Source organism: Sceloporus occidentalis, unplaced genomic scaffold (assembly GCF_023333645.1).
Source record: "Sceloporus occidentalis isolate IW3139 unplaced genomic scaffold, rSceOcc1.0.p SCAF_259, whole genome shotgun sequence".
NCBI lineage: Eukaryota > Metazoa > Chordata > Lepidosauria > Squamata > Phrynosomatidae > Sceloporus > Sceloporus occidentalis.
Window position 1 is genome coordinate 616,686 of NW_028317239.1, and position 50,622 is coordinate 667,307.

The window sequence follows — 50,622 nt, forward strand, 5'->3', positions numbered from 1 at the left end:
CCCCTGCGTCATATGCCGGGACTCCATGTGTGAAAGGTGCTTGGTGCTGGTACTGCATACAATGGAAGCTGCTCCAGTTACTTACTATACATTCCTTCTCGTTACTATCACAGTAGATAAGAACATGAAGAACTCAATGAAAGGGAGTTAGAATTTCCATTGAAGTGGACGGGATCCCAGATGACCCCACCTACCCTACCTGGAAAGATGACTCTATGCTACTCGCCAAGCTATTTTAAAGGTCATCTTAACTTTCAGATGTGAAAAAAAGGTAATTCTCAAGTAATTATTTCCTTTAATAAACTGAAGGTTATTTATAAAGATCAATCCTGGTCCAAAGTGGTCAAAGTGATGTAATCCCCATAGCAACCGCTATGCAATATTCCTCCTGATTGCTCGGCTTTTTACCTCTGTGCACGAGAATTGCGTTGTTTCTGAGAATTTGAGCCACAAAATTGTTCCTCTGTTAACTCATCCTGATCACATCAGATAGGAGAATTATTATTAGTATTATTATTAGCATTATTATAAGTATTATTATTATTATTATGCTTTGATGTTAGTGCAGCACATAGCTATAAAAGGTCTATCTGAAAAGGGGACCTCAAAGGTCTTGAAAGCATAAATATTACCCTATGTTGGCCACTAAAACGTATCCCTGACTATATAGGCACCCAATATGCAGGATTTCCGGCAGGAATAAGATCTTATTGTAATGTTATCTGACACATAAGGGTCTAAAAATAACATATAAAAGTATAAAATAATCAAACATCAAAAACAGTGCCAAGTATCTCCATAGAAAGAGATAAATAGTGAAAGGCAGATTGTGCTGATCTTATGCAGCGAATGCAGTATTCCTGATGTAAGTGTGTATGAATGACCGCGTGTACGGTTGTGTGTATGGTCGTGCGTATTTGTGTGCATGGTCAGTGATATGGGTCCAGCGTGTTTCTAATCCACATCCCACTCTGTCAAAAAAAGGCTTTAGAGGTGTGATGAGAGTTGTAGTGCACCGCAGCTGATTATTCATGGGTTGCTTTTCCGTCCTTATGCTCAGAACGCTTTGTCTGCAGATTGCCGGATGGATATGTGCCGAGATGTTCACTGTATCCAGGACATGGCTATGCAGCCCTTGGTAATTAAAGGTAGAAAGTTGTTTAAAGTGCCATGGACGTCACTGCTGGCTGGGGAGAGATGGTGGGGGTCGGAGTGATTCTTGAGGTGTGGTTGCGGAGCTGAGTCGTGTCCTCGGTACGGGGAGGGTACAGGACGAGCTGCAGGAAGAGTCTGCAGTCTCTCTGGCAAATATTCAACACTGCAGCAAGTTCAGAGACGGGGGGTAGAGGAGCCATGGGAATGGGGAGTGGTGCAGAGCGAGTGAATGAGAGGATACATAGAATAGAGGATATATATACATATATAAACATTATATATATATATATATATATATATATATATATATACATTCACACACACAACGTGCATTACTAAATTCTCTATAGGCAGTGACAGCACAATGCAGTAAATTGCGTCCCCAAGATTCATATTTCAGGGGGCAGGAAGGGAACATAGACAAAGCTGGGGGGGGATCATGCAATGATAGATGCATGAAACTTGTAAAAGTTAGCTGAATGTCCGTGGAAATCCAGGTACCCACTCAGACGAGAGAGTATAATAGTAAATCCGCATACGTCATGGAGGCAGAGATGCTGCTCCAGCTGAAATGGGCAGAGTTAGTCCCAGAAATGGGTGGCTTGAAGGCCACGGCCACCTGGCCCATTAACTAAATAGCCACTTCACGAAAATTAGCGGCACAAGGAGGTAAAGTGAGATTTGCAATGGAGGGCTACGCTGCAACCGCTCAGATCTCACCAACTGGTCCATGCTCCCCACAAATATAGCAGCACAGTTCCTGAAAAATCAGTGCTATCCCACAAAACCCAGGACAGTTGGGAGGTATGATATTATGACATCCCGCAGAAATACTCCCTCCACTATTCAGTAAGAAGGTCCAAGCTGAGTTTATTTATTACAGAAGGTCCGAGCTGAATAAACCCCACTAACTTCCAGGAACAGATCCAAGCTCCTTCTTGCAGAGTATCTCTTTTCCTGTAGCTGCGGCTTCCTGTTGATATAGGAATTCTGAGACTTCCAAAAAATTTCATTTATTTTATTTCAAGATTAAACTATACATTTCCTGACACATTCACATTAAACCGTACAAGTACAGAGACACGTGTAGGACATACGTGACGGGTTTTTGGGTAGGCCCACCAATATCTCTGTGGTCCAGTTAACTCTTTGCGCTCTGCAGGCCAATCCTGAGCCTCCCCTACCTGGGAGTTGGGGTACATAACTGTGGCAGTGCCTCCACCCAACGGAGCATCCAGAGTATGGATATGAGCTCCCGCTGGGAACATAGCCGAGTGATTAATAAAACTGACACAGGGCTAACTTAAAATTAACTTTGTATTGCACAGCAAAACACTATGCATAAACGTAACAGAAAACATGAAATACAGTAGAATGAAATATTCTGAATATACAATATGAGGCTCATCCACCTACAACAATCACTGCGGCCCACCCTAATCTTCACCCTAGCGGCCGTTGGGTACCTTTAGTTGGTGCACATAACACAGTTGGGGCCCATAAGTATCTCACTCCACAGTAGGGCATCACTTATATGGAAAACTTTCAGTATGTCGGTAAAGTCTTTTATTTGTGTTGCTGGGTTCAGGGTGCCCTGTTTTGGAGACAGAGAAAGAGGTTCAAGGCTTACTAGTCCACGGTCTGCAATCAGGGCAGTTCAGCTTTTAACCTCTTCACTGCCAACTCTGCTGCAAACAGCTCTGTATCTTGGGACTGTCTGCTGGAGGATTTTGCCAGGATGCTGCAGCACTCATCAGAGCTTAGATTTCAAGCAGGCCTCTCACCCCAGGCCTCTCTCACTCTCCCCCTCTCTCAGCAGGGGTCCTCCGCCTCTAGCATCCAACTCTGAACTCCTCTCCCCAAACTCTAATAGCCCCTTTTCCACCTCATCCATGTGCTTTGCAGTTCGCCATCTGCTGGCCACTCCATAAGAACTGCAGGTGAGTCAGTGACACAGCCGCAATCGCTGAAATCCCCTGAGGGGATACAAATACAAATCATCTCAAAGTAATATAGTAATATGTGTTATATGTGTGTGAAAACCGCACTTTCAATCTATAAATCAGTTACTATGTAAATAATGCAGAAAAATATATGGAAAAATAATCTGCGAGCATAAATCCAACATCCAATAGCAGTCAGTGGAATTCAAAAGAAAACTTTAAATAAAAAAATAAGAAAAATAAATTTTACACTGCAAGAAGGTTTATATGTCTGTATACAGTATGTTTATATTTTATGTTTTTGTTCGACCTGTCATGGTTTGAATATATATATATATTTATATATATATACACACACAGTATATATCAGCCACATTAAAGGAGCATCATGAAACAAAATGCAGAAGGTTAAGCAGCTGTCAGACTGTCAATGCACTGAATGCACTTCTGTGGGGGTCCCAATCTGCTGCGCGTGGCGGTTTGCCCGGCTCCAGCTCGTTAGGGATAGTGGGCTTACTGCACTGCAGAGCGAGATCCTCCTGCTGCTCATCCAAAATTAATCTTTCAGAGATGCTGATGGGACAGAAATTACAAACCAAGGACGCATCGTATTGTGTAAATGTGGATGAAATTGCGACTTGATTGTTCAAAGTAAAATAAGCACATTCTTAGTTTAATAGTCTGGACCCAATTACTTTATACATCTACCATTTCTGTTGAAAGGCTGTTCCACCTATCTACCAACCTTCCAAATGTGACATGTGGTTGGCAAAATGGACCCAGGATGCCAACCACCTATCTGATAGGTGGTGTCTTCTAGCGATTGTAAGAAATCCTTTCCAGTAGGCAAACACAGACTGACCAGCAGTTTAAGTGATCCATAGAGCAAGCGGTACAGAAAATAAGCGATGGCTCTATTGAGATCAGCCGGCTAGTATGCTGGAAAATACACTGATTCCTGCTAATATGAAGGGTTCAGTGATTGTGATGATGCGGTAAATTTACTCCAAAAAAAAAAAAAGGAAAAATAAAACCTATAGACATCAATCATTTATAATGCAATTTACCATAAACTGTAATTTAAGTATAATATTTTGTTGCCCTCAAAACTTAAATATGTATTTTTGAATTTCATTAGCATAATTTTGGAATTATTTAGCTTTTATATTTTTACTTTTGATATTTGCTTTGGCCCATATAGAGAAATAATATGGGTAAAAGTATGTTATTGGGGGTTTTATTTTTACCATTATCAAGGGATACATGGTTTGTCTTAACCTTTGTATCTATGAATAGCTTTACTTCCCAGAAAATAAAATGTACAGGTTTTCCTCGGTAAAGTGTAAACTGCTTAGAAGGTCACCACGCAAAAAAAAAAAATATAGGCCAGCCACCTACGAGAAAAATTGGTCCGGACCCTCAGCATTCCAAGTTCATTATTTTACATTTTTCAATGTTGAACTGCAACTTCTATAATATTTATTTGCCCAAATCCTTAGCCTTTCGGCTTATTGCACCAAGAATTCCTGCCATGCTGCAAACGTTTGTAAAGTCATGGAACAGACACACCTTACCTTTGAGACCTTTTTGTCATAATCACTAATAAATTCAAATAGTTAAAACTAAATTTAAAAAATGTACTGAGGTACCCCACTAGTGACAAGTCCTTCCTCTGAATATAAACCATTAACTACAACCTTCTGCCTCCTATCGCTCAACCATTGCCTTAGCCAGCTGTTTTAAAATCCATACCCAAACACTGTAATGTATTTATCAGTCTTGTATGGGGACAGTGCCAAACGCCGTACTAAAATCTAGATAGGCGATACAGCTCCTCCTTGGTCTATTATATTAGTTACCCAGTCAAAAAATCTCCTTGCAGTGAACCTGCGCTGTTTCTGGTGGTGTAAACCATTGCAAAAATTCAATATGGTTTTCTTTGATTTTCCCACTATTGTCATAAAGTGGTTGTAGAATTTTTATTTGAGTCGTCTAGGGAGTACTTAATTGCAAGGTGACCTTATAATGAAGGGGTTAATTAGGCCTGAGCAATGCCATTGATTTCCATTGCTGAGGCTGCAGAAGATGATCAGCTCCTGGGCTTCTTCCGCTTAAAGAGAACAAGGAATCAATGAAAAAGCCATAAGGATTTTGCCATCTTTTTTGTCTACTCCATAACCTAGACGTGTCTCATCTTAATGCATTAACCCCTTAGCTCCCGAAGACCGTGAACCTCTCCTCATCTGGCTTCACCAACCCTCACCTAGCTGCATTGGTGTACGTTAATGGGTGTGTAATAGAAGCTACCACCCCAAAATCTTTTGGGTTAGGCCAACTAAAAATCTATAGCCACTCCTAGGTTGGAGTACAGCGGGATCTGATGTCGCTATATAAATCAATAATTAATAATGTAAATCTCTAAGATGACTGATATTTGGAACGAGCAACCTCTGACATGCCTACTGTGGTGTACTATAACCCCTATCATGCTCAGCTATCCAACAGCTTGTTACACATGATTGGAGTTCTAGCCCCCACTCATTTGACTGTGTCTGGAGTTTTTTTTTGTCTAACCTTGATTCTTGCATTGCAAAAGATCACTGATGTTTTTTTTAATCTCTAATTAACGTCAGTGCATTGAAAACAAAACTCGTCGTTAAAGTAGGAGGTCATTTTTCATCCAGTGAAATTATTTAATTAGAAATCCCAAATCTCCATGCTGTAAACTACAATGCATTGGCATTAAATCAATGCAGTGATGATGGCGACATCTAGTGGCCATTACATATATTTAATGAGCCTTACATGAAGTAAAACAGTGTGTCTCATTTATACAGCAAATTGCCACAAACTTAGTTACGGTACCTTAATTTAGAAAACTGCCCTATATCAAGTAGTATCCTAATTTACAGCACAATGTCACATATGACATTTGAGTGATCTTTCAATAATGGAGACCAGGACCAGACTGGGGATTTCAGCTAGCCCTGGCACTTTAAGGCCAGTGGCCGATAAATAGCCTACGCACAGCCATCAGAATCACAATAAGGGATCGGATCTGCTGCACAAATGGAAGTAAAGGTGACCGCCACCGTTTGCGTGTTTTGCCAGATGGCCAGTCCAGGCCTAATGCAGACCACCAGTTATCAATATCAAATGAATGTAGAGTAATCTAAATCACTGAATAAAGCCTGTATCAGGTCCAGTTTAGAGACACAGAGATTCATGCTCATTCTTACACATAATATAAGATTCATTCCCTGAACCTTGAGTTTTTAGGTGAGCTGAAATATTTAACCTCCAGTCCATCACAATTCATTTGTCCAGAGCTGGGGCTAGAATAAAAAGGTTGATAAGACTGACTAAAGCGTGTGTGTATGATTATATATATATATATATATACACCGTATATATATATACACCATATATATATACATACAGTATATTATATATATATATATATAGGTAGGTCACTCTCAGGTGACCTAGGTAGGTCTCACACGAGATTGTGCTTCTGTGTTCTTACACTAGCTCACCACTAGGTGTCAGCACATGAGCGTAAAAGCTCACCTTACATTACGGTTTCAATATTTCTCCTAAAGCGTACTCCACAATTTGTTACATTAAAAAATAGTTTTCATAAATATAGTTGACTAATATAATTTTTGTCAGCCAGCCGAATATTATGCATTTTTATGTGTTCTAGATATTGTCTTAGCCCAATCTACTAGACAAAGTAGTAGACAATAGAATTGCTCAGCTTTAATCACCCAGGTGGACACTCTGATGACTACAGAAGAAAGAATGTAGCAGGATTCTACTAGCATTGCCACAAAGCATCAGCTCAGTGTGGTGTCTGAGCAGGGAAAGTCACCCAAACTACCACATGACCGACAACAATGGCCGCCTCCACGTCTGCAGATAAAGGAAGTTTATTGGAAAAAAATGAGATAAAACCATGTTTTTGTCAATGCCGACCTGCATTAATGTATACAGCACTAGATTTTATGATTAAGGAAAATATTTTAAATTTACATAGGACCAAGAGGGGCCAGTAAGATCCATGATCTCCCCAACCAGCACTGCTTCTTGAGCAGTAGGCAGTCCAGGATGCATGTAAGGGCCATTTCACTTTGGGCCCCCAGGAATGACTGACCCTGGGGCAGCTGTCCATTTTGCTCTGAATTAAAACTATGTTTATAGAGAAGCCATGGAGCTGAAACTCTCCTATGGACTCTTGGATTCTCTCAGAGGGCACAGAAAGCGTTTCACATACTACACATAGACTCAGCAATGCCATCAAAATAAAAATTTGACCGTTTCCTGACATTTTTTCCGGTTATCCACTTTTGGAGGACAGGAAAGTAGGTGAGGAATTGGGCCGTGTTTTGGGGACTAGCCATCTCCTACCCCTTGGTTTATTGAAGAGGTGAGTAGTACTGCCGGTAAGGCTTTGAGGACTGGCTATTACCTGTCCACTTGCCATTGCTCGGGCATTAGACATGTCCCAATCATACGCTTTTAAACCTAAACTTGAGCTGTAATGAAACCTGAGATCATTCGTTCACCTTTGAACATCTTGGGTGCCATCAGATTTTAGTAACTTAACACTAGTGGTTCAGTTTGTGTAATTGAGCAGAGCCCACATGTGACCTGACAACAGAGTGATTGTCCTCATTCATGCTCTTACCACTAGGTCATGCTTCAGAGCTACAAGGACCGTTATGCCTTCCCTTTTCTTGTTTTGTTTTTTTTTAATTCATGCGCTTAACTAGGTATGCCCAGTAATAAGAAGATTACCACTTGTTAGCTGAACTGATTCTACTTTTAGTATTTTCTCTTTATGGAACCTTTTTGTATAGTAGGAGTATGAATAATATCTTAAAAACAGTAAAAAAAAAATAAAAAAAAAAATATACTACCACAAATTAGGATCCACTGGTCTTGCAGGTGCACATGGCTGATGGATTCTTTGGCATGCTCGTTAAGGTGGTTAGGATGGAAGGTTTTATACTTCTCAGAATAGGTGTGTTTTTACAGAACATTTGAATGGGGTTTTTTTTTTTATTTTCTTTAACTATTTTTAAAATATTTTAACTTTTTAAATGTTTTGAAGAGGGAGAAACACTGTCACAGAATGATCAGAGAGAAGGCTGCCGCTGGGGGGGCTCATCAGACGTCTTTTTACTTTTAATGTTGGTTCCGGTAGTGTCAGCACTCACACCGCCAGCAGAGAATGCCTGAACATCCGTTCGGGCATACTTTGGTGTCACGGTGGTTGACCCGAGCACAGATTACACCGGGGATCAGTCACCAGGCGCTGCGCATGCATTAAAGGAGTCCGATGAGAATTCTATGGATAGAATGCTGTGACACAATAATGGGGACAAAGCATCTATAAGATGTGTTTAAAAATCTATATATTTTATGTCTAATTAATGTTGTGATCGTTTTAATTATTTTTTTGACAGGTCTGTTTTAATCGCGACATTTCAAATGGCCAAAAAGAATCCCTTCGGATGAGGTTTCCTCCATTCATAATAACCACACCAGCGAGAAAGACTTGCTCTCATTACTAGCCCATCGGATGGAAAGTTAGCATTTCCTTCCCCTCTCAGATGATAGCACACAGCTGTGTTTACAATAACATTCTTTACAGGGAGAATCCTTCCAAATATCATATTAAGGATATAATTCATTCGCTCGCTCGCTGATTCATGGTGTTTCCCTTCATGCTGGATTCGTTCCAGTTACGCCTCGGTTTTTAATGTCCTGCAATGGAATAGATCAGTAGCGCAAACAAGCAACAGGGAGGCCCAGACTGGCCATCTGGCACAACATCGCTCCGTACGCACCCGTCATGCTGATAATGGGACGTGTGGCCACCGACTGGATACGTCCGGTCACTCGCTACGTGAACATAAAAATAGAACGTGCGGCATGTGATTGCCAGGCGCCGGCCTTAAAGTGCCAGAGCCCCCAAAATAATATATGTATATAATAATTTATATAATGTAATGTCTTCTTACACTGGGGGAAGTCAAATAGTAATAGTGAATTATTATATTATTATAATGGATAATAGAATAATATATTATTATAATGGAGTTATTATTGCTGCATACAGCGCTAGGGGGTTATTACTGCATACAGCGCTGGGGGTTATTACTGCATACAGCGCTGGGGGTTATTACTGCATACAGCGCTGGGGGTTATTACTGCATACAGCGCTGGGGGTTATTACTGCATACAGCGCTAGGGGGTTATTACTGCATACAGCGCTGGGGGTTATTACTGCATACAGCGCTGGGGGTTATTACTGCATACAGCGCTAGGGGGTTATTACTGCATACAGCGCTAGGGGGTTATTACTGTATACAGCTCTGGGGGATATTACTCTATACAGCGCTGGGGGTTATTACTGTATACAGCGCTGGGGGTTATTACTGTATACAGCGCTGGGGGTTATTACTCTATACAGCGCTGGGGGTTATTACTGTATATAGCGCTGGGGGATATTACTCTATACAGCGCTGGGGGTTATTACTGTATATAGCGCTGGGGGTTATTACTCTATACAGCGCTGGGGGTTATTACTGTATACAGCTCTGGGGGTTATTACTCTATACAGCCCTGGGGTTTTTTACTGTATACAGCGCTGGGGGTTATTACTCTATACAGCGCTGGGGGTTATTACTGTATACAGCGCTGGGGGTTATTACTCTATACAGCGCTGGGGGTTATTACTGTATACAGCGCTGGGGGATATTACTCTATACAGCGCTGGGGGTTATTACTGTATATAGCGCTGGGGGTTATTACTCTATACAGCGATGGGGGTTATTACTATATACAGCTCTGGGGGATATTACTCTATACAGCTCTGGGGGTTATTACTCTATACAGCTCCGGGGGTTATTACTCTATACAGCTCTGGGGGTTATTACTGTATACAGCTCTAGGGGATATTACTCTATACAGCTCTGGGGGTTATTACTGTATACAGCGCTGGGGGTTATTACTGTATACAACGCTGGGGGGTTATTACTCTATACAGCTCTGGGGGTTATTACTCTATACAGCGCTGGGGGTTATTACTCTATACAGCGCTGGGGGTTATTACTGTATACAGCGCTGGGGGTTATTACTCTATACAGCTCTGGGGGTTATTACTTTATACAGCGCTGGGGGTTATTACTGTATACAGCGCTGGGGGTTATTACTCTATACAGCGCTGGGGGTTATTACTCTATACAGCGCTGGGGGATATTACTCTATACAGCGCTGGGGGTTATTACTGTATACAGCGCTGGGGGTTATTACTCTATACAGCGCTGGGGGTTATTACTCTATACAGCTCTGGGGGATATTACTCTATACAGGGCTGGGGGTTATTACTGTATACAGCGCTGGGGGTTATTACTGTATACAGCGCTGGGGGTTATTACTCTATACAGCTCTGGGGGTTATTACTCTATACAGCTCTGGGGGTTATTACTGTATACAGCGCTTGGGGTTATTACTGTATACAGCACTGGGAGTTATTACTGTATACAGCACTGGGGGTTATTACTCTATACAGCACTGGGGGTTATTACTCTATACAGCGCTGGGGGTTATTACTCTATACAGCTCCGGGGGTTATTACTGTATACAGCGCTGGGGGTTATTACTCTATACAGCGCTGGGGGTTATTACTCTATACAGCGCTGGGGGTTATTACTCTATACAGCGCTGGGGGTTATTACTCTATACAGCGCTGGGGGGTTATTACTCTATACAGCGCTGGGGGTTATTACTGTATACAGCGCTGGGGGGTTATTACTCTATACAGCTCTGGGGGTTATTACTCTATACAGCGCTGGGGGTTATTACTGTATACAGCTCTGGGGGATATTACTCTATACAGCTCTGGGGGTTATTACTCTATACAGCGCTGGGGGTTATTACTGTATACAGCGCTGGGGGGTTATTACTCTATACAGCTCTGGGGGTTATTACTCTATACAGCGCTGGGGGTTATTACTGTATACAGCGCTGGGGGTTATTACTCTATACAGCTCTGGGGGTTATTACTCTATACAGCTCCGGGGGTTATTACTGTATACAGCGCTGGGGGTTATTACTCTATACAGCGCTGGGGGTTATTACTCTATACAGCTCCGGGGGTTATTACTCTATACAGCACCGGGGGTTATTACTGTATACAGCGCTGGGGGTTATTACTCTATACAGCTCCGGGGGTTATTACTCTATACAGCTCCGGGGGTTATTACTGTATACAGCGCTGGGGGTTATTACTCTATACAGCGCTGGGGGTTATTACTCTATACAGCTCCGGGGGTTATTACTCTATACAGCTCCGGGGGTTATTACTCTATACAGCTCCGGGGGTTATTACTCTATACAGCTCCGGGGGTTATTACTGTATACAGCGCTGGGGGTTATTACTCTATACAGCGCTGGGGGTTATTACTGTATACAGCGCTGGGGGTTATTACTCTATACAGCGCTGGGGGTTATTACTCTATACAGCGCTGGGGGTTATTACTCTATACAGCGCTGGGGGTTATTACTATATACAGCGCTGGGGGTTATTACTCTATACAGCTCTGGGGGTTATTACTCTATACAGCGCTTGGGGTTATTACTGTATACAGCGCTGGGAGTTATTACTGTATACAGCGCTGGGGGTTATTACTCTATACAGCGCTGGGGGTTATTACTCTATACAGCGCTGGGGGTTATTACTCTATACAGCTCCGGGGGTTTTTACTGTATACAGCGCTGGGGGTTATTACTCTATACAGCGCTGGGGGTTATTACTCTATACAGCTCTGGGGGTTATTACTCTATACAGCGCTGGGGGTTATTACTGTATACAGCGCTGGGGGTTATTACTGTATACAGCGCTGGGGGGTTATTACTGTATACAGCGCTGGGGGTTATTACTCTATACAGCTCCGGGGGTTATTACTCTATATAGCGCTGGGGGTTATTACTCTATACAGCTCCGGGGGTTATTACTCTATACAGCTCCGGGGGTTATTACTCTATACAGCTCCGGGGGTTATTACTGTATACAGCGCTGGGGGTTATTACTCTATACAGCTCTGGGGGTTATTACTCTATACAGCGCCGGGGGTTATTACTGTATACAGCGCCGGGGGTTATTACTGTATACAGCGCCGGGGGTTATTACTGTATACAGCGCCGGGGGTTATTACTCTATACAGCGCCGGGGGTTATTACTCTATACAGCGCTGGGGGTTATTACTCTATACAGCGCTGGGGGTTATTACTCTATACAGCGCTGGGGTTTATTACTGTATACAGCGCTGGGGGTTATTACTCTATACAGCGCTGGGGGTTATTACTATATACAGCTCTGGGGGTTATTACTATATACAGCTCTGGGGGTTATTACTGTATACAGCGCTTGGGGTTATTACTGTATACAGCACTGGGAGTTATTACTGTATACAGCACTGGGGGTTATTACTCTATACAGCACTGGGGGTTATTACTCTATACAGCTCCGGGGGTTTTTACTGTATACAGCGCTGGGGGTTATTACTGTATACAGCGCTGGGGGTTATTACTCTATACAGCTCTGGGGGATATTACTCTATACAGCGCTGGGGGTTATTACTCTATACAGCGCTGGGGGTTATTACTCTATACAGCGCTGGGGGTTATTACTCTATACAGCTCTGGGGGTTATTACTCTATACAGCGCTGGGGGTTATCACTGTATACAGCGCTGGGGGTTATTACTGTATACAGCTCTGGGGGTTATTACTCTATACAGCGCTGGGGGTTATTACTGTATACAGCGCTGGGGGGTTATTACTCTATACAGCTCTGGGGGTTATTACTCTATACAGCGCTGGGGGTTATTACTGTATACAGCTCTGGGGGATATTACTCTATACAGCTCAGGGGGTTATTACTCTATACAGCGCTGGGGGTTATTACTGTATACAGCGCTGGGGGGTTATTACTCTATACAGCTCTGGGGGTTATTACTCTATACAGCGCTGGGGGTTATTACTGTATACAGCGCTGGGGGTTATTACTCTATACAGCTCTGGGGGTTATTACTCTATACAGCGCTGGGGGTTATTACTGTATACAGCGCTGGGGGTTATTACTGTATACAGCGCTGGGGGATATTACTCTATACAGCGCTGGGGGTTATTACTGTATATAGCGCTGGGGGTTATTACTCTATACAGCGCTGGGGGTTATTACTATATACAGCTCTGGGGGATATTACTCTATACAGCGCTGGGGGTTATTACTCTATACAGCGCTGGGGGTTATTACTCTATACAGCTCTGGGGGTTATTACTGTATACAGCTCTGGAGGTTATTACTCTATACAGCTCTGGGGGTTATTACTGTATACAGCGCTTGGGGTTATTACTGTATACAGCACTGGGAGTTATTACTGTATACAGCACTGGGGGTTATTACTCTATACAGCACTGGGGGTTATTACTCTATACAGCGCTGGGGGTTATTACTCTATACAGCTCTGGGGGTTATTACTCTATACAGCTCCGGGGGTTTTTACTGTATACAGCGCTGGGGGTTATTACTGTATACAGCGCTGGGGGTTATTACTCTATACAGCTCTGGGGGATATTACTCTATACAGCGCTGGGGGTTATTACTGTATACAGCGCTGGGGGTTATTACTCTATACAGCTCTGGGGGTTATTACTCTATACAGCGCTGGGGGTTATTACTGTATACAGCGCTGGGGGTTATTACTGTATACAGCGCTGGGGGGTTATTACTCTATACAGCTCTGGGGGTTATTACTGTATACAGCGCTGGGGGTTATTACTCTATACAGCGCTGGGGGTTATTACTCTATACAGCTCCGGGGGTTATTACTCTATACAGCGCTGGGGGTTATTACTCTATACAGCTCCGGGGGTTATTACTCTATACAGCGCTGGGGGTTATTACTCTATACAGCGCTGGGGGTTATTACTCTATACAGCGCTGGGGGTTATTACTCTATACAGCGCTGGGGGTTATTACTCTATACAGCGCTGGGGGTTATTACTCTATACAGCGCTGGGGGTTATTACTGTATACAGCACTGGGGGTTATTACTCTAGTAATTATTGTATTATTTGGGTTCTTGTCATTTCATTTGATTGAACAAGAAAAATTCTGCAAATATGGCCAATGAAACAAAAAATGTCACAGTGACGAATGCTGCCTGCGCACAGTGGGAGTTGTAGTTATGTAACAGCGGAGAGCTGGCTGTTGACTAATCAGGAGCGGCACGCCCCACCGGGAATGCAAGATTTGGCGACCGGCCCGCGATCCGCATCACGCAACCCGCTGTTACGTAACCCCGACCACTGAACACCGCAGGGAGAGTCAGCAGGAGAGTGGAAGATTCAGTGCTCTCTCTTCACTATACATTAAGAAGGGCCAATAGTGACAAGTTCATCCAGCAAGATGGGCTGAGCTGGCCCTGTATGATGTATAATTCAATGGGATAGGAGACGTCTAACTGGTTTAACTATACATTGTACAGGGCTAACCAAGCTCTCCCTGCAGCAGCAGCTCCTCACTGGGGTTGGATAATGTGTTTCGGCTTCTCTGTACACTTCTCCTTTAGTGAATAAATCCCTTTAGAGTGTCAGCTCTACTGCGGAGTCCTTCCGCCCCCTGGCGGCCACCAGGCTGTATTGTCTGCCCTCCCCGCGCCGCTCTGCTGTCTCCTCCCAACAACATTCCAGAACAGCCCGGGGGTCAGAGGCTGGAAGAAGCCGGTTCTTATGGCCAGTCCGGGATCCAGTCCTGACCAACCGGGCCGCCCTCTCCTGCGCCTGATATCCAGCCTGGTATTGCTGGTCCTGTCATCCTCTACTCCCGCTGCTTAACCACATTACCCCCCCTCAATATACCCCTAAAACTACCCATCCCGCTCACTCCGTTACCGCAGACCGTGCCCAGCATCCCGGCCGCCCGACCATAAATCTCTGCTAGACTGCTACACCAGCTAACCGCTCCCACCACTGCCCTGTTTCGCCAGAGGGACAAGCCTACCCTCTAATCTCTGCCAGATAACCACGCCTACCCTCTAAATCTCTACCAGATAACCACGCCTCTCCATAGTAGCCACGCCTGCGAGGCTAATAACTCCCATCTCACTGCTAAACACTCCCGCCGTCTAGCTCAGCTTTACCAAATCTATACGCCCCCTTTCTAACCACGCCTACCCGCACACGACCACACCTACTCCAGCTCCACGGCACTAGCTTCGATCGCACTGCTAACCCCGCCTGCCATCAGATAGCCCCTCCTACCCACCCTGCTGCACCGACCTGACCCCTCCTACCCCTACCACCCCTCCCTGTGACTCAGTGAACATGGTGGAGAGCGGAGGGCCGGGGGAGGGCTGTAGCCCAGCACGTTAAGTTGCGGGGTGCCGGGTTACCCTGTAATATGGCCCGCTGGATACCCTCCAAGAGGGAGAAGTTCGGAGTGGGTGAGTTTTCTGCATTTCCCCCCCTCTTTGAAACAAGACTTGGCATTAACCCGTTCTGTACCAGGTGCTTCTTTTTAGTGCCCCATACTAGTTGCCTTCATTTCTGTGTCTGGTTTAAATGCAGTATCCCCCCCCCCCCACCACCGCCACCACCACCACTGTGGATAGATTGCAAGCTCTTCGGAACAGTAAGCGTTTCGCTGCTCACTCCTATGTTTGACATGATTTGTTTGTTATTTGGTTTGACGTCAGCTGCACTCTTTCAAACTTGTAACCTGACGTCACTCTTTCAGAGTGCGCCCTGCTCGGTGCCGGACACTCTGATTTTGCATCATGCGAGAATTATTCGATATTTCGGGAATAGCACAATTTTGTACTTTTTTTTTTTCTTCTCTTTTTAATGTTTGTGCTTTCAAAGAAAAACCTAATACTGCTTCACTTCCCCAAGATCGCAATACACAAAGATAACAGCAACACGTAAATCCATGTTTGTTTAGTGTATTTCCTGTGAGGGGTAGTAGATAAGAGAAACAGAGTCCCAGCAGGGGTGGTAGAGGGAGTTTTGACATGCATGGCTCCTGACTGAGTCTGTGCAGATTAGATGGGTGAATGGAGCTGATCGGACTCTAGTTTTATTACAGTAATTTTAATCACTTCCCTTTCTTTGTCTACAAACAGGACTGGCAGCTGGCAGACTCCATCACGGAGTAACTGACAGGCCGTCCGCGCGCTTCACAGCCGCCACAGCTTTTTGCTTTAATGTGTTCTATTATTCCGTAAAGATCTGCTGGCAGCAAAACGGTTAATCCATGTTGGTATCTGCTAGGAGTTGGTGGGGGGTTAAAGGGTTAAACATGGATCCCTGGCACAGCGTCCGACTACATGGAAACCGCACCCACACGCGGCGACAGGTAGAGGCACCTCGGGAGTTATATTACCGCCACCGCAGGGTTTATTGCACTCTAGTGTGTCCTTTATGTTCACAAATCCCTGTGCAAACAGGTGCAGGCCGTGGGGCGGAATAAGGGAGAAACTCTGTGATTACTGGGGAGTCCCGTTTACTTTACACTGTGTGGATCGTAATTACATTACATACAAACCCAGCGCTGTCTGAGCCTGTCCTGATAATATTACATTACCTGCCATCTGTATGTATCATCACCGTAACCTTAATGTTCACGGCCCCCTTCGTTGCACATTCACTCAAAGGGCTCTATTCACTAAAGAGAGAGTCAGCAGGAGCTCTCTTACTTTACTATATTTCCCCAGAATGAACTGGCCCTGTATAATTCAGTTCGTAAGGACTATACATTATACAGGGCCAGTGAAGCTCCTTAGGGGTTGGCCCTTCATGCCCTTAGGGCCGTGTGGGCATCATGGGATATTGGCTGGTCACGGTGGGGTATTTATTATTTACCCGCTGTTGGTGCGAGGCGAGGGGGTGGGCCGTGTTGTTATAAATCTTAATTCCTATAAAGTTGTTCTGTTTTTTTTTTTTCTTTTAATGCTATTTTATTCCTCTGCCCCTCATATAGTCCCTTTGACTGGGACACATAGAAAATGCATATCACAGGGTTGGACTAAAAGCCCTGCTGCTCCGCATGATGCCTTCCCCAGGCTAAAGCTGCAGTTCTACTTACTCTGCTGCATTCTCTTTTATCAGTACAGCAGCGGAACCCCCCCCCCCGGTTCTGCCGGAACCCGGCAACCCCCCCCCCCTCCCCGCTTCTGCCGGAACCCGCCCCCGTCTTTATGATGTAGTATTACGTCTTATTCATAATTTTAGCCTGAAGCGCAGATGGTCATGTGACTAATAGGTTGTTGCCGTAGAAACTGAGTCAGCTTCTTAAAGGCTCCTCTACTGTAGTTCTGTGATTAACCATTCAGGTAAAAGAATAAAATGAGAGCTCAAAACACGTAATTGATAAAATGTCCTTTTCCTCCCCGTTTTCATCAAGCCATCTACAACTTCCAAGCGACGCAGGAGGAGGAGCTGACGCTGCAGGTGGGAGACGCGGTGCAGATACTGGAGTCTTATGAAGGTGGGTGCCGTTCACGACGCGGAACGTTAGAATCTATACCTAGAGGGTCAGAGCGTTACAGGTAGTGTATGGGAAGTTTCACTTTACAGAGAGGGTAGTAGATACCTGGAACAGCCTCCCAGCAAAAGCGACGGAGCACACCGAGGCCTGACTAAGGTTCGAGTGGTTAAAGCAGGGAAACCAGACGGGTGAAGTGGGTCTTATCGGCCATCGAGTTCTGCGCCCCCGCTGAATTGTGAAGTCGTTTACTATGTTGGGTGCAGAAAGTGGCGTCCGGGTGTCCCGGTGACCTTCAGCCTGTGTACACAGATCTCCTCCTACCCCTTTCCACGGGAGAGAAGGCGCCTATTGTGCTCAGACACTGGGCTTGGAAGAATTTAACCCATTGTGAGGCGTTGGATCTGACGGGCTCGGTATGTCCGGGGCTTTCTTACGGGGCATTTCCTATTATAGATTTTATATTTATTATATATATATAAATATAACAATCTTATAAATAAGGGGTTGCCCCTCCCCTCCCCCGCCCTTGGACTTCATTAAGTGTTTCCATTCACATTAATATGGCAGGCATTTCCCAATTAGTAATATAATCCGATCGCCTCGTGGGCTCCTAAATCTGCTGAGCGGAGGGGAATCGGGCCGCCTGCGTGTTTTTGTTCGTTAATCTGGTGGTGATGGGATTTAAACATGCCTATTCTTGCTGCTGATTGGCTGCTTGCTTTTTTGCCGTAAATTTGTGATGTGATTGCATGAAAACGCCCTTATATATATTATACGTTTTATAACGGATGTATATGAGCCCGGATCTGGAAGTGGCTCGTTATTCTCGGCTGTAAATGTGTTTGTGAGCGTCGGGGCCGTCTATGCACAGAGATAATAACAGGGACTGCGTTTTCTGCGGCTGCTTTTAGCGTTTTTAGTGGGGGGGGGGGGGGGTTGGAATCTCGTGTGTTTTGTAAATTGTAGCTTTCTGTACGCTGCGGATAACGTAAAATTACATTCTGCCACTTAAAAAGGCGCCGGACTTTAAATATAACATCTGATTCTTTTTCTATTCTTCGCTAATCCGTCGGGAGAACATCTTGTACTTTGTCTTAAAGGGACAGTCAGTGAAACGTTTTTCTGCCGCGGATGATCCGTCGTCTCCTTTGGCCCTCTCGTGGTGTAGGGGGCCATATGTGTTTATAAATGAATCTGTCTTGGGGGGGGGGGTCACTGGGCTTGAACTGAAATGACTTAATGGATCCCCGGCATGAACAAAAATTGGCGCACCGTCCCTTTTAAATAACTCGCAATTGTATTGCCAGCCAGCCCTGCCTTCGTGCGGCCGCCGGCGGAATGGGAATCCGGTTGGCAGCAGCTACTTCCTGCTCTTGCAATGGAAAAAAAAAAACTAGTTGGCAGGTAGCACTCCAACTCCCAAAACACTCAGCCAGCACTGAAACAAGAAGAATGTGCCTATTGCTGTCCCAGCTTGATAGGAGTTCTAATTCAACAGCAGCTTGACAAGCAAGACGTCATACGATCTTGCTCTGGATTTGACAATTCGGTGCTCTTTTTATCGTTTACGTTACGTGGTGTTGCGTGTATCTTTATAGCACCAGCAGATACCATAGCGCTGTTACAAAGGGGGCAGCCAAAATATTTAACAAAGGTGATCTAAAACATTACAACACGTTTGGGACGTAAAAGAAGAAGAGGACCCTATTTTTGTGAGCGTAGCGCCCTCACATTCCGTAGCGCAGTAGAATATATAGGAGAATAATATATATATATATAATAATCTGGACCATATGCTTTTCAGTGGCAGGCCATTGACAAAGCAGCTTTTAGCCTTTGTATTAATGGGCCACTTGATGGACTCCCTGCTTTCTTACAGCCAGTCTTTGAGAAGTTTTTTTTTTGTCCTATAAAAGCTTGAATTTGAGCTTTAAAGAGGGACACGGGCATTTTTATGTATTTTGGAGGTCAGGAGATTAAACCCTCCTTTTCTGGTCCCAGAAACTCACAATTTCTTTTTTTAACAGGTTGGTACAGAGGATTCACGTGGAGGAATAAGTCCCAGAAGGTGAGCGGGTTCGGTGACTCTGCCGTTATATGGTTTGAGCCTCGTGACGTATATTTAGCAACATTTGTGGCCGTCCCCACTGATGTATTTATTGGTGATATAATAGACGCTGGTAGATGTTTTTACCTATTCATGGTATTCTGCCGTTGATCACAATAACCACACATAAAGCTCTTTGAATTGCCAGTGAGCGATAAATGTGATAATGCAGCCAGACCCAAAAAGGCATATTCACTAAACTGGGAGTTTGGGAGGATGTAAGTTGAGTTTCAGCTCACAGATCTCACTGCACACCATGATGGGCCGAATTTGGTCAGCCCGTCAAGAAGGAGTCAGCTGGCCCTGAATAATGTATAGTTAAATCCATGAGTTCTCTTTATTATATGCATTTATAACACAATCAGTGTAGGAGAAGATCACTGGGGTTGCCCCTTTCTAATACATTTTGGGGTCCTACTCACTAAAGAGAGAGTTTTTTGCAGGAGGGAAATAAATCCTTCTCATCCGCCGGCAGTAGAAATAAATGCATGCTGCGTCTGTACATAAATTCCAGTATTCAGCTTACTGGTTTCCAGTTTAAAGAATAAAGCCATCGGAAGTTCTAGTAGAAATGAAGAAGCGGCCCTTTAACCGCAGCAACATTAAATAATAACTTGTAGGCTGGATCCGCCCTGGGGATGGAGAAGGATAAAGGAGAATAGGTAGTGTGAACGTGCGCAAGCGAAAAGGGGAAATGCCTCGCTCTGCCGTCATTCGGGGCATTCACGGAGAATATAACGCCATCGAACAAATCTAGAGGCGTTAACGTGCTTTACTAACTTTGCTGTTTTTTTCCCTCCACAGGGGATCTTTCCGTCGACGTATATTCACGTAAAGGAGACCACCGAAGATAAAGGGTGAGGGCCGCTAACAATCCTTCGCTTGGTGCGTTTGTGACTGATGGTAGCACCGGTGCCAGTATACCAATCAAACATGGTAACGAAGGGCTGGAGTGTTGGCGAACCAATAGAAGTACAGAAACGGGGGGGGGGGGGGTAAAGGATATCAAGGGACAAATGGGAAAGGTGGGGTTTGGCTGAAGTTATCCAATTATCAGGGGCCACAGAAGATTTGACCAGCTTTTGATTGGTCAGTCGGTGAAGAGCTGAAAGGCTACAAATGGCTGGTGTTGGACAGCTTGGTCTTTACGTTTATTGTGAATGGCTGCCTGGTAGTAATCATGGGCTAGCTTCTTCTTCGAAGGGGCAAAACTCACTCATAGTTCCTATTAACCAGCAGGCAGATATCGGACCTCTTTGATGTCGCTTTATTCTGTTACAGGCTCCGTGAACATGTGGTCCCCAGCGAGTTGCCCCTGGTGCAAGAGCTCACTGCCACTCTCCGAGAGTGGGGAGCCCTGTGGCAGTCCCTCTACGTGGTGAGTAGAGATATTCAGGAATATGATCTTCTAAGGATACCTCGGGCCACGGTGACCGTCCGTTTAACAGTTTTTGTCCGCCTTTGACAGCACAATGAGAGGGCCAAATTCACCCAAGTACAAAACATGATGTCCCAGCTGATGGAATGGCGCTCACAGATCATGTCTGGGACTCTACCCAAGGATGATTTAGCGGAACTGAGAAAGAAGGTGACTGCGAAGATAGACTACGGGAACAGGTGAGGGAACGGGGCTAAAAGAATTGGTGACTGCTGCTAGAGAGAGGTAGAATAGGAGAACCGAATACGTGATGAATGGGACTGTGTATTGTTCCTTGACACCTATCTTCATTCCTGTAAGCTCTCCATCTGCAGTAGGTACAACTTCTAGTAACACAGCCACTGCCGCCTGATGTTTTTTTTTTTATTTAAATACATGTTTTTAACCTAATTACCTGCACTTGATAGGATTCTCGGTTTCGACCTGGTGGTCAGAGCTGAAAATGGCAACATTCTGGACCCTGATGAGACCAGCGTCATTGCTCTGTACCATTCTCATGAGTCCGCGACCAGACAGATAGATGAGAGGATCCAGGAGGAGAGGGTAAGGAGAAGTCCTTAGACGTTTCCATTGCCATCGCTAAAGTAGATACGGCGTACCAGATGATCTCTTTCCGGCTTTCCCTCTGCTCACTTGCCTCTTCTCGTGCCGTTGCTTTCTCCGTCAGTGCCAGCTCCAGCCTCTGGATTCATGGAGTCCTGCCATGCTTCACGCTACTCACACGTACAGTCTGTATGTAAACCTCAAGAACTTTGTATGTAACATGGGAGAAGATGCAGAGTTAATGATGTCCCTGTACGACCCGGACAATTCTCGCTTTATCAGGTCAGCCTGACGTATGTGTGCAGAGTGTCTTTCTAGAACTTTCTATTATATGAGTGTTTACTATAGGAATATAGAATTCTGACGCTACAAAAGGTTTTTTTAGAGGAAACATTTGGATTTAGATGGCGATAAGGGTGTATTCCTTGTCTTGCAGTGAGAATTATTTGGTTCGTTGGGGAAGCTCCGGAATGCCGAAAGACATAGACAAGCTGAACAACTTGCAGGCTGTGTTTACAGTAAGTGGGTTATATCGGCTGCTCCGTCCTGTCCCAATGGGAAATATTGTCTTGTTTGGTTCTAGTCTAGGTTGGCTTGGCAGTCAGTGCATTATAAACCATTGGCTAGCACTGGCCGCCATGTTTATTTACCATCAGAAACCCTACTTATCACCCCATCTGGAATATCTTTTCTTTTTGTTTGCGTCCTCACTGTTACGTTGTTTCAGTGTTTTCTTAAATAAAATAATGTTTGGCTCCATTCTCTCCCTCCAGTCCAGTCCGATCTATTTGACTTTTGCCCCCGTGGTGACCCAGATCTATCTCTGTTTTTTCCCCGTTTTGCGCGCCCTTCTCTTCTCTAAACTCCCACTAGACAGACTGAAGGGTGATCTCCATCCCTCTCCCTTCTTCTTCTCTTCTTAGGATCTCAGCAGTCTGGATTTGATTTGTCCCCGGATAAGCCTCGTGTGTCAGATTGTGCGATTAGGGCACATGGAGCTGAAGGATGGCAAAAAGCACACATTTGGACTAAGGAGGCCTTTTGGAGTGGCGGGTAAGAAGAAGACCGCAGCTTCACAGGGATTCCATAGCTCTTTTGTTATTGTTGCGGTGGCGCAGTAAGAATATTTTGTGGAGGCAGTCTGGAGGTTTAAGCTAAACCAAATACATAGGACCAAATACAATGTAATGGCCCAGGAAGGTGTCTCAGAAGCTTATTTTGTTCATAAATCCTATTCCAATGCAGACTGAATCCCGCTATCGATTACAAAGTATGCATTTACTGACATTACTGCCTACCGTTGATTTTATGGTATCTACTGCAGTGATGGATATCTCCGATGTGATTCACGGGAAAGTGGACGATGAGGAAAAGCAGTATTTTGTCCCGTTTCAGCAGTGAGTATATGCTTTTAGACTGGGGAGAAAGTTTAGCTTAATACCTTTTTATAACTCTCTCTTTGGTGCGCACAATAAAATGTAATGGTTTCCATCCCGTAGGATGGCCAAGGAAAACTACATGAGTCAGCGGCAGCTCATCATGTCTCCTCTGATCACCTCACGTGTGATTGCGGAGAACGAGCCGCTAACCACCATCTACAACAAGGTGATCGCGGCCAAAGAAGTGAACCACAAGGGGCAGGGTATGGAGAGCATGCCACAGGGTGATGGTGACACTGACCGGAGAGCGATGACGACCAGTGGGTCTGCATCACCAGAAACTGACGTAGTAAGGGGTCCTAAGGGAACGGAGTAACAGCGTTGAAAGGTTAACGTTAATTACCTATACAACACAGAGTCTCGCTTTTAAACAACATATCGAAAATGAAATGGACCGATCCCTCGTAGGCATGGTTATTGATTAAGACCTTTGTCCTTTTCCATAAAGTTGGGAAAACCAAGAAAGGGTTAAAAAAGACTATCTTTAAATGCAGGGTGACACAAACAGAGGGGCGCTGGTGGACTTTGACCATAACCACAGGTCAGCGTGGTAAATCTAGTAATATATTGCCTTTTCCATTTCATTTTCCCATCAGGGTTATGGATCTCCCTGAAGCTTCTTCCCGGGGACTTGGCTCAGGTGCAGAAGGAATATTCTCACCTGGTAGACAGATCTACGGCAGTGGCTCGCAAAATGGGATTCCCGGAGATCATACTGCCCGGTACCTAATGCTGCGACTTTCGAGACGCGCCTGTGCCTAGAAAAGCTTACAGATGACGTGCCGATCGTCCAATACACGTCTACAATAAGTCTTACTTCTGTACTCCTTGCAGGAGATGTTCGGAATGACATTTACGTCACTCTGGTTCAGGGGGAGTTTGACAAGGGCAAGAAGAAGACGCCCAAAAACGTGGAGGTCTCCCTGTCCGTGCATGACCAAGATGGTACTTTGGTGGAGGTAATCTTACCGCAAATACGCCCCGTACCGGGGCATAAACCAGAATCTGGTCCTTGCGGTAAGGTTCTGGAGGTTCTTGGGTGGTTGAGGTGGTTGGGTCTTCTGACGGAATGTTTCTCTCTGCTTAGAAAGCCATAATTCCTGGAGCTGGACACGAGGGGATGGCTGAATATAAATCTGTGGTGTATTACCAGGTGAAGCAGCCATGCTGGTATGAAACAGTCAAGGTGAGCAAGAGCTGTTAATATATGGATCAAGCAGTTATCTCCACCTCCTCTATGGATGCTACACAATGGGCAATAACATGTTGATATGTCCTATTCCTTGGTTCGTGCCTTATCTCTTGTTAACCCTATGGTTACTCTTTTCCTATGTCTTTTGTAATATCCCTACCCTTGTCAACTTATTTTCCAATATTTCATTAGAGACAAATTCTAGAAATTATGTCATCAACATTCTTTCTTAAAATATATAATAGCCTTACATGTACTTTGAGCCAGACCACAAAATCCCTTGCTATGAGTTGAAACGTATGTCATGCCATCGCAACTACCAAGACACACAGCTCTCATGATGTCATTTTAATTGTTAGTTTTTTCAGTGATGCGTACGTGTTTGTTGCAGGAGTTATTAAAATATACATTTCAAATTTTCAACAGATTAACATTTAATAGAAAATTCTCATTTCAAGATTTATTTTCTTGACTTGCTCCCCCCGTTTTTCTATCACAGGTCTCAATTCCCATCGAAGACGTTGGTCGATGCCACTTGCGCTTTGCTTTTCGCCACCGCTCATCACAAGAGTGTGAGTTTCTCCTTTAATTGAGAACGAACCAAGTGCATGCGCGGGTGTGAAGCTGAGAGAGACAGACCCGTCTCGTCTTAATCCTTTCGCCACTTATATCTCGTTCTTTTCCGGTTCCCGTTTTCACAGCCCGGGATAAATACGAGAAGGTGTTTGGAATGGCTTTCGTCAGGCTGCTGAATCCTGATGGAACAACTTTGCAAGATGGCTTTCATGACCTGATCATTTACAAGGTGACCAGACGCACAGCCATAAAATGTAAACTTATTTGCTCGAAATTTGTTAGATCAGTGTTGTAATTGCATTATTTACATTTTAAGGGCGATAGCAAGAAATCAGATGATGCCAAGCTGTATTTGATGCTGCCCGGCAGTAAAAAGGAGGAGGAAGATGGACGGTGCCAGAAGGGTCACTCGGTTGGCATAACACCCACCAAAGACAGCTTCCAGATCAGTACCCTCATCTGCTCCACCAAGCTCACGCAGAATGGTGAGGGCATGTCCATGATGGGACATTTCTGTAATTATGGGGAAAGGCATCCCTTATGTGATGGGTAGAGTGGATGGCCCTGGGTTTTAGCCTCATGAATTTTGGAATGTTGTATATTAGTTGTTTTTTGGGGGTTTTTTACTTGCTGATTTACTTGCGTTCTGACTCTTCCCAAGTGGATTTGCTTGGTCTGTTAAACTGGCGCTCAAACCCCAGACCTGTTTCTCAAGCTCTGCGCAAACTGATGGAAGTGGATGGTGGAGAGATCATGAAGGTAAATTATGGCGTGTGTGTGTGAATGAACGATTAATTTGAATGTGACTTATTCATTTACATACCTGGGATTTCTTTGGGGTTACCCAGAAGTTCTGGTCCCCTCCACTGACCCGTCCACTTCTGTCCTTTTAGTTCTTGCAGGACACGCTAGACGCTCTTTTTAACATCATGATGGAGACTCCAGAAAAAGAGTGCTGTGATACGCTGGTGTTTGATGCACTGGTGAGATAACAAGGGTAATGGGAGATCTTATAGGACTTTCTCGGCTCACTTTCTTCTGCCCTGTCTCATTTCTCCCCATTGCTCCTCTCCAACTATCCCATTAATTCTTCATGCTACCACTTTCCTCTCCAACCTCTAGGATTCTCACTCTTTTGCTCTTCTTTGCCCCAGCAACTTCACACGGCATCTCCGTTATAATTTTTTCTCCTACCCACCACCCTTGTGGACACCTTCCGCCTCTTTCTTCCTTTCCTCTATCCTTTCCTCCATCTCAAGGTCACTCATCACATTTCTCACTCAACGCCCTCCTTTTTGCTGATCCTTTCTATTCGGTTTTCCAGGTTTTCATTATTAGTCTGATAGCTGACATCAAGTTCCAGCACTTTAACCCCGTCTTGGAGACCTACATCTCTAAACACTTCAGTACGACTCTGGCTTATGAGTGAGTTCCCTCTGTTCATGTAACGCGATCCGTTGGGTCCTTCTTTGACCCTAGAAAGGGATGGAACACAGTATCAGGGCTGCCATGTCTTACTATTTAATTTGATTAATAAATAAGAGATCCACCAAAGTATAGTATAGGACATACCTTCTATACCTGTCCATTGCTGTCGTATCACCTGTTATCTGATTTGTCCTTATCTGTTTTCTTGGCCGTGGCTCACCCTGCCGCCATCATTGCAGGAAGCTGGTCAAAGTCCTGACCTGGTATGTGAGGAGCCCTGATGACCCGTGCCGCCGGGAGATGCTCTTCTCCTCCCTCAAAGCAATAAAGTACCTGTTTAGATTCATCGTCCAGTCCCGAATCCTGTACCTCAGGTAATGGACTAAATACAGTGGATCGTTGAAAATGACACCTTTGACATCAAGCTGTGTCCGCTTATTGATCGTCCATGGACCTGAACTGTCCTCCGAGGGTATTTGTCGCCGCCATTGCGCGGAATAGCTGTAGGGTTTACGGTTTTATATAATTTTATTTTAATCAACAATCAAATAGAAAAAAAATTTCATGACTATTAAGATTGTCCCATGTGCTATGTATTAAGAAGCCGTTGAGTGTTTGTATGGCGGTGTGTTGGGAGGCATGCAGCACAATACATCCACCATATACATTATACATATAAAGAGCAGCAACATATTTACCCCCACCCTGTCTCCTCAGGTTTTATGGGCAAGATGAGGGAAAAGACCAGTTTAACAATTCCATTCGTCAGCTTTTCCTGTCATTTAATGAGCTGATGGACCGGCCGCTGGAAGAGGCTGTGAAGATCAAGGTGCGTCCCGGGCCGTGTTTATCCTGGCAGTCGATGTATTGATCCTCGGAAGGAGAAATGTAACTTTTGGGATGCTGTTTTACAGGCTGCTGCTCTGAAATATTTGCCCGGGGTTCTAAACCATCTTAAAGGCGTCTTCGATCCTGTGGAACTCAGGTGAGGAGGGAGTCCATACATTACACCCTAATTCATGACTAGTTTTTATGTCCTACAGAATCGGCTGCTGTAGGGCTGCAGCTTCCAACCTCTGGTCTGGCTGGGACCAAAGATTTCCCTTATTGTATAATCGACATATATGAGTGATAGGAGTCCTCGCCCTAGCAGCTCACGTCGTGGCCTCTGTCTTTCAGTGTCCTGTTTGCCAAGTTCATGCAGAGCGTCCCCACGGATCAGCTTATTCATCAGACGCTAACATGTATGTGCAAAGTGGTGGAGAGCGACCTCTTCCTGCAGCCGGGTGAGTGTGATGGGAGTCCCCCCCCCCCCCCCATGCTTTCTTCCATGGTGATCTTCAAGCCCCGTTGAGTAACAGGAGATGGCACAGCTGGGAAAACGCACGTCGGAGTTCAACGGTTTTATGGTGCTCTGAAAATGCATAGTTTTTGTTTTACACCCCGCTCCTCCGGGCAAAAAAAAGTTCCAGAACTATTTACAGACGTTTAAAGACTCGCGGTACCGATGGGTTTCTGTATTTTAGTTCATCGTGGGGTTAAACAGACTGTGGCGTTTCATAAATTGGATTTACAAATGTTTACGCGGAAAGCAGTAGTAAGCATTGGCTTACTGATTGAATGTGTTTTACAATGTATGTGGGGTGTCGTGACATGCGCAGAGAACAGGCGTGTTATTACGCTTCAAAAGGAGCACAAAGGCTACCGGCAAGCTTCAGAAGATGAGTACTCTGCCCCCATATAACACCAGAAATACATAAATCAAAAAGGGGAGAGCTCTGGAGAGTATAAGATCCGAGAGGAACCCCTATAGAATTATTACCCTTTGTTGGTTTCTGTCTCGGAAATCTGATATTTTCGGCTGCAGGCAGAACGTACGTTAATGCCAATCACCCAAACATCAAACCGCTGTCTTACGATCATTAGTGATCATGGTACGGCACGCCTGACTTTGTCCCGGGTTAGTGCTGTCCCGTAGGGTCCAAAGGCCAGCTGTGAGCGGTGTAACAAACACTGTATTTACCGCATATAAATCACACTGGGGAAAAATGGGAACTAGGTTCTCCTCTTCTGCGTCAACTGACTAAAAAAACCCTACGTAGCACACATTGCTAGGTTCCCTACCGACAATATAAATGTCGCAGAGAAGATGGGACTTCCCCTTTAATTGTTGTTTTGTTTGCGTGGGATTACAAAAAAAAAAAAATGTTCTCTTCCAATATCTTTAGAGTGCAGAGATGCCCTGTTACCTTTACTCATCGACCAGCTAAGTGGACAACTGGACGATAATTATAGCAAACCGGATCATGGGGCTTGCGGACAGCTCCTTAGCCGTATCCTGGAGGTCCTTCATAGTAAAGAGGTGGTGAGTTGGAGAGCAGCGGTCCGTGTTGACCAAGTGACTGAGATACCAGAGGTAGCCCAACATCAGTGTTGACCTCGGTTTTGTGGCTCTGTGATGTTGGAATTTCCACAAAGCGGCATTTATTAGAATTCCGAAGCGTGGTCTCGGGGGGGGGGGGGTCGTTCAGAAGGCCCAGGGACTAGTTGGCTTTTGGAGCCTACATTATCATAAACAAAAACGAATGACCGGTTCTACTGGTGAGAATGGGGAGGGACAAGCGTGTTTAAAGTAATAATATAGGTGAGAAAGTGGGGTATTAGATGCTGAAAGTAGGTAAAGTTGGAGAAGTAGAAAAGATGGAAGAACAGGAAAATAGTTTGTGTCCGTATTCCCCAGGGAAACGAGGGTTCAGTGGAAGGTTAACACGCGGAGACTTTCAGTAAATGAGGGCGTAGACTCCATAGAGCAGGATATCTTAAAAATGATTTCACCAACTCTGTCCCTTCAGGGTGATACCTCGGTGCACATGCAGATGATCACAGAGCGCCTGCTTCGAAGGGTTAACAGAGCCGTGATCGGAATGAGCCGCCAGTCACCGCACATAGTAAGACTGCCTTACCGTGTCGGGGGGGATGGAGGTAACGCTTTGGGGCTCTTTGCGGGGTTTATTCACTAAGCAGTATCCCAAGATGAGTGGAATCATTTCACTCCAAAGAGTTTGCTATGCACATTGTTTGTGGGGAGGAAGTACTGAGTGACGGGAGCTTTTTATTATTATCATCATCCTACCCTAGGGTCGTTTTGTTGCCTGCATGACTGCTATCCTGAGACAAATGGACGATTACCACTACGACCACTACATTGGGACTTTCAAAACTCGGCATGACATCATAGTAAGTTGTCCTTGGCCAAAGTCCAAGTTTTTTCTGTTGCCGTTTCTTAGCCCCCGTGCAAGCTTTAAAAAGCTTGGGCATTTGTTTCCCTACAATGAAAAATCGCCCTCCTAACCATGTGAGGTTTAAGCGCTTTGTTTGAACCCTGCAAGTTATTTAAAATAATAATAATAATAAAACATTTATCCCATAAAATCGTTACACACTTTCCCCTCTCACCTCGGTAGGATTTCCTTATGGAGACGTTTATCATGTTCCGAGATCTGATCGGGAAGAGAGTTTATCCCAAGGACTGGATGCTGATGACCATGACGCAGAACAAGTTTGTATCAGCTGCTCATCGTTCACAATGGAGAAAAATATGATGTTTTATAAAAAAAAAAAAAATACTTACTCTAATGTGTTTGTGTGTTATGTATTATGATCCGTATTATGATCCGTCCATGTCATTCACTTGTGTTTCTCCAGAACGACCACAGAAGCTATCCACAGAATGCAGTGTATACAAAAATATCTAATAAGGGCCATTTTTGGACCATTCCATGTGCGATAACAATATAAAAATAACATTTCTAGGAGTGGTCTTGCTGTTTACACGGTGCGGGTCGCTACATGTATCCGCCATCCGTGTTCCATACTAATAGGGCGCGTTTTATTCTCGCAGGGTTTTACTTCGGGCTATGAATAGATTTTCTACGGTTCTGAACAAACTCTTCCTAGACGAAGCCAACTTCGAGCTGCAGGTGAGCCTACGCCTGGGGGTCACGGATCCTGCACACAACTAACGCAAAAGAGCTTATTCACTACATTTGAGTCTGACGTTACCGCGAGTAGATGTGTCCCGCAAGCCTGGGGTGTCCAGCACCGGCCCTCAAAGCCTTAACCCTAGAATGATACACAACTCCCCCCCAAGGGTATTAATACTCGTAGTTCTGTGATATAAGATGTGTTTGTTATGTTTATAGTGAACCGCTTGTGACTTTCTGTCCCTTCCAGCTGTGGAATAATTTCTTTCATCTGGCGGTATCGTTCCTCACGCACGAGTCGCTACAGCTTCACAAGTTCTCCCAGGAAAAGCGCCGCAAGATCCTCAGCAAGTCAGTAGGCTTGTGTTGAGCTGCGTTAATATCTGTGCCTATGGTTACAAAACGTCTTGTCCATGGGTCTGAAATGAGGCTTGACAGCGATGTGTCCTATTTGTGTACATTTCAGTTCTTTGCTTGGCGTGTGTGTGTGTGTGTGTATGTATGTGTGTATGATTAGTATGCACATTTTGTGCTTTGCAGATATGGAGATATGAGAAAAGAGATTGGCTTGAAGATCAGGGACATGTGGTATAATCTGGGTAAGTAGCACAGGGCCTCCATAGCCTACTCCATGTTTTCCAATGCAACTTGGCACGGCTGCCCTTAAAATGTCCCCATACATTCACCTGCGTACATTAAGTATATATTCTGTATTTCACACCCTATCTCTACCACAGGACCTCACAAGATTAAATTTATCCCTTCAATGGTCGGACCCATCCTAGAAGTGACTCTCACCCCAGAGCCGGATCTTCGACGGGCAACGATACCCATCTTCTTTGATATGATGCAGCATGAGCACAACTTCAGCGGGAGCGGCCACTTCCACATGGTGACTGATATGGACGCGTGAGCCATGTCTAATGTACAGAGGAGCTGGTAGTCAGCTGCCCCTCACATACACGGGCTGTTGCATACATGTACACAGGAGAAAGGCATGAGCTGCCACGTACACACACAGAGAATGTATGTAGTGGCGGTTTCACGCCTGGCAGAATGGGTTTGTTACACGTAGGAGGGCAGATTGTAGACTAGAGAGAGATGGTCTAGAAGGCACACAGGAGAAAGATATGACGGACACTAGAAATTATTTTGACGGGGACAAAGTTCTAGAGACGATTGAAGCAACTAATGGAGGGCTAAGCCATTTACCATGTTCTCTTCTTTAGTCTTATGTTACCCCCTTGTTAAACTATGAAATATTGATGTATTTCAGTTTGAGAATGAACTCATTACTCGTTTGGATCAGGAGGTAGAGGGAGGACGGGGAGACGGACAGTACAAAGAGCTTCTGGAAAAGCTGTAAGTGGAACCTCCACCAAATATCGGCCACGGTATCAATGTTTCCTCCCCTCTTTCATGGACCTGGTCCCTTCTCTCCCTCAGATTGTTGGAGCACTGCCGCAAACACAAGTACCTCTCTAGTTCTGGTGAAGTTTTCACGCTCCTGGTGAGCAGTCTGTTGGAGAACCTGCTGGATTATCGTACAATCGCCAACGATGAGAGCGAGGAGAACCGTATGAGCTGCACCGTCAACCTCCTGGTACTTTCCTTCAACACATATAATGCAGAGAAATGAACATGCGCGTCCGCGTGAAGCAGACCATATCTTCTTTAGACATCTGAGTGACAGAGTAGTGAGCACTTATTTGGGCCAAAAGCAGGATTCTAATCTTCGTTAGAAGAGGAAACGTTTGCATGAGATGCCCTGGCAATGCTTTTGGTGAATGGAGATACGTTGAATATAGAGTTTGAATAACTTTAAATGACAACTTTTTAATAGAACAAATCACAACACAAGAGATGATGACTTCCAGACCTGAAAAAGTTTTATGTTTTGGTTTGGCCGTTCCCCCTTTAAGCAATCCTGCACCGCTTTACCCTGCTTTACATGTCCATCTCTGACATCGCTTTCTATATCCCTGTAGAATTTTTACAAAGAGAAAAAGAGAGAAGATATTTACATCAGGTAAGCATAGCTTCCGATCCCAGGGCGTGTTTGGGATTTTGAGTGCACTAGGAGTCTCTGGAAAGATGTCAGAGTGTGAGTGAGTCTTCCACGATCGTGAAAAGTTTGTCTCGTCTTTAGGTATCTCTACAAACTGCGGGACCTCCACTTAAATAAAGAGAACTACACAGAGGCAGCTTATACCTTGTTACTCCACGCCGAGCTGCTGCAGGTGAGACAAATGCAAATGAGATATATATATATATATATCTATATAGGCTCTTATGAGCAAGACTTTCTTCTACTTCTGTACCAGCATGTATTAATATTGTTAATTTTCCCTCCTAACGTAATAGCGATACGGACTCTGCTGATGAGCTTTAAGTACATTTAATTATAATATTTGTCGGCTGGACCAGTATCTTTCTTGTGAGCAGCACAGATGGTTCTTGGCACGTTGGGGTTGTATACATACGGCCGACGCATGTGACATTTTATCCTGGTCTCTCGGCAGTGGTCGGACAAGCCGTGCGCCCCTCACCTGCTGCAGAGGGACAGCTACACCGTGTACACCCAGCAGGAGCTGAAGGAGAGGCTCTACCACGAGATCATATCGTTTTTTGACAAGGGCAAAGTGAGTCCCCATCTTCCACTTCCGAGCCCCACCGTCACCAGTTAAGAAGCGTAAAGAAAAAAAGATTTCTCCGGGTCTCATCTTTCATTCAGCGAATACGGAACACAATATTTAAAGAAAAATCCATTGCACTGATATAAATATTTTGCGCCATACTTGACTAGGTTTATCCTCTTAAGGGGGCCCCTACACCAATTGGGGCCCTAAACAGAGGGCACTGTACTGCCGCTCTGTGTGTATTGCCTCCTATTGTTGCCCACTAATGTATCGTACGTGAAGCAAGCTAACCTCTCCAATTGCCCCCGCTGCGGCACGGTGCACAGAACTGATCACTTCCCATAAAAGCCCATGATATTTTCTTAATGCTGACGGCTCCTTCTACATAAACCCTAATAGGATGTATTTATAAAGATCAATTGTTGGCAAACTGCAAAATATAGAGCTGCTGCCGATGGTGTTTTATTGATGATGGCGTCGCGTGTATCACTAAGCCGAGGGATGTGACATCATAGATAAGGCGCAGTATCCTCCTTTTTTCTATCCTTGGCAAATATGCCCTTTAGCCCCGGTACGTTTACACGCAGACTAAAGCTATCCTCCTTTATCATGAAGGATTTGCGTGTCCGTCCACACTTCTTTTTTCTACATATATAGCTTCCTGAATATTTTACCTTTTTTTTTTGGTTGTGGACCATTTTTTTTTTGTGGTTCTTTGCCACAGGTGTGGGAGCAGGCGATCATACGCAGCAAGGAGCTGATTGAAATGTACGAGAACCAGATATTCCACTACGAGGCACTTAGTATCCTGCTGGTGAGTTCCATATCCTTCGTGTTGCCATCTCCTGCCTCGGACCCCCTTTCTCGCGCGTGCTTCCCTCTTGGCTGTGCAGCCCACTGTTGCCCCTGCTAGCGTCTGTCTGGCCACTTTGTAACATTGTATAGAGTCTTATCCTTATGAGTTATCCTAATACTCCTAGCTGTCTATTATTCGTACTTATTGTCATGAATTTTTAATCATATTATGTCAGCCTCCATGTTCTGATCATCTGATTGGGCAGCTGATCGCTCTTTTGGACTTCTCCATCTTTGCTGGCACTTTCCTCTTGCCAAGTCTGCATCTGACTTGCTTCCATCTTTATTACAGAATAAACAAGCTGGCTTCTACCAGAACATCATGCGATCCCTAAGACTACAGCCAGAGTACTTTGCTGTGGGGTACTACGGGCAAGGATTCCCCTCCTTCCTGCGGGTAAAACTGATAGATCGTCATGCTCTTCCATTTAATCTTTACTTTTAAATACAGTCCATGTGCTCTCCCCATGTTTAGTTCTAATTACCATTTTATTTGTATAGCACCATCATATTCCACAGAGCTGTACAATGGGTAACTGGGACATAGTAATACATAACATAACAATGTGACTTATAGAAAGAACAGGTAAAGACTATGTATAAACTATGGAGAATGGGTGTCATTCATTTTCCAGAACAAGATTTTCATATATCGTGGGAAGGAGTATGAGCGTCTGGAAGACTTCAACCTGTGGCTTCTCACTCAGTTCCCAAATGCTGAGAAACTTTCCATCAGTTCCCCTCCGGGAGAGGAGATCCGGAGCTCACCCAAGCAGTGTATCTTTTTGGTTAAAAGACTGGTCTATTGACCATTCCTTTTTTAAAGAAAAAATGCTAAATGTGGAGCAATATTCCTGGAAACCCATCAGCTGGGACTTGCAGATCACATTTGGAGCTTTGCTTTATAAATATGGCTTATTCTCTTAATCTACCAAGGTGGATTTCCCATGTCTCCACTAGGTTGCAGCTTGGACATCTCGCTTATTATTTTCTACCACTGGATGGCTCTACCCAACCTCCCCAAGTGGACACAATACCTGTTCTTTCAAACCTGCACCGTTCCCTTTCAGACATTGCTGGTCTTTGGACTGCGTACCCATGTGTTACCACCTAGACACTCTATTTCTCATTGGGCATCCTTCCCATCATGGTAAAGGCTGCTTGTCTCACTGCCAAGTTATAGCCTTTTCCAATGGCGGGTGTATCAATTACTTCCATCAGTACAATGCAACTGTCTCAAACACTCCCCTGCCCCAGTGAATAACAGGTCCACACATGTCTTACGTGTCAGATCCTTAATGTACCTCTCAGATGTCCAGTGCTTCAGTGTCAAACCTTTGATGAATCTCCCATCTCGTTACAAAGAAAAGCTGGTCCCGGAACAGATACTCAGGTAATGGCCGTTGTCTCATTTCCCATTCACTCCAAGCATGTCTGCACTTAAACGCAAGGATCACCTTACCTGGCAGTGTCTGTCAAGCTTTTACTAGACAGTATGTGCTAGGATTTTTTTGTAAGTATATAATTGTCAAGTTCTAATGCCGTCTTATTTATGCATGGTGTATATCTGTTATAGCGTAGAGGCAGATCTGAGTTCTCTGGCCATATATGAGAACCCACAGACCAAATATCTTTTAAAATACATAAAAACCTAGAACATTAATAATATAGAAATTATATACATTGTGGACTATTCTAAGCCTATAGCAATAAATACCAATATAAGTCAAAATAAAATATTTAATAGGTGAAAGTACAGTCTGATGCCAGCTTTTTTCTTCAGTAATCATTAAAATGTTGGTTTTACTGATGTCCTTCTTTAAGATTTAAAGATTTACCCATGGCTGCTGCCCTGTTTGTGCCAGGTAGCCTAACCAGGTTAATGCATTCAGATTGTAGCTGAATGATGTTCTAAGTTCATGGAGTCATGTTTGTATTTATCGTGTCTCTGCAGTTATTATCGGTTTAATGAGGTTCATCGTTTCTCCTACTCGAGGCCGTTCAGGAAAGGAGAGAGAGACCCAGATAACGAGTTTGCGGTAAAAGTTCCCCGTGTCGTACGCTGTGTTGCAAAGTTCTGCTTCAAGTTTTCCGTGGAGCAGCTGGGCTCTTTGTGAATGACTCCTTATGTGATACGGCTCTTTGTTTCACAGACCATGTGGATTGAGAGGACCACGTTCACCACGGCATACAAGCTGCCTGGGATTTTAAAGTGGTTTGAGGTCAAACAGGTTTACACTGTAAGTTATAAATGCCGTTTGGCAGATGATCACGAGTGCTATTAAATACATCAAATTGGATTATAGGGTTCTATAATAATATTTATTCAGGGGGGGGGGGATCTGCTTGGCGGGGAATTAACATCACAGACACTGCCTGTACTGGCGATGACCGGCTCTGCCGACCATGACATAAAGTGGTGAAGGGTTTCATGCTTTCATCATACTGCTTTGCGCTCTCTATATGTGGGTCAAGTGAGATCGTATTTAAAGTGGAAAAAGAACTAACCCATAGAAATCCAATATTTAATCAGCAGGGACATAGAAATGTTCTCGTTCCATATATATGACTGGTATTGGTGCATGATATTTACTGGGGTCTGTATGCGCATACACAAGCCCTGCTTGTCCATCCTGTAGGAAGAGATCAGTCCCCTGCAGAATGCCATTGAGACCATGGAGCTGACCAATGAGAAGATAAGTCACCAGGTCCAGCAGCACAGAGCTGACCATAGTCTTCCTCTACACACGCTCTCGATGCTCCTTAATGGCATAGTGGACCCTGCAGTCATGGGAGGATTCTCCAACTATGAGAAGGTGAGATTAATTAAATCAGCTGCTTTAGTGACCACTGTTACCTGTATGTATCTGCGATTCATGAATAACAGTCTGTGACCGCAATCTCTGGGCTCATATCTTACTAGGTATGGGTTCTAACCTGGGTATCAAGGACAGTTCCTTAGCTACTGTATGAGACATATCCACTATTTATCTCGCCTGAGTGGGGGCAAATTACAGCAACTTTATGGGTCCTCCTCACCTATACATATCGGCCTTTGGATTTTCTTTTCATTACGTGTTCCTATTCCACCTACATAGGCTTTCTTCACGGAGCGCTATCTCCAAGACCACCCGGCTGACCAGGAAAAGATAGAGCTCCTGAAACAGCTAATTGCTCTGCAGGTATGCGCCATGGTCTGCGCTCCGTGCCCCACAGCTCATAACATTGTGGAAATTGCTCACTGATGGTATTTAATGGTATAATTGCCCACTGACTGGCCTTAATTACCAGTCATTTGTTCCTGATTCCTACATTCTGTTGTCTTTTTGTCTACTTTATTTAGCTTCTTTTTTCATACCTCTATTTTCATTTTATTCGAGAGAGTATATATAATCAGTTTTATTATTCGCTGCCTTTGATCTCTTTTTTTTTTTTGTAAAATATCCTTGGCCCACACTTGTTCCTGTCTCTGTGATACACTTGCCAATTTTCCATGTCTCCTGACATTTCCCTCATTCCTAAATTCTATGTTCTTCCCTCCTTTTGTTCTTCTGTCTCTCATTCACCACTTTTCTTTTCGCATCCCAGATGCCTCTCCTTGGGCAAGGGATCAGAATTCATGGAGAGAAGCTGACAGAGAACCTCCGACCTCTACATGAAAGGCTTGTGTCCTGCTTCCAGGAGTTAAGGAGGAAAGTGGAAAAGCTGTATGGCACAATAACCTTGGTAAGTGGGGATCTGCAGGGGATTAAACAACAAAGAAATTGGCAAGAAGACCTGCACCAACACAATACAAGGATACCAGATTTGGCATTATGAAGGCATTATTCTAGCTGCCTGTAGGCTTTAAGGCTCCTACAAAGCTCTTTATAGCAGTTCCCCTACCCACATCCCATTTATCTCCAAATACACACCAACCGAGTCCTTCCACCGATGGTACTAGCCAGCGCATTTTTAATTACTTTATATTTATATATGAAATATATATTTCATCCCTTGCTTTTTCTCTCCCGTAGCCATCAAGTCTAACAGACAGGAAGCTGAGCCGTGCTGGGTCTGTATTTGTTCCATACCTCACATCAGCGACTTTAAGAAGGTTGTCCACCGTTTCCTCCTCCTCCTCGGGAAGTAGCAGCTCTAGACCAGGTTCAGAAGGGTATGGCAGCCTTAATTTCCTCTCTTTGTTCCATTATTACATTCCTTTACCCTAAGATTCACCCGCTGGTTACCAACATTCCCTCATTTCTGTCCTTACTCAATCGGGTATCTTGTCCACTCGTTTTACACAGATCCATCCCCGAACCTGTGCCTCCCAGACGAGGATCCTTAATCTCTAGGTTGGAAGACCGCAATGATCGAGAAGAGAATGAACTGAAGCTTAAGCGTAATATTAGCCGATCACAATTGACCACTGAGAGCCAAGGTGAACGGGAGGTGAGATGATTGGGGAGAATGTGAGTGAAGTTAGGAATGTGAGTTTGGGGCATTCATAAGATAAAATAGAGATAAAATAACCTATGGGAAAAATAATGGAAAAAATGGGACAATCATTGCACTGTGGCTTAAGAAAAGAAAGAACGTTGGGACGTCCAAGAAGGAAATTGGTTAATGTAAGTTTCCAGTGGCTTCCACCTCCCTGTGTTACATCTTATTTTATAGTGCTGTGGAATATGATGGTGATCTATAATTCAGTAAATAATAATAATTTTACGACACTTTGCTTTCTAGGTGCTGGTCAATCCCCAGAATTCATCTATTAGGTCCCAACGTCCCAAGAGTTTACAGCTTACTGAGACACGTCTATCTCTTCATACTGGGTCACCAACCCAGGGTGCAGGAACACAAAACCCAACTCCTATTACCCCTCGGACCCCAAGAACTCACAGTAAGTAGATCTTTAATTATAGTGTGTGAAGCATGCAGACTTTAATGTACTCAGGGCCACATAGACCATGTCTTTACTTGCCAGGTTTTCCAGTTATCACCAGTTTTCTTCCTGCAGGTTTTCCATCCCTTCCCACTCAAGGAAGTGTGACAGGGCAGACTGTGGAAGGTCCTCCTCCACCTCCCCCCAAAAACAGACTTCAGGAGGGTAGTCAACGACATTCACTAGAGGTGAATAAAACATGTGTGGGCATGGTATGTGTTTACAAAACCAGGATCTAATATATTGTTATTGCCCCCTTAACAGATTGCTCCTCCATTGCCACGGCGCGAGGAACCCAAACCACCAACTCCTCCTCCAAAAGTTAGGAAATCTAGTGTAATCCAGGAGCCTGGATTGTGATGACCATTCACAAACGTGTTTTGGGGTTTCAAAGCCCCAAAGATCATTCAACCTGGATTTTAGAGTCTTATGAACTATTTGCAAAGGATCTAGAATCTTGAGGAACCATCCGGCTTCACTGTGAGACTGGAATATATATTTTACAGGCTTACTGGGAACGATGGGTCAGGCTGCCCAAGTCTACCAAGATCCGTGCATTCTGCCTGTGACAACTCCACTTCACAGAAAGTCCTGTCCTCCTGGTACCGTAACCTCCATAGTGCACTTTTGATTAAAAAAAACAAAATGATAAGCTTGAATGAAGGACGTCGCTGAGGGCATTATCCTCACTATATTTTAACCTAGATATAAAAATTCCAATTTTTAAGCTAGAATGTTAACCGACAACATGGGAACAATTACTAATGGCTGACTGCCAAGCAATGCACCACAGCAATAATATTGCATCAGCACTTAAGCATTACTTCCTCTTCTGGAAGTGGCATCATCATGCTATATGTTGTGTCGTACATGTACATTTCTTTAACCTAATTTTGTACCGACGGGGCAAGTAAGTAAAGCGTTCTGCCTGCTGGCCTCCTTTACACACTCCAGTAACCCTCTTCTTGCACACTGATACCACCTTCTCCAAACATGCCCCTAATTCTAGGAGAAAAATGTCTTCCACGTATAGACCATCACTGACCTTCTTATACAGGTTCTTTCAGAGATTTGTAGAGATTGCTAGTGTTACACCTTCCGAACCGTATAGTTCCAAATAAAATTAACCTTGTTAATGGCCACACTTTCCCAAATGCCTACAAGGTGGGCCAAATTTGTGAAAAATTGGTTTCATTACCATAGCAACCATCGGAATGGTCCAGTCAGCAGGAACAAGTTATTTGGTCGCTGCGTTTTAAGTGGTGTCCATGCAGGGGCTAAAAACCATGTTTGTTTCTCAGTTAAATGTTCTTTGGTTTTGTGTTGGTACAGCTTGGGCCTCCAACCTAACTTCTAGTTTTAATTTTCTGTAAAACCGCCTCACTCCTCAGCATTCCATATTCTGTCCATGAAACCAGATGGTCAGAATACATTTCCAAACCGGCTGTCTACCAAGCACTGGCATAGGAGGTACTACACATAGGTACCACGCTTACATGGCACACTCGTTATTGACTTATTATAGGTCCTCCTCGCCTAGACCTATGCAGTTAAGCAAGGCCCACCTAAGCTTTCTTTACTGAGCTCTATCTCCAAGACCACCCGCCAGAGCCCATAATGTTTCTTAAAAAATAATCCAACAGGGCTTCCCTTAGAGCAAGGGGTTCTGGGTAATGGCACGTAAGTCAACACTTAGCTGTCCTTGCATTCCTAGTGCCCTTCCCAGTTTAACGGCAACTGCAAACCTTATACTTGATAATATTTACCATGTTATCCTCCCTTCCTTTCATTATTTCAGGAACTGTATGACGTGGCCACAAAGATGTGGTTGGACGTATCCCCTTTTGGTGGTGTAATGCAGTTTTTATACATACATTGTGCTCGCGACGTGGCTGGTACTTATATATGTTATTTTATACTCTGTCATCGCTGAGCAAATTTATGTGTGTGGGTACATTCTTCTTTTAACATAGCTTGTAACCATACATTTGTTGTCATGGTGGCTAGAATAATGTACGGTCTGCGTTATATTCCCTATGAAGTGCCATCTGGCCGTTTTTATTGTAAGCGCACTTTAGAAATGTAGACTTAAAAAAACAAACAATAATGGCTTCAGCTCTGTTGGGCTGTTAAAGGAAAAGGCTAGTCCACGATATTGTATTTTTATTCTTTATTGCATGTTTTGAGCCCATTTTGCATTGATGTTAGAAAGCGGAACTTCTGTCTGATTTAAGCTGTCCCCTGACTCCTTCTGCTGACACAAGGAAGCGTCCTTACTGCACATGCTCAGTAGGACTCCCACTGAAGTTAGTGGGAGACGCGGCAGCCAATCACATGTATGCTTTTGCAAAACATCAGTGTTCAGAGAGCCTATACGTGATTGGCTGCTGTTACTCCTGTTGATTTCAGTGTACATACAAATGCTTCCTGCTTTCAGAAGAGGCAGTCAGGGGAGGAGTGACACGAGCCTGAAGTCTGATTTTCTAACTCCATTAACAAACGAATGCCTGCGCCGATGTGCATGCAGTTGAATGCATTGAACTCCATGCAAAAAGGACTCCAAGATGCATTTAACATAAAATAGGGTTGGAGTAGCCTTTTAATTTACTGTGCCATATACCTTTTGTGTAAAGAAGCTGTACTTTCTCCTAACCAAGCCCAAAATGGAGAACGGGAAATTAAATATATGAGATGCAGTCGTATAAAGATGTTGATTTCAAAGTTCAGAATCCTATAAATAATGTCATTAGGAATATGGATTCTGGATATTTCCATGAATTAATGGCCATGGATGGGTAACCGCTCTCACTCTTAATTCCATGACCTACAAATGATGGTACCTGAGCTTGATGGGAGTTGTCTGCAGTGGCTGGTGTGACAGAGGTATACAGACCCTGTTAAAGAGACCAAAGCGATTCTCTGCCTTGTAGACATTTCCTTATGGAATGATGTTTTTAGTGTTTTGTGTATGTATCTATTTACACCACTCACACACAAATTGTAACGGTAGAGATATTTAAAATATATATATATTTTAACAGGAAAGCGATGTGTATAGTTTGGGAGACTGCTCTATGATTGTAAAGTTGTTGTTTTTTGTAAAACAAAAATATTAAATATTGATTTTTACATGTTGTATGATCATTGTGACCTGTTGTTCTCTGCAGCCCCTTAGTGGGCAACAATGGGAAATAAAACTAATAAGGTAGGAGCTGTGGAATATATTTTCCCTTTTCAATCAGGGGAATATATATTACTTTCTAGCCTTACCGAGTCTTGATGCCAAGCAAATCTATGCTTAATGAAAATATCGTTCACTGATAATTATGGGGGAACTGACATAACCAAGAAAAACCTAAATTCAGCAATAATAAAGTACATGAATCTCTTTTGTAGTCATGTCTTCATTGTTCCATTTTTATTTTTTGTGGGTTTTTTTTTTTGCATATCTGCCACAGCTAGAATATTTCCCATAATACACCAATATTATTGCTTTTGCAGCCCTGTCCCACCAAGAAGGAAGTTGCAACCATGGCTTGTCTTTGTATGGCTACTCTTTAATCTCTTAAAGGACCTGTTATTTTACAATGTTTTCCAAAAAACAGCTATTTTTTGTGTTTTTTGCTGGGTCTTTTCCCACTAACTCTTCAGTGTAACCCCACAAATTAAATAGTTTCCTTAGGACAAGTAGAGCCTTCTTTTGAAATTTTATATATATATTTTTATTTTATTTATATATTATATATATGTATATCCATCATTTTGTGTGGGAACGACTAAGAAAATGCCAAAGCCAAATGTTCCGTGGTTTCACTTATAAAAACAAACAAAAAAAAAAAACCCCAAGATTTATTTAGGTATTTGTTCTATTTTGGTAGCCTAAAATATGCATGACTTGCGTCGCTGTTTCCAAACTAGATTTTTTTTAAAAACAAATGTGGTAGTTGGGGGCGCCAATAGCAACCATAAAAAGAAAAACTGCAGGAAAAAAAGCTTCTTTTTTTTTTTTTTTTTTTTTTTTTTTTTGGGAAGTTGACGTAGCAAAGTATTTTAATATGGCCATTTCAACACTTTATTTAACCATTTTAGTATGTCACTGGTCCTCAAGGGACATTTGGTCAGTATGTACCTGCTACATTGGCTGTGGTTAATGGCAAAAAAAAAACTAAGAGCTCAGGCCCTGCCCGGACCATGCCGCTACATGTATTCCCTAAAACAAAAGTGTACGGGATAGCAAAGCCAGGTTACACATCACAAAATATGCTTTGTATGCAGCCATATCAGCTTTATTAGGATTTACACAGAAGGGTGCGATATTTCACATCTTCTTCCGAGCGCTTTCACCGTCCAGCCAGCTCATCTGTAACAAGACAGCATTATCAGCTGCAGCCATATGATGCCACAGTGCCCCCTACTGGTGCCCTGGAAAGAGACATGGACCTAGGCAACACCGAAACCCTATATGATGGGATTTTCCAGGTTTCTTCCGCTAACCTATTGGTTCTGTTCACTGAAAGGGAGCCTTGTCGGTTTAACACCCTTTCTTTGCTATTGATTATAAAGGGTCATCGCCTGTGAGCTGCTTTTATAGGAAGAGCTTGGCTGGCCCTGTATGATGTGTTGTTGAATCAGTGAAATGTCTTCAAAGTTTCTGTAACAATTTAGTTATACGTTATACAAGAGCACAAAATAAAAAAGCGAGCTCCCAAAAAACAAAATCCACCCTCGGAGAAAATACAGCTGGGTTGCAAAAAGTCAGTACCACTCGACAATAGGAAGGAATTACACACAAAAGAAATATATGATTCCACGCAATAAGTATATGTGTATATATATATATATATATATATATATATATATATATATATATATATATATATATATATATATATGTGTGTGTGTTTATGTATATATGGTATATATATAATATATATGTGTATATGCTGCTAGAATATTAATGATCAATAAATACACAAAACAAAGCAAGAATTCAGCGCATACCCAGCTAACACCGTTCAAAAAACTACTCATAAATATTCCGTCACACTATCTACTGAAAGCTGTATGCATATAGATATATACATTGAGCTCATGTGATGTCTTGTCTTACATGCTATGCTTAGTGGCACTTACCAGGGCGCCTCTCAGGACATTGAGTCTGCTTTGAGGGATCGAGCACTCAAGACGCTGTGGTTCTGTGAACAAGGCAACCTCGTTGGGAGTCTGATGGAAGGAGACGAACATGTTACATCCATATGTATATATATTATATACTGTCCTTATTGACCACAGGGGCCTATCACTGTGTGACATGGATGTCACTATCCTGGAGATCCCTGCAGCACCTGGCACTGGATCTCTGGAAACCCTAATAAATGAAATTCCCTGATATAACAAAATGTGGAATCTTGCCATCAATTCAAACTTATTATTACCGCTCATGTGGATAAGGATGGATAAGACACTGGCCTCCTAATACAGGGATTGTGGGTTCAAGCGCAATCTGTTCACAGGCAACAGATAACTTAGTTCATTATTAATGTGCACCCTTTGCAAAATGTTCCCCAAAGCCTTAGTACCAGGATTATATCTGAAAGTGGAGGCTGACACGCAACATTTAGAACTGGATGCACCTAAGCTGTGGTCTTGTTTTAGCGCTTTCCCAGACACACGGGGAAGGCATTGGACTAACCTAAACAGAGCTTTTATGGACTTTTTTCCAGCCCACAGTTAGAAGACATCCCACCGTCCTCTAAGCACTGAAAGTGTGTTTGTCCTTACCTCGTACGAGTCCTGGAGAGATTCAGCATCTCTTTTACCTCCTGGACGGAGACCATAGGACCAATGCTGAGCGTGGCTACCATGGTCAAGGAAGAAGAAGAGGACCATGAGGACAAGGATTGGAGCTCCACAGCGTCCCATCCTGAAAAATGAGACTGACCACTGCATTAATCTAACTACCTCTTAGTGGACACATGAAGAAAAATTGTGGCCTCAATGTCTATTATGTCTTCCTGGCTATACATATTTATACTTTCAGTTCTATACACTAAATTAAACCATGCGATGGCTTTTATACTTAAATAAAAAGCAATATATAGGTATTATCACTTCCTTTTCTGAAGATCTTCATGATGATTCATCGCAATTAAGTTATTTCTCCCATGTTTGTTAAATTATTATCCCTCTTTCCCTTTGTAAGGGGCGGTGGATGGGACAAATAAATTCAGAACAGCGAACACCACTTAGTGAATAAACTCATCCATAGTTTTGGTGAATTACCTGTTTGAGGGCAGATGCTCCTGCTCTTCACGATCTTGAGACCTCTGCTCTTACTGCTCTGTATTTATACCCCTGTACAAACATTTAAAGCGGGGAGATCAGGCTGACATGGAGACCCCTGCTGTTTAATCCAGATTATGACAAAAAAGCATTTTAAAGATTTAGTTAGAATTTTTGTTTAAAGCCACATATTCATTAACCAATTAGGTTCTAGCACAAAGATAAAGCTGTTTGCCTAAGGTGATCATAGAAAAAGATGTAGAAATCACATAAGCTTAAGGGCAACGATTGAAAAAAAAAGGAGACTTTGGAGGTCCCAAAATCTTATGTGACCACAGCTTCCATGTTGGCTTAATAAAAGGTGTCATCTTTAAATAAATCCTCAATCTTCCCTTGGAACTATCCAGTTTCCTTCATTTCTAACACAAGAATTAGGAAGAATGAACCCATTGAAGGTTGCTAGTTACAGCGGATGATGACTAAAATAGGAATTCTGAGCTTAAGAAGTGGTTTTATCATTAAAATAATACTGGAATGGTCCAGTCAGGCAGGAGCACAGGTAAGCTGTTTGGGGGCATTGATGGCACAGACAAGCTGGTTGAGGGCAACGATGGCACTCATACGCTGCTTGGGGACAAAGTTGGCAATATGGGACATGTTTGATGAAATTGCGGAGCCTGTTTCTAGTTATACCACTGACTGCATGCAAACTAGAGCATGAATTCTATTGTTACTGGCGTACACTCTGACTGTCTCTACTTGTTTTATGGGTATGGTTTTTGGTAGACAGAATCAGACCTTTACATATGTTAGCCTAGTCCTTCTAATTTTAGTTTTATGGTGACACATTTATGGGTGTTAATTAAATATCCATAAAATATCCATGTCCATAATTAATCCATATATATCCTCAAAATAAAGGGAAAACGTATCACCTTATCTTTATACTAGTTCTAAGAATGGATCAGGAAGGGGGGGGGGGCTAGACTACTACTTTTTCAAGGTTATTGCTTTTCATTTATTTTTCTTTTAACAAATAACAATCATCGCAACTTGCATACAAAATAAAGTAAGGTAAATAAGGTATTGAAAAAAATAAAAATGTACACAAAAAGTTCTCTCAGTATTAATCTGTGTTTATTAAGAATGTATACAATCTTTAAATTGATGAATTAAAGTGTTTTTCATGGTAATTCATCCCCCAGAGATGTCACCATGTTTGAATAAAAAAGAAAAATAAAAACTTTCACTCACATTACAAGTGAGCAACAGGTGTTTTAGGATACCTGACCATTAACACCAATAGGGACTTTTGTGACATTGCATTCAGGGGCGGCCCTGCCATGGAGCAGAGTGGGGCAATTGAAGAGGCGCCTTTTTTTTTTTTTTTGAAGCGGAGGAGAGAGAGGGGCCGAGTGGTTTTCTCTTATCAAGTTGTCAGTACCCGCTTGGTGCCCCTTTCTCTCCTCTGCGAGCCCTCTAGCTTGGTCTCGGTGCCGGATTGTAATGCTGAGCGCCGGAATATGATGTCATTTCCGGCGCTCAGCAGTAAATCAGCGCGCACCGCGGCAGAGCAGGGAGACTCGCTGCAGGACTGCAGGGTAAGTGACGTACAAGGGGGGGGATAGGGTAGATAATAGGGAGGGAGATAATGAGAAGGTAGGGAGAGGAAGGGTAGATAATGAGCAGTGGCGTCAGCAGGGGGGGGCATTTCAAACTTTGCCCCAGGCGGCACTACGTCTTGGGCCAGCCCTGATTGCATTTTAAACATAAAGACATTAATATGTAGCTGATCCTCCCATGTGCAGTTGTAACGGCTTCCATCCTTCATTCATTAGGTAGGCACAGGGCATAAGGCTATCAATAGCAACAAAACATCATATTTGATGTATGTTTTTTTTAACATAATAGGCATTATTATATTTAGGAACGCTGCAGGTTAGACTTTCGGTGAGATGCTGTTTCCCTGGGTCTCTGCCAACCTGACACAAAAGTCATAGATGTGAGTGAATCAATAAATTACAGAAAAAACAGTAAGCTAGGAAAGTGTAACGGTCTTGGAGCGGAGGATCCTGGATGCATCTTTCCTCGTTGGTTGAGCCCTCAAATTCAGGTAGCCGTGAGACTTGAGATGATCCACAAAGTCAATATGCAAGTAAGACTGTAGGAGCAGGCAATGGGGCAAAGCCGAGAATAGTCAGGTCATGGTCCGGGGATAATTCAGACAATTCAAACCCGGCTAAACCAGGAATCAGCACCCAGCTATTTAAAAGCAACTATGTTAATTATATATATATATATATATATATATATTGGGAATTCATCACCTGATACGGCTGAACCTGCGTCTTCGTCAGTACCCCAATGTATAGATCTATTTACACACCAGATGGAGTAGTAACTGTCATTTCTTAAATGTTAACATTTTTTTTAACAAACATATCGTTTGAGTTTCCTCAAAATTAGTAATTAAGCATGCTCATGGGTTCTCCTAAAGAACGGATCTCTATGGTTCTGATTAAAGGATTTCTGATAAATGTTTCTACTAAAAGATCCCAATTAGTTGTAACACAAAGCACACAGGCCCACCGCCTTCTAAACCCGTGTAGCTCTGCATATTCTCCCATGAAACTATTTAAGTTACTTACTTGCCGTGATCGTTGAAACAATGGGCAGCTGTGAGAACCCACAAATGATTCAGGACAGTGCCGCCGCATAAATGAAAATACTCGTTGTCAACGCCCTCCTGGATACTCACTGCCCAGGGCCAGTTACCGGGCTCCGCATCCCTTCCCCCCACCACGCGGGAGCCACGGAAATCCTCCACTAGGGGTCTGTTTCCACAGACTGAAATAAAAACAAAAGGTCTTTTAATTAACAGGATGTCCCCTAATGTTAAATTAAATGTAATTAAGAGAGAATGTAAGACCCAACTTTTCATATTATTTTATTAAAAACTATTTGTTCATATAACCTTTGACCTTCTTTAAAACAGAGCGCATACCCAGTAATGCTTAGCCTTGTGAATATTATTCTTGTCACCTAGGAAATGGTGTAAATATGACCAGTAATGAAACTGTAAATTGGCTCAACGATATGTTCGTTAAAAAAAATGTTAACATTTAAGAAATGACAGTTACTACTCCATCTGGTGTGTAAATAGATCTATACATTGGGGTAGTGACGAAGACGCAGGTTCAGTTTCATTCAGTGCAATTGTTTAAAAGCGAGGACACTGGGGCAGCGAGGTGGGACTGTTTCTGTATAATGTCCTTATTGTCTATGCAGGAAGCAGGACCGCAGCAGATGATACACAGCTTCTAACACCTAGCAGTAAAACGGTATCTCTAAAGACTGTAAAACATCAATAGTCACAAAATTATCAGACACGGATACATTTTAATTATTCCTGAATTCCTGGCCAACATCATTGTGTTGGTAGGGGATTCTATTATTAAGAGAACAGACAGGGTCATTTGTGACTTTGATCGCAGCAATCAAATAGTTTGCTGCCTCCCGGGTACGGCATGTTGCGACAGAGTGGATAGATTATTGGGATGGATTGGTGAGGATCCAGCTGTCTTGGTGCACATCGGCACCGACTACATAGTAAGAGGAAGGTGGAGAATCCTAAAAGGTAAATTTAGGGAGTAAGATTAGGAAGAGGACCTCCAAGGTAGTATTCTCGGAGATCCTACCTGTGCCATGCGCTACACCAGAAAGGCAGCGGGAGATTAGGCAGCTAAATGCATGGCTGAAGACTTGGTGTTCAACCATTGGCAGACGAGCCCCCTGCTGACGACCAATAGAGTTGCTCATACGGACATTTAAACTCCTGGCGCCAGAGCTGCTGCGGTACGCGTTAACCCCGTATTAACCCCTTAACCGGCAAAAAGGGAAGAAAAACCAAACACGAAAAATGTCCACGAATATTCGCCCGAAGAGAAGACAGGAACAGCCGAATATTCGCAAAATACGAAGATTTTTTTTTCCCCGAAGATGAGCACGAGGACGAACACGAAGAGCCCCCTGGTGCCCAAGTCTAGTTTTTATTATTATTTTTAAAGGTGGGGGGTCATTTTCGGTTGAACCGTGAATGTTTTGGTCCAGAATTTTCATTTTGGTGCATCCCTAGAATAAATAGAACTATTTCATTTTTACGTATCCAGAATCCTGAATTTGTAGTCACAACACTTTCTAGGCCCAGAAATCAGTGAGAGGAAAAGTAATGGTTTTGTGTTATTTACTTTATTTTAATCTGCATATCTTATTAAAGAGTGAGTACGGCCAGCGCACGTATACAATTCTGATGAAGTAGCCCACTGCAGAAAAAACTTGGACACCCCTGATATAGTGGCTGTTACTGAGACTTGGTATAATGAGAAAAATTACTGGGCAAGAAAGGAGTTACATTACAATTTGGTAAAAGTCCAGTTACTCGTGTAGGTGTGATTTATAGACCCCCAGGATAAGTAGAAGACATAGATAATCTTTAAATTCTTTAAAGGAGCTCTGCAGCCCCAGACCATCGAGAAAGACTTTATTACTAGAGACGGGGTAAACCGGTTAAAGCCCTGGGGAGATCTTCAGTCTCTGCGCCTCCATCCCATGCGCTGCCACTGAACAGTTTGATACTCCTTGTATCCCACGACTGCCCCAGCCGGCCAGCGTAAACCCATATCGGTAACGGAACCCAATAAAACGCACTACCGTATTTACCGGTTCTGTGCAATAAAACAGGTCACGGGCAGCAGCTGTCAATGCATACATTTCCGGGTTGTGAATTAAGTGTTAATTGCAGCACCGGCAGCAATAATATACTAAATATATATTAAATTAATTATATGATATTAAAAACATTTGGAGACGGGATAAAAGCTGCACTGTGGAGATAAAGTACATTGGGATCTATTAACTAACGGGGGACTTGGAGAGAGGGTTATGGCTTCATCTCCCTCAACTTTCTATTGGGTCAGAACGTTGGCACGTGATTTTGTATTTTCTTTTAATAAATATTTACTGTTCTTTGAGTGTGCACCTTTAACTAAAAACGTTCCATAATTATTTTTTCCCCCTGTCTTCACGATAAATATTGCAGAAAGATTTTGACATCACCATTTACATCATACAGAGACAAAACACGTCACCCAAAAAAAATATTTATTGTGTATAAGGAGAAGAGGGATAACAGTTCAGCAAAAGGTTTGCTGTCATTTTGCATAACTGAAAACTTCCTACAAAAGCAGCTGTGATAGATGCAATAAGGCACTCGGTAACCCCTGTCCTGACACAGACATGTGGCCCAGGGGGACAATACTAAATACATATCATATATATATATATATACACACACATACACAACTCCTTTTGGAGAGCATGGATTCCTACCAACGTGTAATTCCGTAAGTGCGAGAGATGCTAAACACAGAGGAACCTCAATTCTGTTCTGTAAAAATCCTGAAGTGCCTATATATAATATATATATATATATATATATATATATATAGTGCCTGGACATAATTGAAAGATATATATATTTCAATTATATGCGGG

At 43.4% G+C, this 50,622-nt stretch overlaps 1 protein-coding gene across 1 annotated transcript; it reads left to right on the top strand.

Annotated features, from left to right (window-relative positions):
- Positions 1–15,575: 15,575 nt before the first annotated feature.
- LOC149275897 (dedicator of cytokinesis protein 5-like) lies at positions 15,576–39,147 on the top strand. Its single transcript, XM_089504205.1, has 52 exons — positions 15,576–15,618; positions 17,577–17,660; positions 19,688–19,728; positions 20,572–20,624; positions 21,049–21,145; positions 21,236–21,384; positions 21,613–21,748; positions 21,873–22,030; positions 22,185–22,266; positions 22,672–22,801; positions 23,073–23,145; positions 23,248–23,390; positions 23,784–23,909; positions 24,022–24,146; positions 24,275–24,373; positions 24,879–24,951; positions 25,081–25,184; positions 25,272–25,440; positions 25,617–25,714; positions 25,849–25,938; positions 26,280–26,380; positions 26,623–26,757; positions 27,101–27,212; positions 27,298–27,368; positions 27,563–27,669; positions 28,612–28,748; positions 29,236–29,331; positions 29,522–29,620; positions 29,848–29,942; positions 30,285–30,363; positions 30,617–30,717; positions 30,907–30,965; positions 31,104–31,258; positions 31,643–31,728; positions 31,813–31,969; positions 32,355–32,395; positions 32,516–32,606; positions 32,889–33,008; positions 33,730–33,819; positions 34,153–34,257; positions 34,496–34,637; positions 35,172–35,253; positions 35,815–35,899; positions 36,014–36,100; positions 36,500–36,676; positions 36,959–37,042; positions 37,449–37,586; positions 37,877–38,016; positions 38,150–38,294; positions 38,589–38,745; positions 38,863–38,975; positions 39,052–39,147. The coding sequence occupies exons 1-52, from the start codon at positions 15,576–15,578 to the stop codon at positions 39,145–39,147; spliced, it is 5,556 nt and encodes a 1,851-aa protein (XP_089360331.1).
- The last annotated feature ends 11,475 nt before the right edge of the window (positions 39,148–50,622 follow it).

Bases quoted from the DNA above. Each gene is read 5' to 3' on its own strand.
- LOC149275897 (XM_089504205.1), top strand. From the start codon at position 15,576: ATGGCCCGCTGGATACCCTCCAAGAGGGAGAAGTTCGGAGTGG. The intron at 27,369-27,562 runs GTGAGGAGGGAG...TCTGTCTTTCAG, and splicing joins TTCGATCCTGTGGAACTCAG to TGTCCTGTTTGCCAAGTTCA. The intron at 37,587-37,876 runs GTAAGTGGGGAT...TCTCTCCCGTAG, and splicing joins TGTATGGCACAATAACCTTG to CCATCAAGTCTAACAGACAG.